At 42.2% G+C, this 72,089-nt stretch overlaps 1 protein-coding gene across 1 annotated transcript; it reads left to right on the plus strand.

The window, feature by feature from the left end:
• Positions 1 to 7,199: 7,199 nt before the first annotated feature.
• PSAT1 (phosphoserine aminotransferase 1) lies at positions 7,200 to 38,347 on the plus strand. Its single transcript, XM_060237487.1, has 9 exons — positions 7,200 to 7,348; positions 11,041 to 11,101; positions 12,608 to 12,677; positions 17,492 to 17,697; positions 19,310 to 19,482; positions 21,134 to 21,303; positions 29,181 to 29,309; positions 36,371 to 36,508; positions 38,092 to 38,347. Exons 1-9 carry the CDS (start codon positions 7,289 to 7,291, stop codon positions 38,195 to 38,197), a joined length of 1,113 nt encoding a protein of 370 aa, XP_060093470.1. The 5' UTR covers positions 7,200 to 7,288; the 3' UTR covers positions 38,198 to 38,347.
• Positions 38,348 to 72,089: the final 33,742 nt, after the last annotated feature.

Genomic DNA, 72,089 nt, shown 5'->3' on the forward strand with positions numbered 1-72,089 from the left:
GATTGGCTGGCATAAATATATTTCCCCAGTGTCAAAAGCTTCACAGGCTGTCAGTTTCTTTCCAAGCACAATTCAAGGGGTTGTCTTTGCTTTGTAAAGCTTAAATGATCTTGCACCAAGGTATCTTAAAGACCACTTTTATATGAAACTGCCCATCACTTAAAACCTGCCTCAAAAGTTTTTTGCCAAATGCCTTCTGCCCTCACCAGTTAAATGGGTAGTGATTAGAAAGAAGACCTTTTTGTGGTAGCACTCCAATTATTAAGCTCCTTTGAAAAACAGTGCTTTATTCTTTTTTAAGCATCATATGAAGTCTGTCCTATTGACCTGTGCTTTTAACGTACAATTAGATTGAAAGTAACTAGTCTTTTGATTTTAGTATATTTATGGCTGGATTTCTTTAATAGTTTAAATTCTGTAAACTGCCTTGAATATTTCTTTAGCAGAAAGTAAAACAGATTCCTAGCAGCAAAAAGCCATAAAGATTCATTGGATCAAAAAATTACATTTTGAGAACCAGGGGGTCAAGGATAACTACTTTCACTAAAATTACAACAGGAAGTTTTTGATGTTACTTTAACGAAGCCTGTAAAGATAATTCACTACTTTGTGCGCCATAATAAAAGTTCTCCTTTGCACTTTAAGACTTGAACTTTTTTTTTTAAGTTTCTGTACTTTGAGAGGACTTTAAGTTGGTATGTAAAGGCATAAAACTGTTCATTATAGTTCCATTGTAGTAAGAAGTACCATGCATGGTGGTTAATGTTTTACTTGTGAGAATGTCATGTTTGCCAGAGCAAAAGCTTTAAATCATTATGCTGACCACCTTCTTTTGCACAATGTCCTGCTGTGGTTGTTATTCTAAAACTTCTGCTGACTTCTGATGCTATTTTGTAATACTTTGGAAGAGTTTCTGCTTAGGTTGGCTGCTTGGGCAGATTCTCAATTGCTTGTAACATTACTGAACCCTATTTGAAGCACAGGTTTCTTCTTCCTCATAAAAGGTCTTTTGCAGTAATTTCAAAAAGTTGTTGCCAGATTGCTGCATGACCGATTAAAGTGTTTGTCCTTCAATACATGACATTGGTTTGTTGGTTTTGTAATCTTTGAAACATCCAGTGATCATTGCAGGTACACATCCATTAAAATTGGTGGGATTTCAATATTACTTTTAGTGGGCAGTAAACTGCAACAATTGTCTGAGTTCCTTATCCCTTTACCTGAACTAATAAGCATTGTTTTTCAATTTCGCGTTATTTCCCTGGGGAGGGGAAAGTATAGCAGTGGGAACAGGTATATAGGTAAAGGAAAAGGGCTGAGATGTCAAAAAGCATCCCAAAGGTGTCCTATCCCAAATGTTGCAAACAGTGGATCTTGGGCATGTAACCCACCTCTCACATTGGTGTTGTGTAATGCCAGGTCCATTCATAATAAAACCTTTGGGTCTTCCTGTTGGAACAGGATATGGACCTGGCTTGAGTGACCAAGACCTGGGTGTGAGAGGGGGAGACAGTGGCTGTCTCCCAGATGGCCCCTCCTTAGTTCTCAGTCCTTCACCGATTGTGGACTAGCGGGTGAGGGGGTGGAATGGTATTTTTCATCTGGGAGGCTTACTCCTTCAGGGCACTTCCACTGCCACAAATCACTGGCATAGAGTGTGGGCCTTGTGCTGGAAGCTGAGGAGACTTTGGTCATCTGGCTGGTGTACTGACCTCCTGACACACCGGCCAGTGTCCTGCTGTCCCTGGTGGAGGCTGCAGCAGGCTGCGTGCTAGAGCACCCTAGACTCAGTCTTGGGCAACTTAAATGTCCATGTCGATGATGCAACTTCCATACAGGCACTAGTGTCATCTATGGTGGCACTAGTGTACAGCTGACCTAGTGTCATCTATGGTGGCACTAGGACTCTCCCAATATGTAATGGCTCCCACTCACAGGGCTGGACACATGCTGGATTTTATCTTTGCAGCTGGAGTTACAGTGGATCGGATTACTGCTAATCAAGTGCTATGGTTGGACCACTTAGTACTGAAGATCTAGATGAATGTCCAACCTCACCCTTTTTTAGATGGCAACATATTTTAGCTCACCCGAGGAGCCAAATGTATCCTATGCAATTCCAAATGGCTCTTTGGGAACCCTTGCCCCCTGGCAATTTATTAGATTAGCGGGGGACTGGCATAGCCGACTCTGCAACCATCAATGAGATCACTCCCAAGCGCCCTCTGTGCTTCTGTTCAAAGTGAGCTCCATGGTATATCTCAGAGCTACGGTTGATGAAACAGAAGCTCAGATGGTTAAAGAGACAGTGGCAGCGAGCTCATGATGAGGTAACAAGAACAGCTTATAGGTCATTTATGTGAACCTATGAGATGGCACTCAAGGCCGCTAAGAAAGTTCATTATACAGCCTTGATCATGTCCACGAACTTGTGCCCACAAACTTGCACCCGGTACAATTATTTAGGACAATTCAATCTTTGACTACTCTGCCATAGGGCAGATCAAACAATAGGGAATTGGATATTGGCTGAAAGGCTTCTGTGAGCTTTTTTGTGGATAAGGTGTCATCTGCCATGACCTCCCCACCACAGTTGAAACAGTAAGTGAGCTCGAGACTCCAAGTATATCTTCTGGGACAATTCTCAGAACATACCCTGGAGTAAGTTGACAGAATTCTTGCCACTGTTCACCCAACCACTTGCAGTTTAGAGCTATGCCTATCCTGGCTAGTTAAAGCTAGCTGGGTGGAGCTATGGGGTGCCTTAAGAGAAACTGTCAACAGGTTCCTATCTGAAGGGACTTCTCTGAGGCCCTTAAGGATGCAGTGGTCTGCCCACTCTTGAAAAAAATCATCTTTAGACCCGGCTGTATTGGCAAACTATCGATCAGTGTCAAACTTGCCCTTTTTGAGCAAGATAACTGAGAGGGCAGTGCCAATCCAGCTGCAGGATTTTCTGGAGGACACTTCCATATTAGATCCATACCAGTCAGGCTTCCACCTGTATCATGGGACAGAGTCAGTACTGGTCACTCTCATGGACGAGGCATCTGAATCAGGGTGGGTTGGCAATGCTGTTGAACTTGTTGGTGGCATTTGACATGGTCACTTATCAGCTACTGATTCATCACCTCACTGACACTGGGATACAAGGGACTGCCTTATAGTGGCTTTCTTCCTTTCTCCAGGGTCGGGGACAAAGGGTGGCAATAAGTGAGCAGTTGTCCCAAGGAAAAAAGGAAAGGTCCCCTGTGCAAGCACCAGTCATTTCTGACTCTGGGGTGACGTTGCTTTCACAACGTTTTCACGGCAGACTTTTTACAGGGTGGTTTGCCATTGCCTTCCCCAGTCATCTACACTTTCCCCCCAGCAAGCTGGGTACTCATTTTACCAACCTCAGAAGGATGGAAGGCTGAGTCAACCTCGAACTGGCTACCTGAAAACCCAGCTTCTGCCGGGGATCGAACTCAGGTCATGAGCAGAGTTTAGGACTGCAGTACTGCAGCTTTAACACTCTGCACCACAGGGCTCTCAGTTGTCCCAAAGGCACCCACTATTATGTGGAGTGCCCAAAGGGGCTGTTCTTTTCCCGATGTTTTTTAACATCTATATGCTCCCCCTTGCCCAGAGGTATGGGCTGGGATGTCACCAATATGTGGATGACACACAGCTCTATCTGTTGTTGGGTAGCTGGTCTGGCTATGACCCGAATAATCTGGACCTGGCACTACAAGTTGTGGCTGGTTGGCTCAGGCTGAGTTGATTGAAACTGAATCCGACCAAGACGAAGGTCCTGTACTTGCGTTGTGGTGGTCTAGGGGTGGAGGTCTCACTCCTGGCCTTCAACAGGGCGCAGTTGGTGCTGGCATCAAGGGTTAAAACTTTAGAAGTGCTCCTGGATCCCTTTTATCAATGGAGGCCCAGCCACTGCTAAGTTGGCCTTCTACCATCTCCAGTTAATTAGGCCATTAACATGTTGGACAAATTGGACTATCTTTAAGAAGCCTGCCTCTAAATCTGAACTATATTTGGAGATTTGAACATGTTGGAAATCATAATGGAAAGATGGATTCACTGCCATTAGGAAAAAAAATATTTAATGCGACTGTATTTGCTGTTTTAAATGTTTTTAAAGTTGTAACTGTACCTAGTTTTAATTGGTTTTATGTATTTAAACTTGCCCGCTGGTCTTGTTTGCTGCCCTGAGCCTGCTTCAGTGGGGAGGGTAGGATATAAATAGAACTAAATAAATTATTACACTAAAATAACATTACTTATTTTCAACTTTCTGATAATCAAATGCTGAATTTTCAGATGACATGAAAAGCTTTAACTTGTTCATACAATATTAAATTAAAATGCTAATCATGTCTACTTGGAAGTAATTCAAATTTTAGCCAATGGTGCTTACTCCCAGGAGACAGTTCTTAAGACTGCAGCCCAACACCATTTGTTTATTCGTACTGAATATTTCTGTTAGCTATTATGAAATGCAGAACATGTGACCAATTAATGAAAAAGGAACATCTATACAGGCCAGCAGAGAAAGGATGATGGAAGAAGCTTGTCTTTAAACTGATCTACTGATTCCAAAATGGTCCTGCTACATTATTTGATTCTCAGGTCTGCTGGTTTTTCCACCTCCTTCTGACAGTTCCAGGAAGGCTGGTTTTTCTACAGATTTCCATTGTGTCAATAGGGGGTTCTAACTATGGTATTCTGAAGGGTAGTTCTGTTGTGAGATGAGGCTGACAAATGGCTACAAAATACATTGAAATAGCTTGTGACCTTGTAGCTTTTGACCTTCCCTTTGGTTTTTGTACATGTTGCTGTATGTATCAAATTAAGGCCATGCAACACCTACCTTTCCAAAAGACCACTACACCGCATTTGAAAGAAAGAATTCAACTGAATTTGCCTACTTTTTAAAGTATCCTGTACATGTGTTACTGAAGAACCATTGAAATGCACTGGGATTTCAGAATGGCTAGTGCTACAACCCTCAGATGGATTAGCTACAAATAATATTTAACTTCTCTACAAAGTTTTTAAAAAACGTTTAAAGCCCTTCATTTTTTAAAATGTAGGAAAATGGTGTAGCAACCCAACCTTTTACAGCAGATTCCTATTGACTTGGAAGAATGATTATAGGTGCTGGGTCATCAGAGTCCTTTGTGTTCTTATGAATAATTGTGCAACTTAGTGGGTTGGATCCCAACTCATCTTACTGTACTGGAACGGCCAAGGTGAACCTACCTAGGCCTGTGGGAAATTGCAACCTTTGTAATGACATTCTGATTACATCCCATCCAGACCATGTGTTAAAGAGTCAATGATGGGCTGTCAGTAGGGCTCTGCATTATCTTCAGTAGTGCCATGCAAGCATGATGGGACTAGGCAGTGGCAACTCACCCATTGTTTCCAGTTTACAAAAGAATATGGTTTCTGTGATTGCAGGGCTTTTCAGTTTAATGGTTCAGATGCTGGTATCTATCTGCAGTTTGATCTATCAAGGAAGCCTGAATGCTATCTTTTTCATTTGGGGTATTTTTTGTATTTATATGTGCATGTGTGTGTGTGTGTGTATGCATGCACCTGGAAGTCATGGTAACCTTTGGTGACTGACCCCTACTGGGGGCCTGGAGAATATTCAGAGAAGTGGCTGAATAAAGCCTGTCCCTGCCTCATGATTCCTGATATTCCAAGGAGGTCTCCCAATCCCATCAAGTGCTTGCCAGAGTTGACCCTGCTTAGCTTCCAAGATCTGATGAGATTGGGCTTGCCTGGGCTATCCAAGTCAGGGCACCTTTTGCTTTCGAAATGTCAGCAAGAAAAAAAAAGCGACATCTGAAGTCAATGCTTTTTAACTAGAGAATTCAAAGCTTTAAAAAACCCCCAAAAGAAATGAAAACACTGAGGTAACTCCAAGAAAACAAAACACAGTCTAGCAGTGTTATGGCAGTGAGGAGGGAACTGAGCAGGACTCCCTTCAGTTTGGTGTAATGCCAAATGTCCAACGTTACTGCCTTCCAGTTGTTATTTGGAAATTCAATGCCTTCTGTGGCTATTCGGAGAAGCCCGATGTCCATTCGTTTGATACCCTCTGGTTTTTTTTAAGTACAAGGTTTAGAAGGTTTAGTCAGAACCCATAGCTGAGTGGGGAGGTGGTGGCAGGCCACTCTTTTTAACCCCCCTTCCCTCTGTAGGATCCCTCCATTGGAGGGCCTCCAATATGTTCTAATTCTTGTGGCCAGCAACAGGACCCGTCCGGAGGAAAAGGGAGGGAGGGAGCACGCGCGAGAGAGTGTGCAAGAAGAGAGCAACAGACAGAGTGAGAGAGTATGAGAGTGAAAGTGAGAAAGCACAAGAGCGAGACAGCGACAGTGATATAGAGACAGCACAAGAGAACCACAGCGTGAGCGTACGAGAGAGCGCGCACGAGAGAACAACAGCGAGAGCATGATAGAGTGACAGCAAGAGAGAGCCCGATCTGCCCTCCCAACTGCGGAACTCCACCCCAACCCCGTCTTGGGCATCTGGCTTCATTGTTCTCTCCCACCCCTGAAATTCTTCTGGTGGTTAGTTCAGCGCAAACATCCACCCTCTGAAAAAAGAAAAGCCCAAGTCCCTTCAGCTTGCTACGGGCCTGGGTTTAGTGCAGTTCTACTGATGTAGTCGTCTGCCTTTGAATGGGCTGCATCAGCAGAATGGCACGCAACCACTCTGGATTTAATCTGCATACCTGCTGTGAAGAAGCCTGGGAAAGATTATTCATTTTCGTCTATTCACTTTACAGCCGTCTACTCCCTTTAAAGGTATCCCCGTGCCTCAAGAAAAATGCTCACTTTAGACATTATACTACTGCGCTATTTCATGAAAGAGCAAATTCCCCAGATCGAAAATTGCTGTCTGCTCATGAAAACAAGAACCAGCCGCTGCTTCCGCGCTTGCTGCTGCCAAAGGGGAGTGGCGGAGGGGTGTGGGCGAGAATGGCGCCGTCTCCCGGCTGCTCCTTCCAGAGCTTGGAATGTTGCGCTCTCCATTCTGCCTTGCACCAAAAAGGATGGGATGATCACGCAGCGTGCTCGTGGCCGCCGGACCAATGATTTACACTAACTGTAAGTCTTGGACCAATCCGAGTCTGGGAATTACCATACCCATGTGCAAGGAACCAGTAGAGAAAGAGGAGAGCTGAGCTTTGTTATGGTTCGGCACGCAGTTGAATGCGGGAATATCGAGGCTGGCTGCGCTGCGCCCAGAACTTTGCTGTCTCTCGGGAGTCGGGACCATGGATGCCCCAAAACACGTGACGAACTTCGGCGCAGGGCCAGCTAAGTTGCCGCGTTCGGTAAGGAAGGGGCAGCGAGAGGCTGAGCGTGGGTCTCTCGAAAAGAGGATGGGCGGGGGGAGCTGCAGTGTGCAGCCCCATCCTATATAAGCTTTTTCAAAAGTAAGTTCCGCTGAATTCGATGGAACGTGCTTTCTAAGTAAGCGCATATAAGGTTGCATCGGCAGGCGGACTGCTTATGAGTGTAGATTTATATGTGAAAGTTTTCGAGATCAGCATTTCGAAAATGAGAGACTGAGGGTGGAGTGGGGTATCTGTGCTCGAAACACTTAGGGAAGGAAGGGCAACCCCGTAGTGCTCTAAGCTAAGAGTCCGTGGCGAGCTTGTTGTTCGTCTTAAATGTAGAAAGGAACGTAAGGTTCCGGTGTTACGGACTGATCACGAAGAAAGGTTAGCAACATTGTGACCAAGGAAGGATTTAGTAGTACCGGTTAAAATGGAACAAAGTCTAGCCAAGAATAGGTGCTTGAAAAGCCACATCATTTGATTATACTTTATAGACAGTCCCTTGGTTACTGAGGAAACGGAATTTGCTAGCATGTTACTACTAGCTTGCCTCTTTTTATCTTGGCTTAAAACATTTTCTGCTTAGAGTATTCTTTTTAGTTGTTGTTTTTTTTTGCTGAAAAATTGCAACTCTAGAGCAGTTCTCGGGAAGAGACGCTTAGTAATGCTGTCCCAAGCAGAATGGTCAGAGGGTGGAAAAGAGAATTTCCTTCAAGGGTATTCCACAACAGCTGGCAAATTCTGTGTTGCATAATGTCCCCGTTCCTTGTCTTTTATCTATTGAATACCTTAAAAATCATATGATCCTTCTCACATTGCTGTCAGTGTATTCAAAATCTGATAAAATCTAATTTAGAACAGCTGTTATCCGTTTTACATGTGTACGGTTTGCTGAAATCTCCCTCTTGGCTTGACTTCACAAACGAAGATTTAAGAAGGGTGCAGTAGTCCACGTCTGCTGCAGGCTCGCTGGTGGCTGGCAAGACCAATGCGGGACAGGCAGATCCAGCCACAGTGGCTGCAGGGAAAAGTCTGATTTGGGGTTGGTGCTGTAGCAGTGCGATTCTTCCTCAATCTCCTTTTGTCCTCAAGACCAGCTATGCGTGCGTTCGCAAAGGAAGAGACAGCCTGGTGGATGGTGTGCCTCCATGCTTTGCGATCTGAGGCTAGGTCAGACCACTGGTGATGGTTGATGCGACAGGTGCCAAGGGATTTCTTCAAGGAGTCCTTGTACCTCTTCTTCGGTGCCCCTCTATTTCGATGGCTGGTGGAAAGTTTGCCATACAGAGCAATCTTGGGAAGGCGGTGGTTTTCCATCCTAGAAATATGCCCTGCCCAGCGCAGCTGCGTCTTCAACAGCAGTGCTTCGATGCTTGTAACCTCCGCCCTCTTGAGGACTTCAGTGTTGGTCACAAAGTCACTCCAGTGGATGTTGAGGATGGTGCGAAGGCAGCGCTGATGAAAGCGCTCAAGGAGTCGCAGGTGATGACGGTATAAAACCCACGATTCGGAGCCGTAGATGAGGGTTGTCATCACAACCGCTTTGTAAACATTGATCTTTGTGCCTTTTTTCAGATGCTTGTTGCTCCACACTCTTTTGTGCAGTCGGCCAAATGCACGGTTTGCCTTTGCCAGCCTGTTGTCAATCTCCTTGTCAATCTTGGCATCTGAGGAGATGATGCACCCCAGGTAGCTGAACTGCTGGACTGTCTTCAGTACTGATTCACCCACAGTGATGCAGGGAGGGTGATAATCTTCCTGGGGTGCAGGCTGGTGGAGAACTTCTGTCTTCTTCAGACTAACTTCTAGGCCGAATAGCTTGGCAGCCTCTGCAAAGCAGGATGTCATATGCTGCAGAGCTGATACCGAGTGGGAGACGAGTGCAGCATCATCAGCAAATAGTAGCTCTCGGATGAATTTTTCCATTGTCTTGGAGTGAGCCTTTAGTCGCCTCAGGTTGAACAGGCTGCCATCAGTGCGATAGCGGATGTAGACACCATCGTCATCATCTAGATCTACTGCGGCATACACCTTTCTAAATACACCTTTCTATTTTCCACATAGTGTTTGGTTTCAAAAGAATCTGCAGCACATTTTGGCATTTGCCATTAAAGGATTCTGCTTCTTCCTTCTGTTTAAAATGCTGCCAAACCTCTTGCCTCAGTTACCAGATCTAAATTCATACCCTTCTGAGACAAACATTTTTTATTATTTTTATTACAAGGAAAGTTCTGGTAAATAGGGGGGGGAAAGGCTCTTAGGTTGAGTTATTCCATGGCTTCCAGAGTTCTCTTTGTATTTGTCAGTACTGCTATGAAGAATCAGAGATTCTCTCTTTCTGTGCGCCTTCAGCAGCTGTGTAAAAGGAACTGATAGTCTAGTTTTTCCAGTTAGGAGTGCATATTGTTTGCATATTTGGAAAACTGTGAATTAAAGAACCTTCTCAAAACTGAAAATGGTATTTTGATGATGCTGTAATAAGCCTTTGTACATATGTCTGTTTAAAAGGCAGCTTAACTGACAGCATAGGTTTAAAATGTATGATAATAATAGAGAAATCTGTTAACATATATTCAGAAAGTTGCATCAGCAGCAGTTTCCATCCAATCATGTTTGGAGAGAGGTGTGGTTCATGCAGAATAAATCTTTGCAGTGTTCCATAAGGATTACATGTCTAAGCACTTTATAAGCATTTCTGTCCAATTGTAGTTTTGTAGTTCTGGGAAACTGATATTGTTTTAATGTGGAAAGTCTACTTGCATTAAAGTGCTGCATCTAACATTTCCCTTCAGAAATTACAAGTTTAGTGACCTTTGCAGAAAAATCAAACTATTTAATGGTTATTCTGACATGGCACAGGATTTTATCAATTGGCAGGATTGCTTATTGGAGCTTAAAAGCAGCTTAAAACCCCATTTGCTTCCTCTCCTCACAACAGGCACCTTGTGAGGTGGGTAGGGCTGAGAGAATTCTGAGAGAACTGTGACTAGCCCAAGATCATTTAACAGGCTTCATGAGGAGGAGTGGGGAATCAAACCCTGTTTTTCAGATTAGAGTCTGCCACTCTTAACCATAACACTGTACTGGTTTATTAAAGAAGGAGCTTCTGTGTACACTAAGGCTTACATACAAATAAATGCACATCTGGGTTTTAAAAATCCCCCATTTGTAAGTTGTTTACTTCATACAGAAACAAAGATGACTGAAGAAGCATTAGATCTGATCTTTGGTGGTGGTGGGGAAATCAACTTCTGTTGGCTGTCTGGAAATAAGGTAGCCTAAATAGTTGTATCCTCTAAAAAATGGGCCAAGATGACATACACAAATATTTTGATTTCTTGCAGATTAATTGCACATCAGCAGAGGAAAAGGAACAGATTTGGATACAAGATGTGGGGGTTTTTTTTGTTAGAACCTTTAACCCAGAGTGGGATGGTGTAAGGAATGTTTGAAACTCTGGGACTGGGTCATAATTGCTAAATATGAGCATAATTCAGAAGTCCTCAGTAGGATAAAAAGTCCCATGTCTTGCCAGTGAGGTTTGAATCTGCATGGCTAAAAGAAGCTATTCAGCAAGTGCATTGGTACAGGGCGAGGTGATCATTTGAGTTTGTGTCTTCATTTACACTGTGTTTGATATGCCACTGACAATTGTACACTTATACTGAATCATTGTCCTATTGCAGGTATTGTTAGAAGCCCAAAAAGAACTGGTGGATTATAAAGGCCTTGGCATAAGTGTTCTTGGTAAGTTCACTTCATTGGTTTTATTACTATTTTTAAAAGTTTTTAAAATCTTTAATTATGTTTTAAATGATTGGCTACATATTAGAATAGCTATATATTCCAATCAAAGCACCATATATTTCCAGTGTTATCTAGAAGGTGCCATTCTGAACACTATCACTGTGAATCACATTTTTATTTCCTTCTTCCAAAGGCAACATACATGGGGTCCTCTCATTTTATTTTTTGAACAGCTGTCAGGTGAATTAAACAAAGATTGTTACTGGTCCAAAGTCATCCTCTCAGTGGGGGGTTTGAATCTGGGTTGTTCTGGTTCAAATGGAAAAATCTAACTCCTATATGGTATTGTTTTTTGCTATTCCCCTTTCACTTCCCTTATAAAACAAATAGTGCATCTAGCTACTTCTGCTGTTTCTGCACCCAAGCTACAAATACTGTAACAGGCCAAAGAAGAAAGTATCACTGATCAAGTCATTTCCTAGTGGGTGCAGGGGCTTCAATGCATGTACAGAACTCCCCTGCCTACAAAGGATGCTCAGGTCATCTAGAGTCAGCAAATCCATGTGCACAGTTTTTGCACTACAGATCTGCTGTTTTCATTTAAATGTGTGAAGCAGCATGCACAGGTTTTATGTAATCATGGGGATGTGGAGCAAGGCTCAAGTATGCAGATCTCCAAGCAAGCCAGGATTGCTTCAGGCATTACTCTGGGCAAAAGAGAATTCTGCTAATGATATCTTCTCTCAGGACCCAAATATCGCAAACCAGAGCAGTGTAGTGGTTAAAATATCAGCCTGGGAAACCCAGGCTTGAATCTTTGCTATCGAAGCACGCTAGGTGACCGTGAGCCAGTTGCTTTCTTTCAGCAGAACCTACCCTGTAGGGTTGTTGTGAGAATGATTTATTTATTTCATTAATTAATTTGATTTTTATCTTGCTCTCCCTGCACAGCAGGCTCAGAGCAGGGTATGACAGCCATAAACATCAACAATTAATTTAACATAAAATATAAAAACACAATACAGTAATTAAAAACTACAGCATCAAATAATTGATTGGAGGAGGCTTGATGTTGTAAGGTGATTTGAGTCCTCCTTGGGAAAAAGCTGCATATAAATAAGTAAATACTGAGGCAGGAGGAGAAGAATGCATTTTACCAGTGCTTGGCAAGCCAATTACCATAGTATGTTCAGCTTATATCCTTTCAAAAATAAAATAGAATTTTGTTCTTTTTTGTCTCATGTAATTGTATGGATGGGATGGGTTGTGTTATAAGTTTCTTCTAGGCCTAGAGGAATGCTGGTTCAGCTATAGTCCTGCTTTCTGCCTCTTCACAGACTGACTTTAACAAATGAATTCATTCTACTTACATTTTTAAAAGTTCATCATAGCAGCTCTAGTAATTCAAAAGGTGTTTGAAGAAAATAATAAAAACTTGAAAAGTTTTATAAAACCAAGCTTAGTTCAGCGGTATGATCTGTGTGTGTCATTATTTCTTCCTTCTAGAAATGAGCCACAGAACTTCTGACTTCGCAAAAATCATCAGAAAAGCAGAAGACCTCTTGCGTGAACTCCTGTGAGTTTTATCATTCTGAGCTGAGTTAACATTCTGAATTTTGGTCTTTTTTAATGTTTTTGGGGAGATAGATCCTGAAACGTAAATTTAAGACAATTCCTGTGGGGGAGCTGTTTTAGTTTGGTGCAACAAAAGTACATAGGGGTTTTGTGGAAGCATGTTTATTTTGTTTTTTTACAAAAAATATATTCTGCCTTTCAGCACTTGCCAAGGCAAGTAGATAAAGACTAGAGACCACTTATTTAGAAGTTTAACAATGGTGTATGCTAATTTGTGGAACAATAAGGTATCTCCTTTATAGATGTGGAAAGGGCTGAATAATTTATTGTTTTGATTTCTGCTGGTCTCTGGGAATCACTAGGATGCTGCTTGGATTGTCCTGCTTGTAACCCCAAAATAACATTTTTTTCCTCTGGTAGCCATATTGAAAGCTCACAATACATAAAGCAGCTTCCTTAAATGGCTCAGGACATCCCAGGAGTGCCTTGTATGCTATTGTTGTGCTCAGTGGAGGGTGAAAGTGCACTGCCTGTTGATTGAGGTGGACACCCAGAGCTCATAAGGTGACCTTTCTAGACCTTATTATGTATGTGGCCAAAATGAATTGCAGAATTCTTCTGACATCGGCAGTTTGGTCTGGAGCTGTGGTGGAAAGGAATTGGCTGCATTTTAGATTCTACCAGAACTTTGTAGAGTATAGCCAAAGTAAAAGACATGCCACACTGGTTATTTTCCCCCATTTATTTTTCAGCTATGACATACAACTTTTCCTTTATGCTTCCTTAAGATGATTTGCTCTTTCATGGATTGCTGCCTTGATGTGGTGAGAGGGCATGTGCGGTTCAGTGAGGCTGTGGGCTATGCCATGCAGGGCCACCCAAAATGGACAGGCCACAGCTGAAATTCCAGACAAAATGCGATCCACTAGAGAAGGAAATGGCAACCCACTCCAGTATCCTTGCCAAGAAAACCCCATGGACAGTAACAAAAGGCTAAAAGATATGGCACTGGAAGATGAGCCCCTCTGGTCGGAAGGTGCCCAATATGCTGCTGGGGAAGAGCAGAGGGCTAGTACGAGTAAACACAGAAAGAATGAATAGGCTGGGCCAATGCCGAAAGAACACTCAGCTGTGGATGTGTCTGATGGTGAAAGAACAGTCTGATGCTGCAAAGAACAATACTGCATTGGAACATGGAATGTAAGATCTATGAATCAAGGTAAGCTGGATGTGGTCAAACAAGAGCTGCCAAGATTGAACATTGACATCTTGGGAATCAGTGGACTAAAATGGATGGGGATGGGTGAATTTAACTCAGAGGATCACTACATCTATTACTGTGGGCAAGAGTCCCATAAAATAAATGGTGCAGGCTTTATAGTTAACAAGAGAGTGAGGAAGGCAGTAATAGGATACAATCTCAAAAATGAAAGAATGATCTTGGTCCGTATCCAAGGCAAACCATTCAGCATCACAGTAATCCAGGTCTATGCCCCAACCACTGATGCAGAAGAGGCTGAAGTGGACCATTTCTATGAAGATCTACAACAGCTTCTAGAATTAACACTAAAAAAAGATGTCCTTCTCATCACAGAAATGCTAAAGTAGGAAGTCAAAAAGTAACCGGAACAACTGACAAGTTTGGCCTTGGAGAAAAAATGAAGCCGGGCAAAGGCTAATAGAGTTTTGTCAAGAGAACAACCTGGTCATAGCGAACACCCTCTTCCAACAACCTAAAAGGGGACTCTACACATGGACATCACTGATGGGCAACACAGAAATCAGATTGATTATATACTCTGCTGTCAAAGATGGAGAAGCTCCTTACAGTCAGCAAAAACAAGATTTGGAGCTGACTGCGGCTCAGATCATGAGCTACTCATTGCAAAATTCAGGCTTAAACTGAAGAAAACTGGGGAAATCATTAGGCCATTCAGGTTTGACCTTGATCACATCCCTTATGAATATACAGTGGAGGTAAAGAATAGGTTTAAGGAACTAAAGTTGATAGACAGAGTGCCTGAAGAACTATAGACAGAGGTTTGTGACATTCTACAGAAGGCAGCAATCAGCACCATCCCAAAGAAAACAAAATGCAAGAAAGCAAAGTGGCTATCTGATGAGGCTTTACAAATAGCTGAGGAAAGAAGGAAAGCGAAAGGCAAAGGTGAAAAGGAAAGGTACGCCCAACTGAATGCAGTTTTTCAGAGAACTGCAAGGAGGTCTTCCTGAAGGACCAATGCAAAGCAATAGAGGAAAATAATAGAATGGGAAGGACAAGAGATCTCTTCAAGAAAATTGGAGAAATCAAGGGAACATTTTATGCAAAGATGGCCATGATAAAGGACAAAAACGGTAGGGACCTAACAGAAGCAGAAGAGATCTAGAAGAGGTGGCAAGAATACACAGAAGAATTATACAAGAAGTATCTTAATGTCCTGGACAACCATGACAGTGAAATCACTGACCTTGAGCCAGACATCTTGGAGTGTGAAGTCAAATGGGCCTTAGAAAGCATTACTAAGAACAAAGCGAGTGGAGATGACGGTAGCCCAGTTGAGCTACTCAAAGTCCTAAAAGATGATGCTGTTAAAGTGATGCACACATTATGTCAACAAATTTGGAAAACGCAACAGTGGCTGCAGGATTGGAAAAGGTCAGTTTATATTCCAATCCCAAAGAAGGGTAATACCAAGGAATGTTCAAACTATTGCACCATTACACTCATTTCACATGCCAGCAAGATCATGTTAATGATCCTACAAGCTAGGCTTCAGCACTATGTAGATTGGGAACTACCAGAAGTTCAAGCTGGAGAGGTAGAGGAACTAGAGATCAAATTGCCAACATTCGCTGGATTATGGAGAAAGCACTGGGGTATCAGAAAAACGTCTATTTCTGCTTCATTGACTATGCTAAAGCCTTTGATTGTGTGGATCACAACAAACTGTGGCAAGTCCCTAAAGAGATGGGAGTACCAGACCACCTCACATGTCTGCTGAGAAACCTATAAGGGTCAAGAAGCAACTGTCAAAACGGGATATGGAGCAACTGATTGGTTTAGAATAGGAAAGGGGATTTGACAAGGATGTATATTGTCACCCTGCTTATTTAATTTATATACAGAGCACATCATGCGGAATGCTGGCCTGGATGAAGCACAAGCCGGAATTAAGATTGTCGGGAAAAACATCAACAACCTCAGATATGCAGATGATACCACTCTAATGGCAGAAAGTGAGGAAGACCTAAAGAACCTCTTGTTGAGGGTGAAAGAGGAGAGCACAAAAGAAGGCTTGAAACTCAACATCAAAAAACCTAAGATCATGGCATCCAGCCCCATCACACCGATGGCAAATAGAAGGGGAAGACACGGAAGTAGTGACAGACTTCACATTTCTGGGATCCAAGATCACTGCAGATGGTGACTGTAGCCATGAAATTAAAAGACGTTTGCTCCTTGGGAGGACAGCTATGGCGAACCTAGGTAGTATAATAAAAAGTAGAGACATCACCCTGCCAACAAAAGTCCGTATAGTCAAAGCGATGGTATTCCCAGTAGTAATGTATGGCTGTGAGAGTTGGACCATAAGAAAGGCCGAGTGCAGAAGAATAGATGCTTTTGAGCTGTGGTACTGAAGAAGAATCTTGAGAGTCCCTTGGACTGCAAGAAGATCAGATCAGTCAGTCCTAAGGGAAATCAACCCTGACTGTTCCCTGGAAGGTCAGATGTTGAAGCTGAAGCTCAAATACTTTGGGCACCAAATGAGAAGGGAACGCTCACTGGAGTAGATCCTGATGCTGGGAAAGACAGAAGGCCAAAGAAGAAGGGGATGGCAAAAGATAAGATGGCTGGACAGCGTTACTGATGTAACGAACACGAATTTGAGCAGACTTCAGAGGATAGTGGAAGACAGGAGGGCTTGGCGTGACTTTGTCTATGGGGTCACAAAGAGTTGGACTCGACTGTGACTGAACAGCAACAACAAGATTTGTCTATTTCTAGCAAACATAGAACTTTTAGAGTATACTATTTAAACGCTTATGTTTTGAGGCATAAATCTGCTACTGTCTGCTGCCTTTGTGGAAGGATAGGGGGTCCTGCTTCACTCTTCTGTTGTAACTCAGGGGACACTCAGTTGTGTTCCTGGGGTTTAGTTGATCCTCAGGAATAACACCACATGGAGTAAAATCGGAACAGAGATTGCTGCTTCCTCTTCTACAAACAGAAATGTCACTTTCTGGGGGAAACTGTGTTGTATGGGACCATCTTCCCCAAAAGTTTAAAGTGTCCCACATAATAATAATGTTTAACATTCAGTATCATTTTTTAAAAAAATTCAGACAGAAATAATAAACTTGCTATAAAATGGAAAGCCATAATTTTGGAAGTTCTTGATCTAGGTGAAGGGAACTGCAACTAGCAGGTAAACTGAATGATTAAAAACAGTTATTGTGCAGACTTAAGTTGACTGGTGGGCTGAAAACATAATGTCAAACTGCTTTCTGTAAATTTACTAATAATATGTAAATATGTGCACTTCAACAAATCTTGTTTATCCACAGAAGAATATTATCCCAAGACATCTTGAATATGTTGAATGACTGTGTATAGGGGTGCAGCGGTGAGCCTAGGGGTAGGAAAATTAAAGGAAAAATAATTTTAACCTTGATTGAGTACAGAGTGTTAGATTTATTTATATTCTACCACTCAGTGTTGGTATTGCTACTTTATTTGAACAAAAATAGCATTAATGATAGAATGCTGCAAACTGTTTGGATAAAATAAAAGGAAACTTTCTTCTCTTTGCACAGAAATATACCTGGCAACTACAAAGTGGTTTTCCTCCAAGGAGGTGGATCTGGACAATTTAGTGGTATCCCACTTAATCTTATTGGATTAAAAGAAGCAAGGATTGCTGATTATGTGGTTACTGGGGGCTGGTCAGCTAAAGCTGCTAAGGAAGCAGAGAAATATGCCAAAGTGAATCTTGCTCATCCTAAACTTTCTAGTTACACAAGTAAGATCACTTCAGATTCTGTATGGGTGAAAAATACATTGTCTTACATGCTAGTATTGTTTATTGTATTTCATTCTTATATCTCATTGTTATATGTAATAAACTGAAAACAATCTATAAGCATGGTAGAAACAACAATAAATCTTGAGCTCATGTACACACATGAACATGAAGCTGTCTTATACAGAATCAGACCATTAAGGTCAGTACTGTATACTCAGACCTAAGGTGGAGGTCTTTCATATAATCTTCTGTCTGGGTGTTTTAACTGGAGATGCCTGGGATAGAATCAGTGATGTTCTGTATGCAAAATAGAGGCTCTTCCACTGAGCTGCAGCCCCTCCCTGATATTCAGGCACAATAAGTAGAAACAGTTTTTCCAGCTTCATATTGCTCTAGTAAATAGCATTTTGCTGTTATAATTTGGGCACTGCAAGATCTGTGATTTGATAAGTAATATATCCGAAGAAGATCTGTCTGTGCATTCTAATAGGAAACCTGTTAAGTCATTTTAACATTTTGGAAGAAATGTGAGGGATTCTCTTGGATTTTTAAAAAGGTGTTTTGAAAAGGATCCAACACGAAATCATGGCATGAAACTAGCTCACTATATTAAGCACTGGATTGTTCAGTGAGTCTCTTGCACTGTGACTCTTGTTAAATAGTCTTCTCTCAAGGCCTAAGCAGATATGCTCTAGAAAGTTTCTTATCTGGTGCGTCCAGCAGTTTAATTTTTTTTTTGAAGAAAATTTTACTTGCCTTTTAACAATAAGGACAAAATAAGTATCATAAAAATGATGGGGAAAAGGGTTATAATCTTGCACTAGGAATATATATTTTTCTTTTTAAATCCACATTAGATTCTCATTTGTACTAAAGCTCTTTCCTTTAGCTGCTAGACTTTGTTCCCTTATCTCTGATTATGAGCTTTAAGAAATTTGACCTTCCCCTCCCCTTTGGGCTTTGCAAAAAAGGGAAGGTTGTTTTCCAGTCAGGTACACGGTGTGTATGCATGTTTGGGAGTTTCCTCCTCTCTTACCTTGAGACTTTTCATACCAGTAAGGTGTGAGAACAAAGAGAAAAGAATGCCTCCCAGCAGCTGGTGCAGAGGCAGAAGGTAGCTCCCCTGCATTAGCTAGCTTGCCAAGTTGCTAGCAGTCCAGGAAGCCAGCAGTCCAGGAAACTACGCCTTTGTCAGAAAGCATGGTATGATGTGGAAAGCAGGATCATCTTGAATTCAGTATTATCCTTCCTTCTTTTACTGTTCTTTATTTTTTTTCGGGTGTTTGTGTGTGTCTAACATTAGAGGTCATCCTCCTTTTGAGATAGCATGACATCTGCCATGGAGCTTGCAAGGTCTTCTTGGTGGCTAGAAGCTTAGTCCACAATTGTTAGCACACATTTTTTTAGTGAATACAATGCTGTCTGTTATCATTGCAAACTTTTCTTCTAGAGCAATGCAAGAACATGAACTTCGTTGGCAAAGCAATGGAAATACATTGAGCTGAGTCATAGTTCAAAGTTCACTGTGTAAAGGAAAGCATATGTTATTACAGTTAAACTGCTGAATTGAGAATTTGCCCTTGTTTCTGTGTCTTTTTACCTGATTCAGAAGTCCCTGACCCAAGCACTTGGAACCTTAACCCAGATGCCTCTTATGTTTATTACTGTGCAAACGAGACTGTTCATGGTGTGGAGTTTGATTTTGTACCTGATGTTGGAAAGGCAGTCCTAGTTTGTGACATGTCATCAAACTTCCTTTCCAGGCCAGTGGATGTTTCCAAGGTAACATTCTTAAAGGACTGATTCTGCAAGGTGTAACTTAACATCTTAGTCCTGGGGTCAAGAAGGGAATTTTTGTGCAGATAGATAGGCCATATCTAGATTGTAAACCTAGGTTATTTTTATATTGCTATAATTTTATGATTTTATGACTTCCATCAAAAACTCTTGGGGACTATGGTTTGGTAAAAATTGTGATAATTTTATGTTAGAAGCCCCTGTTATATTAGTTGAACATATGAAGCTGCCTTATACTAAATAAGGTCCATCAAAGTCAGTATTGTCTACTCAGACTGGCAGCGGCTCTCCAGGGTCTCAAGCTGAGGTTTTTCACACCTTTTTTCCTGGACCCTTTTTTGGAGATGCCAGGGATTGAACCTGGGACCTTCTGCTTACCAAGCAGATGCTCTACCACTGCACCCCCGTCCCTAGCTCTTCTGTTCTGGTCTTTTATTCTGTTCTCCTTTACTTGTGTGTGTGTGTGTGTGTGTGTGTGTATATACACACACACACATATCTAGGACTTTCAGGCAAGGACTTGTCTGAAAAAGAGAATTTGAAAAGCTTTGAAAAATGTTTAGTTGCTTTTTAAGTGAATGGAAATTACTATGGTCTCTTGGTAGGGTTGCCAAGTCCAATTCAAGAAATATCTGGGGACTTTGGGGGTGGAGCCAGGAGACTTTGGGGGTGGAGCCAGGAGACATTGGGGCGGAGCCAGGAACAAGAGTGTGACAAGCATAACTGAACTCCAAGAGAGTTCTGGCCGTCACATTTAAAGGGACAGCACACCTTTTTAAATGTCTTCCTTCCATAGGAAATAATGAAGGATAAGGGCACCTTCTTTTGGGGCTCATAGAATTGGACCCCCTGGTCCAATCGTTTTGAAATTTGGGGGATACTTTGGGGAGAGGCACTAGATACTATATTGAAAATTTGGTGCCTCTACCTCAAAAAACAGCTCCCCCAGAGCCCCCGAAACCTCCAGATCAATTCCCCATTATACCCTATGAGAAGACGTTTCCCTCTCCACCCCCCTCCCCCTCCCCCCGCCCCCCCCCCCCGTTTCTGGGAAATCTGATGCAGGGGACAGAACTCACTCACCTCCGGAGGTGCAAAGGCACATGGTCCTTTGGGGGCGTGGCTGGGCTCCCCTCCCTTCACCGGCCAGCTGACTGGGGGTGGGAAGCAGCCTGAGAAAACGGAAGAGCTCTGGCTGCTGCGATCGGGGCTGGGTGGGAAGGTCTGCCGTTCTCCCCCCTCCCCTCCCCCCGCTTTCCCTTTTATGGCCAGCGGGGGGAGGAGGCTCCAAATCGGTAGTCTCCAGGCCTAGCGGGGGATTTGGGAACCCTATCTCTTGGCTGCTACTGAGAACTATAGGGGACAGAGAACAATTGTTACAGCAGTTCAAGTCTTTTGTGTGGAAATGCCTACATCATCAACACTCTGTTTGGAATATGAATCCTAGCATGGGGATGGATTTGAGCTTTTAAAGTCATTTTCTAATGTATTTGGTTATAAGCCAAATTAATTCCCATTATTCATGGTCTTCTGAATGCTTGCATAGAGAACTACTAATATGTGGAAATTCCAGCTACAGCATGTAAATTACTTGATTTATTTAATATTTATTCTCTCTCTCTCTTTTTAAAAAAAGTTTGGTGTAATTTTTGCTGGTGCCCAGAAGAATATAGGCTCTGCTGGAGTCACGGCAGTTATAGTGCGGGATGACTTACTTGGCTTTGCACTCAAAGAGTGCCCTATAGTGTTAGACTACAAAGTACAGTCAGAAAATGGCTCATTATACAACACTCCTCCATGCTTCAGGTAATTTTTAAAAATATTCTGTCCTGCTAGTTGTTTGAATATTGTTTGTCATGTAAAGCTGCTTCAGAAAATACTCATTCACTTTCTGATAGGTCAGTAGCAAAAAAGGAAGATGCAGTTAATCTTGCTTTGTTGGAAGTATTATAATATGATCTTATAATTTAAATTGCTAGTTGCATGTAGCCAGTACCACAGTGTACTATTGTGCTGATCCAGTTGCATAACCAAATTATTCTGGGTATAGATTAGCATGGTAGATGTATTTAGTGTAGCAGAACTGATTTTCAGCTCCAGTAAATGATTTAGTACTGCTTTCCTGGGCCTGTAGACGGTTTACATTTAGTAACTCATGTGAAAAAAAAAATTCTCTGCCTATGATTTCACAATCCTTTCCTTGATTTAAATGCCTCCCTTCAGTTAAAAGTTTTGTGCTGAATGTGTCCAGATTGCAATTTTGTACTGTGATGATCTTGGAAAACAGCAACAGTGCCTTTTTCCTCCTAATAATTGTCCACCTTGACTCTTCTTGAAAAAGGTAGACTATACATGCTGTGCAATGAATAAATAAAAAATAAGTAATTACCAGTGTAACACTGAGGTTACAAAACAGGAATGCCCATAAAAGTTGTGTTTGCAGACTCAATCCAGATTGCTGGCATTAGTGAAATTTTGCTTTGTTAGGAGGGTCATTAGGTCATGTAAAGTTGAACAAGGATATGCAAGTCTCTGAATTCTTTTTTAAAAAAATCTTTTAATTTTGTCTCCAAGGGCAGTAAGAACCTTCTCAAATCCAGGGCTTCAAATGCATAGTTTAGCATTTACCATCAGTTACATATTTATTTAGAAAATTTTTATGCTGCCTCTCCAGGAACCTGCCTGAGGTGACATACAAAATAATAAAAATAAAACATTAAAAGATACTAATTCAAATACAGCATAAAAACATAGACCACTAACAAAATAATAATTTCCAGACTAAAATAGAATTTGATTTTGTACTGTTTATCAACTGAGATCCCTTTTTGTTGATTATATAGCTTGTATAATAGGCCACCTCTGACAGTGATAGAAGCTGAGAATTTATTTACTAATTAAGACATTTTACATGCTGCCTTTTTCCAGGACTTGAGTAGGCTAACAAGTTGATAGCAGGCACAAATCACAGTAACATCCTACACAGAGACAACAAATCACAAAGAAGTTCTAACAACTACTGTAGAAAACACCCTTCTTACCTAGCACTCCCTCCCCCCAATTTAAACAATGTATTTTTTGTTTAAAATATTTATACTCTAAATTTTCTACTTTTTTTCCAAGGGGATTCCCAAACATCATTATCTCCTCCTCCATTTTATCCATATAATGTGAAAATTGTTAATGATTGATTGGAATAATAGCATCCTTGGATGATTCTGTGGAGACAAAATTCCTTTTATATAGGGAAATCTTGGTAGAGAAGGGATTTCTTAGGAAACGTTATAGCAAATTACCAATTTTTGTCTATTTCAAGCTGCTTGAGTCAAGCAAGTCAGGCAGTATCAAGCCACCCAGAGGTTGTTTCCAGGACTAAGGTTACCAGTTGATGGGTCCTGAAGATCTTCCAGAAGTGCATCTGAACTCCAGACAACAGAAGTGCATCTGAACTCCAGATTTTTTCACAATCCTCGTGAAAAAAATGGCTGTTTTAGATTTTATGGCATTATATTCAAAAGAGGCCTCTGCTCTTCAAAACCTGCCCACCTCTTACTCCACCACATTATATCCAGAAAATTCCCAACCTGGAGCTAGCAACCCTAACCATGTCTGACCCCAATGAGTCCTCCTCTCAAAGGCCAAAATAGGCCTGGAAAAGGCCCTGCCCTGTATTTAGAGAAACCCAGCCTGGAATATTATGATTTCTTAGCAACAGCCACTAAGGGAGTTCGTTGTTTAAAACTACAGATTCACCTTTTATAATTTTTGAGTTTTATGAACCCCTCAATGTATTTTTAAGAAAGATTTTATATTTTTCTGCAAACCTGGGGCCCTGTTGTACCCTGTAGATCCTGGGTAAGTGTTGCACTGATCCTTGTGTGTTCACATGCATGTATTAATACATAAAACGTGTTCTGACAGCTTGGAGAGAGTTTTGCATTTGGAGAGGAATTTGATTAGGAAAATATGTGAATGCTACTTGAGGCAATGAGCACAAAACTCATTAAAATGTACAATAATTGAACTTGATACTGCAAAAAAGGTGAAAACAATTGACCCAACTGAAACCTTCCAAATGCATGCCAGGGTTTTTGTGTATGCGCTGGTGACCTATATTAAACAATATTCTGTTTTAGTTTCTTAATATTAACTTGTAAATCTGGCAGTATGCACTGCTTGTGTCTTGATTTTGAAATTCTGCTAGTGTATTGCAAGAAACTGGCCATGCAGTTTCCCCTTTTTTCACTACTTCTCTCTCTATTGTGTGGCTGGCATTAACTGACTGGAAACCTGAACTGAATGTCCATGAGTTGCCTAGCAAACTACTGAATTAAATTAGTGTAATGCTGCTCATTTTAACCTCTTGCCAAAAGGAACCTTATCTTCCTGGCATTAATCTCCCGGGTGGAGATAAATAGTCCCCCCCCCCGGAGAAATCTCATTTCTTAGCTATGAGGATTTGTCTGATATTTAAATCTCTGACTAAATCTGCTTGAGGGATGGCATAGAAACTTGCTGTGTGGTTTTAAAGTGGGTCACCCCCCCAGTTATTTAGTGGGTATACTTTGGTGGACAGTGAAGTCTTTATTTCAGTTGGATGCAGAATCTGGAGGGTTCTGATTTTGGCATTACTCTAGCCTGCTAGCAGTTGGGGGGAGGGCATAGTTGCAATGGGTCTGCAAAGCAGAGAGAGAAAAGTGTGACTATAGCTAATGAAGAACAATATTTAAGAAACAGTAAAGTAAGGTGCTTATTTCGCAGCAAATGCAACAAGTCATCATGTGCATCAGCAAACTGAAGCCTGTAAATCTATTGTGATACTTCACGGCAAACAGTAACTTATATTGCAGCATTTGTTAATGTCATCCTGTGTCACAAAAGTGGACTGAAACATATTTGTAGTACTGTCTCCTTCCTTAGGTCCCTGTGCACCAATGACTGTTCTCAGGCAGCCATCTGTTGGCTATTCTACTACTTAGAGTGGCTCATCAGGCAATGATCAGAGCCCAGGCCCATTCCATTGTGAATCTGGCTCTGTGGAATGGGCTCCCTGAAGAAGTATTGGCGGGGGGGGGGCTTCCCTCGAGATCATCAGGAGGTGCTGCAAGGCCTGCCTGTTTGCCAGGGCTCTTGAGGGGGTTTGAATAGCAGGTATCGTTTAAGGGGGGCAAATAGATTTGGGCTTTGCTGTTTATTTTAATTGTGTATGTTTATTATTGTAAAGGCATCTTGAACCACGAAAAGGCAGGATAGAAATGTTTTAATAAATAATAAAACATTCAGATCTCTCCTACATTGAGTTATTCACAATTGATATTATAAATTCTTTATGAATAAAATTAAACTCTTAGGCATAGGTTTCATTGATTACTAGGCAGGTGAACTTTTTCTGCGGTGGTTGATGAATGGCTGCCACACCAGAATATACAACATGGGAGGTCCTTGCTGCAAGGAGCTTAAAGTCTAACTTGTGAAACAAAGGAAACAATAAAAGGAAGAGGTGTAAATGGACATAAATGGAAATAATGTGTCCATCCTATCTGCAAGGTTTCAGTAGGAGAGGAGTAAAAAAGGGTACCAAAAGGCTGCACAAAAAATATGCAGTGTAGCTTGTTAAAAACCAGGAAACTTGCTGTGTGTGCTGGGAGAGAGATTGCAAATAAATCTTCAGTTCATCGCAGACTATATATTATTAGTAGTCAATATGCCTGGGATGTGGCCTTAAGCTTGATGATACAGCTCTGAAACGGAGTCTAAACTTTAATCATGTAAAGAGATGAAAAGTAAAATAATGAAAAAAAGAGTTCTTGCAGTTACACTGGAGAGAACTTCTAAATGTAAATGGTTTAAGAAACACTCCCTTGGGAGTGTAATGAAGTAATTGGTGAAAGTTGACCTATTGGAGGGATGGCACTTCAGAAAAACTTGCTGGCAGTGTTTTATGCTAGGTGCCATCTATGGGAACCTTCTGTGTTCTGTCAAGCAGAATTTTGCAGTTAAAATCACAAAAGCAGAAGTGAGCAAAGGATGTTTGTATTTTCATTCAGTAATGAGCATTGAAAATGTTAGTTCATAGCTGGATGAAAGCAACTGGAGTCTGAGTATTTTTTTTAATCCTTGGTTTGAAAGGCAAGATACAAAGGTACTATCTGGTTACTACAAAAAATAAAACAACCCCCCCAATAAAAGTTATGTTTAGGTTGAAATGCATTTATGGTAAAAATATTTATGTTCAGGCAGTCAAAAGACCAGTGTGAGTAATATCCTTACCACATTTCAGTTGCCCTTCAAGGCAGACTTCATTATTTTCACCTGATCTTTTGGAGCTTTTATTTAGAGATGGGCAAGTGTTTCCTGTTCTGTTTTTGTCAGTAGTTAATTTCTCTACTTGTTTTTGTTAGCTGTGTAAATTCTACTGTATTGTATATGCATGTTGTGCTTTTTATGCTCTGTTTATACTCTATAAGAATATGTTACTTAAATGCAAGACCTTTTTTCTGGAAAAAGGGTGCCAGAACTCTCAGGGAAATCATAGAATCATAGAGTGGGAAGGGATCCCCAGGGACATCTAGTCCAATCCCCTCCACAATGCAGAAAATTCACAAATACCTCCCCCCCACACACATACACCCAATGACCCCTGCTCCATATCCAGAAGATGACAAAAAACCTCCAGGATGTCTGGCCTGGAAAAAAATCGCTGCCTGACCCCAAAGTGGCGATCAGCATTTTCCTGGACATGTAAGAAAGGGCCACAAGAACTAAGCACTGATGCAACCCTTCCTGTCCTCCTTTCCATGATCTGCCTAAGTTCACAGGATAGCATTGCTGTCAGATGACATCTAGCTTCTGTTTAAAAACCTCCAAAGAAGGAGAGCCTGCGACCTCCTGAGGAAGCCTATTCCACTGAGGAGCTGCTCTAATTGTCAGGAAATTCTTTCTCATGTTTAGCCAAATTTTTTTTTTATTTAATTGCAACCCATTGTTTCTGGTCCAACCTTCTGAGGCAACAGAAAACAACTTCACATCATTGTCTACATGACTGCCCTTCAAATATTTGAAGGTGGTGATCATATCACCTCTTAGTTGTCTCCTCTCCAGGCTAAACATACCCAGCTTCTTCACCTTCCCTCATTCTACTTGGTCTCCAGACCCCTCACATCTTCATCGCCATCCTCTGGACAAGTTCCAGCTTGTCAGTATCCTTCTTACTCTGTGAAGTCTAACTAGAGCAGAGTAAAATGATACTATCATGTGCTCTGGACACTATACTTCTGTTGATGCAGTCCAAAATCATATTGCCTTTTTAGCTACTGCATCACATTGCTGACTCATAGTGGAGAAACACATGGGTTTCTTTGAAACAATATTATTTTCATGTGTTATGGACTTACCTCTATTTTTTAGACATTTCAGCAGCTTCCTCAATTCGTTTTTGGGTCTTTTGGTACCTAACACTGAATGATGACCTTGAAGCAGCTGTGTTTTCACATACTTTGTTGGATCAAAGACTGTGATGCTCTCCTGGTGCCCCCATGAACTTTTAGACATTTTCTGAGAATTCTGTTTCCATAAAGAGGTTCTGGAACTCCATCCCGTTGTTCCGGAATTGCATTCTGGTGTGTTCCCCTGGAAGAAAAGCCCTGCTTATATGTATATGAAGTATGTTCATTTATTGATACACAATTATGTTTTATGGGAAAATTTGGTGTGAAGAAAGGGAAAAATGGTCCAATCACAAAGAATCACATTAATTTCACATAAGGAAGAAAGTATATTGAAATTATTTTTTGTTGTTGAAACATCAGGAATGAGAAATTTGAAATCACCCCTAATCTCACTAAAGTCTACATCTTAATCTCTGCAAATCTGACAATCAGTATAGATGAAGAAGTGTATTGTGGGAATTCTGCCCTATTTAAATTTGTATCTCTTACGAGGCCTTAATGTTTCCTAGTGTAGCTATGTTGTAACTAGAAATTTTTAAAACTTACACAGAAAGTTATCCTGCATAGTCCTGAGAAAATTCACATCCCGTGAAAGGATGCTTTGCTTTTTAGTATTTTATAAAATACACTTTCATCTGGCCCTTAGTCATAATTCACCCTCCTCTGTTTTATCCTCACAACAATCCTGTGAGGTTGACAGAGAGTGACAGGCCAAAGATCATCAAGGAAACTTCATGGCAGAGTGGGGATTTAAGCCCAGGTCTTCCCACCCCTAGCCTGACACTCTAACCCAGAGGTTTCAAACATGGGGCCTGGGGGCCGGATCAGGCCCCCAGAAGGCTCCTATCAGGCCCACGAGCAAGTCTGCTTCCTTCTCCCTCTCTCTTGTTTCCTTCTGTGTCGCAGATTGCATTGCCAGGCTTGCTCAGTCACACAGGAGCTACAGAGCAAAGTCTCTGTTTTCTCCATTGGATGAGGCTTCTCCTTTGGGGAGGAATGGGGGAGAAGGAGTGCTGGCTTTGCCAGGCTCTCTCAATTGCACAGCAAAGCTACTGAGCCAAGCCCTTCTTCCTTCTATTGGCTGAGGCTCCTCCCTCTCCTGGTCCCCTGGGGAAGAAAGAAAAGAGCCAGAGCTTTTTTTGCCTACTTCCTTTAATCCCATGGGAGAGATACAAAGAAAGCACCTTTTAAAAAAAGAAAGAACATTTGTGTCCTTTTAAAAGTTGTTATCTCCATTTCCTGGCATTACATTTTATGACACACATGGCCCAACCCGACAAGGTCTCATTTATGCCAGATCTGGCCCTCATAACAAATGAGTTTGACACCTCTGCTCTAACCACTCTGTGTTACCCTGCTTTTTGACTCACATGCTTGAATGAACCTTATAGTGTCACATTTCTGTCCTCCATGTCGCACCCTGATCTAGATAGATTGTATGTTTATAAAAAAGATGATGAGAACTTTGCCTTGGAAATGGATGACTCCATCTACTTCCAGTTCAGTGTCAACTGTATGATCTAATGTAAGCTAAACTGCAGCTTCCTATTTTATTGAGATGTGTTCAGAATTAACAGATATGGTTTATGACAAGTATTTTGAGATCTATCAAATTTCATTCAAGGTATAAGCTTTTGTATGCAAGCACATGTCTTTAGATATAGTAAAACAGAATTCCCTCAACCAGTACATATAGGTAGGGGGGATTAGTTGCCAGGAAGGGCTAGAATTTACCCTCAATCCCCTCACTACTTATCTGTAATGGTTGAGGAAATTCTGTTTCACTGTATCTGAAGTATGCATGTACACAACAGTTTATACCTTTAATACAACTTTGTTGGTCTAAAACAGGGGTGACCAAACTTGCTTAATATAAGAGCCATGAAGAATAAACATCAGGCGTTGAAGAGCCACAGTACATGAATGTCAGATGTTTGAGGGTCACAAGATGATGGAGGGAAGGGTGGAAGAGCAACTTAAAATTCATTCCTTAGTGGCTTGGTGAAGTGATTTAAAGAGGAAAAATGTTTTTTCCAAACCAGCTGATGGGGCTGTGGGGGCTTCAAGAGCCACACAGTATGTGTGAAAGAGCCACATATGGCTCCTGAGCCACAGTTGGGCCACCCCTGGTCTAAAAGGTGCCACTGGGCTCAGACTTTGTTCTGCTGCTTCAGACCATCATGGCTACCTACCTGAATCTACAAGTAACATGTGCATCATTTGTTCTGATCCTAGTATCTACATTATGAGTTTGGTCCTGGAGTGGATAAAAAACAATGGAGGAGTTCAGGCTATGGACAAACTTAGCCGAATTAAATCCCAAATGATTTATGACATTATTGACAACTCAAATGGATTCTATGTGTAAGTTGCTTTCCTTTTTTCCCCTTTACATTATTTTGTATCATACTATAAAGTGGCTTACAGTAAGGCATAAATCACTGCCTACATACACATCATTTCACACAGTGATGGGACTAAACCTTATATAATTGCTGCCAAAACTTTTCTAGATGTTAGAACTGTGGGTGGCAGGGAAGAAAGCTAATGATCAGAAGTGCACTCTTAGATGGCCCTTCTGTGACACGTATGCAAGTAAGAACATGACTTTCCAGCTACAATGAGGCAAGTATTGTCAATGATTTGCATGTGCAGACTTGAAATACCCTTGAAAACATGCTTTAAATTTTAGCTGGAGTACATGATAGAAAGAGGTAATGAAGAGTATTGCCTATGGCTAGATTTTTTTTTTAAATCCTTCATGTCGAGTAAATGGGAGATGACATTTAAAAAAAAATGTGCCAGACTTTCATATAATCTGTGAAATGGCCTAGGATTGACCGAGGGAAGTAAAACCAGGGCAAGATGGCAGCTAAGCTGTAGGCAGACTTACAAAAATTCCGAGTGGAGTTAACAAGCTTCCTTAACACACAATTGCCTTTTCCCAATATTACTCAGTATGCGTGTGTGAAATTTAGCCTTTGGGGGATATTGGAAAGGAGTCCACATCCATGAGGTGTTTGTTCCTGTTTTCATCAGAATTCATGTGAAACAATTCTCTCTTGGGAGCAAAATTAGAACAGGGAAAATCATGTTACAACTAGCTTTCCTTTTATTTTTGAGTATATTTTGACAGTGAGATTTTATTGGTTAGATTAACCTGTTACTGAAGAGACATTCCTGCATGTTTGCTATATTTCACGTCCTTTGATGTTTAACCCTCACTAGAGCCCATTTCTGCCATATTTCTGTAGCATAGCCTCCCCACCACCCCAATTCTTGCCTTTACCTCTGCTGGTGATCATTTGCCTTCATTCACTCAGTTTTTACATTCAGAGTAGCATACATTCTTCTCCCACCACCATATTTTCCTCACAACAAATGTGAGGTATCTTAGGCTGAGAGAGAAAAAGTGGGCCACAGGTTCCACTGAATTCTTCTGAGCACTGTTGCCATTTGCCTACCCTCAGGTCAGTCAGATTGGGACTACAATAAACAGGCATCCTTTCATGGTATTTTGTCAGTTCAGAATGAACACAAGAAATTGTTTGTGTGAAGGCAGCATCCACATGTCTGGGTCAATGCTCCCTTTAAGCTGTGGAACCTTGTGAGCAAAAATCCTACTTTGTGAGCATTAAAATTGTGAGCAAGCAATTTGGCTATTGCATAAATTAGTTTGCTCTGGGACCCTCCTTCCTGAGCTAAGACAAAAATGTGTGAGCCAAATGCCAAAGAGCTGTGAGCTAGCTCACACTAACTCAGCTTAGAGGGAACACTGCTCTGGGTCTCCGCGTGACAAAAGCTAACACTTCAGGGAAAAGGCATCTTCCCTGTTGTGTTGCTTTTTGTCCTGCAGTGAGATGGGTGAGAGGTGCTTTCAAAGAAATGTTAACTTCATGTTAATGCCAGTGTAATGTAAACTGGTGAGAGAATTGAACCACACAGTAAAAACCACTTTTTGGGTGCTCTGCATATTGTAGTTTTATATGCACCTTCATCCTATATATTTTATAAGATCTAGCTGTGAGGTGTTTTGGGATTAGATCCTAGTGAAGCTTTTTTTCTTCCAGGTACTGAATTCAGCTTTTGCTTCTAGCAAGTTTAGGGATTCAAAATGAAAGTGGTGGTTGTTACCGCAGTGAATAACTGTACTGCTGAGGTGTGTGTATACCTTATCGGTATGTACTGCTGCAGTTTGCAGCTTAGGTAGCAGTATCTGTGCCATGCTTTTGACTGAAAGCAAACTCTTATCTGTACTAGGGCTGTTTACCAGTGAAATGCCACCTAGGCAAGGAAACATCTCATTGGACAGACCAAAATGTGACTAGCCTTTCAATGCACAGGGAATCATACCTTGTCTTGCAGAATGCTTAAAACTTTGTGCACCCTTTTCTCCACTTCCATTTATAAATTTATATAGAGAGAGGGAGAGGGAGAGAGAAGCCTTGTTTTAGTTTACTGTCCAAAATCCTCAGTTTTTGTGTTTAAGGGAGTCTTTGCTGATACATAGGAAGAATATTCAAACGTGAAACCCCTTTTCATTTAAGATCTGAAGTGGGATAGAAAATTTTATATCATATGATATTTGGAATGTGTACTTTGGCATAGGTATGACCTTATTAGTCATGATATATTGGTTGATATAGCACTATGGGATATATCACATTTTTAGACTCCACTTTGTGTTCCTCCTTGGTTGCTTTGCAATGTAAAGTCATGGTTTCATTTATTATCCAGTATCACACTGCTTGTTTAAATTGATGTTCCTTGAATCCTGAATTCCCTTTTGAATAGCCTTTGTGGCTATAAAGGTAAGTGATAATACATGTGGTCTTATTTGGAAACATAAGTGTTTTCCACACAGGTTGTCAGTACAACACAGCAGCAAACAGGGCTTAAAGGTGGCAAGTTTCCCTGCCCCAGTCTCTCTGCAGAGGTTTCCCCCCTCCCTGTGCCACAAGAACCTTTTCAGCTGTTTTAAACAGCAATTGAATTGCATTATAATGCTATCTGTGTATCAGGTTCATCATCAATCTTCTGTGTAGTCACACATGGGGACTGCACATGAACAGGACTGTCATGGGATAGTTCTTTACAGCCAAAAGCCTCCAGGGGGGCACTACACACCAGAGCCCAAGAAATGTTCCCAGTGTGGGGCAAAGATGACCCAAACTGATGAAAATGACCTTTGTCTGTTCTGTTTGTGCAAGGAGCATAGTATCTCCACATGTAAGGTTTGCCAGTGCTTCACCCCTAAAACTTGTGGAGATAGAGCATCAAAATTTGTTGTAGAAGAAAGCTCTTAAAGCTTTGGAGCCCTCATTCAGGTCTGCCCTGGAGAAGGCTCCCAATTCCATGTCTTTGGATTTGATGCAGTTGGCTCTACCTCCTAGGCCTGTGTTTCAGCAGATTTGATCTTGGTTGTGCTCACCTCTGACTCATTGTGCCTCTTCTGAGCCTCCAGTTAAGCAGGCTAAAGGTAAGACAAAAGAAAAAAAAATGTAAATTGACTTCCCAGCAGAGTGCTCCTGTCTGCACTCCCAAGCCAATGCCAACCTTGCAAGAAAAACCCAGGCCTCCATCCCCAGGTCCAAGATCTCCTCCTGTTTCAATCTCAGATGGTGATGGAGATTCAGGCTTACCACATGACCAGGTTTCGTGTTTGTCCAATCCAGAGCAAATGGTCATGGTGCCATGGTCTCAGCCCCAACCATCTATGAAGTGGTCTTCATGCCACTACATGATGTCTCCAGGATATATGGAGGAATGGGGTGATAGTTTCACAAGCCTTAAGGATACAAGTTTGTATCATTACTCTTGTTAAGTTTTGTTGTACTGTTGCACTTAGGCCACATTCTCCTATTCCTGCAGTGAAGGGAGAAGAGGCAGCTATTGAATCTGATGGATCTGACATAACATCAGATCTGAGCCCAGATGAGAGAGTAGGTGAGCCATCTCCAGCATCTCCCATGTAGGATCTCTGAATATTTGGGGAACAGGTGATTCACATGGCTCAGTCTCTTGAGATAGAAATCATTACCTCAGAGCACAAACCCAAAGATACTAAGTTGCCTTTATTCAGAGTCTCCCAGGATTACTGTTTTCCCAGCTTTAGGAACCTCATGTAGGAACTGTGGCAAAAACCTGAATCTCTCCAGCCTACCTTGAGAAGGGCAGAACACTTATATAAGATAAAAAAGAGCCATTTAACTACCTGATGACTCATCCCCCACCATCCTCCTTGGTGATGGAGGAGATGCAGCTTAAGGTCCACCAGGCCTACTACTCTGCTCCCACAGATAAACACAGGAGAAAACTGGATGTCCTGGGTCAGAAATTATATGAGTCGGCAGCACTAGGATTCAAAATCACTAACTATAAAACCATCATGGCTGGTTATCAGCTGTTCTTATGGGAGAGGATTCTTATATTCCTGGAACTCCTGCCTGAAGATAAGCATTGCCTCACTAAAGTTCTCCATACTGAGGCCATTAGACTGTTGAAGCAGCAGATTAATGCATGACAGCATTTTGCAGATTCGACTGCACAGGCCAATGTGAGCTCCATCATACTCAGACACCATGTGTGATTAAGATCTATGGTCTATGGATACCAGGCTTGAAGTTGAGGACTTACCTTTCAAAGGTTTTACTCTCTTCTCTTCCAAGACAGACAAGATGTTTTTCCTGATAAAGAAAAACAAGCAAACAGCTAAGTGCCTAGGAATCTCACAATCATCCTTGTCCCAATTTAAGCAGAGGTCTTTTGTGAGACAGCTCTGGCACCCGTATCAAAGGGACTACCACTTTACAGGCCTTTGGGATCTCAGTATCCTACCCCTAAGCTATTTACCCCTCCACATGGTTACCATAGGCATAAAAGTTCCAATAGACCTATGCCAAACCAGCAACCACCCTTTTCCAGGGAGGCAACTTCATCCCAGAAGTCATCCTTCTGACTAGGATCATTGTCAACCCTTTTAAGTTTGGGGACAGGTTAGCTCAATTTGCTACAGACTATCACTTCTAACAAGTGGGTTTTGTCCATATTTAGATTTGGTTACAGACTAGAATTTAAGTCTATTGCCCCTTGCTCTTTAAGGGGATCATACCAATCAGTTTTGTGTCTTGCTCAGGCTTTGGCCTCCCTAGATGATAAGGGCACCATCAAGGAGCTTACAGGGTCTCCAGCATCTGAGGGTTTCTTCTCTCATATGTTCCTAGTAGATAAGAAAGATGGGGGAGTTGGACATGTTTTAGAAAATTAAATGTTTTTCATCATGTTTCTAAGCTCTGTATGGTGTTCATTCCTTCAATTTTATAATTATCAAAATTTAATTGTTGGTTCATCATTATTGACTTTGAAAGATGCCTTTCATATTCCAGTCCATCCTCAGCCATAGGTTTTTGCATTTTTCATGTGGGGAATAAGTTTTTAGTATACTGTCCTATACTTTGGTCTAGCCACTGCACCCAGTATTTAGTATTTAGCCTTGGTTATAGCTTACGTTCATATCTCCCAGGGCTGATTCCTTCCCCAACTAAATTATCCAGATTTAATCAGCGTCAATTAGGTGTTTTATCATGATCTGAGTGTGTCAACCTGATGGCTTGGAGGCTTCAGACAGAGACCTAATTTTTTCAAAGGGGGTTAATGGTGTTCTCCTGCAATCACACAAGCCTAACACTAGGAAATCCTATCTGTATAAGTGGAGGCAGTTTTTCTTCTGATGTGGTGAGGGAGACATGTCACTGGGTAGTGCCCCATTGCAGGGCATATTTGATTATGTATTACACCTGAAAACTAAACGTCCAGCTGGCTGCTGTCTCTTGCCATCATAAGGGAATTGAGGGAGGATCAGTTTTCTCCCATCATTTGTCCAAGAGGTTCCTTAAGGGGCTAGGTAATCTTTGCTTGCCCCAGGATCTTTTAGTGCTCCAATAGTCTCTATCTGTTGTGTTAGCACATAAATGCTCAGACCTTTTGAACCACTTGCTATGTATTGTTTGGTAGAACTTTCTATGAAGATGTGTTTCTTAGTGGCTGTTAATTCAGCCAGGAGGTTGTATAAATTAGCAGCTCTTCAGATAGATCCCCCATTTTTTAGGTTCTTTCTTGAAAGGGTAATCCTTCGCCCTAGTCTTAGGTTTCTTCCTAAGGCAGTTTCCAGGTTCTGTTGATACCAAGATACCATTTTGCCTATGTTTCTTAAAAATGTATCAAGCTATGAGAATGAGCACTCGTTGCATTTTTTAGATGCTAAAAATGCAATATTATTTTACCTGAAGAGAACCCCGGAGTTTCACAGGGATAGATCCTTCTTTGTTTTAGGGGCCCTAAGAGAAGTAGGAGAGAGTCATCTCAGACCCTGTCCTGATGACTAGTCAGGGCCATTAGGCAGTGTTATGATCGGGTTGGATTATATTAATGCCCATTGCATTAGGGCAATGGCTTCTTCAGCAGTTTCCTGGATAGAGTACCTTTGATACAGATCTGCTGAGCTGCCACCTGGTTGTTGATCACATTCATCCGCCACTATGCTTTGGATCTGCAGGCAGATGTGATGTTTGAGTGGGCAGGGCAGTTCAAGTGGGTGAGTAGCTTTCTAGAATCCCCATGTGGGACTGCACAGAAGACTGATAATGAAAATAAAGTTGCACTTTGTTCATCAAGCACCTTCTGTGCAGGCACACATACCCACCCTCCAGACCCACTGCATGCTCTGGCTTCAGCAGTGCTAGAGGTTCTCTGGGTGGGTACTGATGCGCAGGACCATGTGGAACAAGCTTCTGGCTCTGGCTTGCAGTGCCCTCTGGAGGCTTTTAGCTGTAAAGCTATCTGATGGCAGGCCTGCTCGTGTGCAGTCCCTATGTGTACCTGCACAGAAGATACTCGATGAACAACAATTACAGGTAAGTGCAATTTTGTTTTCTCTGAAATCCCAGCTTTCATTTTTGAAAAGATAAATCTCTAGCCCCTTCTGTTGTGGAGATGTGCCATTCTTCTTATACCTGTGCAGTGAAAGCAGCTAAAGATTTATTTAAAAAAAAATGAAAGCTGAGATTTCAGAGAATCTGAAAAGCAGATTGTTATAGACTTATAACTATGTATAATGCCGGTTTAAAAAGCCCCTTGATGTTGGGACAGCTGCCATGGGATGGGGCAGGAGAAATCTGAAACTAACTTGCCCACACCCAGGCTTTCCTATCATCCTCCCCAAAACTTTACAGTAAAGCAGATTTGGGAAAGATTAGAGAAAAGTCAAGGAAATTTAGATATATGCTCAAATGTACAATAATGCTATGGGAAGCAAAAAAAAAAAAAATCCTGCTTCCCAGCAGCACTGAATTCAGCCATAATCTACCTTATTTAGAATGTACTGGATTAAGAACTAGTCAATAAATATACTTATGTGAAATTTTCAGATGTCCCGTAGACAGAAACAGCAGAAGCAGAATGAATGTTCCTTTCCGGATTGGCAGTATTAAGGGTGATGAGGCCTTGGAAAAGAAATTCTTTGAAGAAGCTGTAGAAAACAACATGATATCCCTGAAAGGACATAGGTAAGAGAATTGCTGAGGCATGATTACCTTTGTGAGCTGTGACTCATGAAAACTCATAGCCTGCCACAAATGCTGTTATTCTTAAAGGTGTTCCTGGACTCTTGCTCTTTTCTCCTGCTATGGGCAGACTAACACAGCTACTATCTTGAAGAATGTTTGTCAGAGATTACATTGCTCCACAAAAAAGGGCAGTGCTAATGATAACAAAGGAATGATAAAACTATCTTCTTTTTTCATAATGGTGTAAAAGTATACTTATTGATAGTTTGTTCCTATCGGTTTTTGAGGTGGTTGGAATTTGCACATCCTCACAAATTCTTCTATATTCGCGTATTTTGAAGCTTTCTGCTGTCACAGTTTCCCTTTGTTTTGCCTTTGCTTCAATATCATCAGCCTCCAGTTTGGGCTTCTTTCTTTTTCCTAAGACAATTCAAGCTTCTAAGGGGTCATGTAGTAAATGTGGTTATTTCAGTTAAGTCCTGATAAGGCAGAGCTGCAGCTCAGAGGACTTCCTTCGTTGGCCAGGACTGAAAGTTGGGCCACTTTGATCCATTCATGTCAGTGTGTAGCCTAAGGTTGCCAGCTCTGGGTTGGGAAATTCCTAGAGATTTGGGGAAGGAAATTGGAGATGGTGGGGTTTGGGAAGGGAAGGTACCTCAGCAGGGTTATAATGCCATAGAGTCCATTCTTCAAAGCAGCTGTTCTCTCCAGGAGAATTGATTCCTGGCATCTGAAGACCATTTGTAATTCTAGGAGATATTCAGCCCTCACCTGGAAAATGGTAACCCTACTAGCCAGTCAGATTGGGGTTCCTGGTGAAATCAATGAAGGCAAGCAAAACTCCACTGTCTTTGGAAGCAATTGCTGAATGGGTGTAGGCTTCTTCCAGCTCCAAAGGAAAATTTCAGCTGCCCTATTTCTAATGGAGATTCAAGGCAATTTACTCCAAATCAGGTGCTAAAATATTTCCTTCTGTGTAAACTAAAGTCAGTAAATCCAAATGGCTTAAGGAAGGGAAGAAAAGAAGAATTAATTTAAATTAAAGATAGGTAACTTAAGTAAATTAGAGAATTAAAGAGTAAAGTTCCTTATAAATCTAGAGCCAAGGTAACCAAAGCTCAAAGTTCTCAAAAGCTGCCTAAAATAAGACAAAACTTAATTTTCTTCTCTTCAGAGATGTTCTGAAATGTGATTTTGGATTAAACCAATGCTAGCTATGAATTAAAAAAATAATTATAAATATATATATGGAAAATACTGTGAAACAAAGTATATTGAAAGATTTCACCCTCCTCTGTTAACAGAGACAATACAGAATAAAAAAAGGAGCGATCTTTCCTGTGATGCTTGATGAGAAAATGTGGTATAATACTGAGATCTTTTACCATATTGGAACAGTTTACTTTTTGGAGTCTAATGTTTATCCAAAGTGGTGTTCAAATAGTATTGATCCAGCATGGATACTACTTTTGTTTTTGTATGCATGCTGCCTTACACAGTTTGCTTGCGAAACTGAGTAATTCAGTTAATATACTCTTTCTTTTAAACAAGCAAAAATGTAATGGTGTCCATTTCCATTTCAGGTCTGTGGGAGGAATCCGTGCTTCTTTATACAATGCTGTGACTATAGAAGATGTTCAGAAGCTGTCAGTGCACATGAAAAGCTTCATGGAGAGGCATTGGTCATGAACTCAAGACCTGATACTGTGCCACGCCCCTTGGAAATCAAGTGCAAAGAACTGGATAGTGGGAGTAGTATGAAAGGCCAAATAGCAACTAAACCTTTTCTGATAAAATAATAATCCCTGTATGATTAATTCTTGGTCTTAAAATATCAGGCCAGTTATACCAATCCACATCTGTGAGTTCTGGGGATTGGGCCCAATGTCAAGGTGTATTGCTTGTACAACTCTCCATAAGGGACAGGAGATAATCAGTCCATCAAAGAATTGACAATAAATAGTCTTTTAAAATTCTCCATGATCCCTTTACATTAGATTAATACTTTTGTATAGGTAGCTTTGGCAGTAACATTTTTTATGGAATATATTTATATGTATCTACTGGCGGTCATTTGTTAGTCGTCTCAAGCCTTGCCTTTTCAAAGACTTTGCAATGGGCACTGGGTTCTTTTTTTTTAGTAAACTTGATGCTGGCATTATTTTCTATTCCAATTTCTTAAACATACCTCTGACTACACTGAGGTATAATTTTTCTTCCTTGGATATTGTGACGGAACCGGCCCGATTCTGCCTTCAGACCCGGTCCCGTCAACTTCCTATTGAGTCGCCAACTCCTGGAGGGACCTATTTCTCCTCCGGCCACTTGGGCTCGCTGCCACCACCTGCTCAGTCTAGGGGTTCAGATTGAGAGGAACAGGACTCCCAATCTCCCTCTCCAGCTATGAGGCCAGGCCTCAAGGTCCTCTGCCACCCTGTACTTGGGTATCACAGAGACCACAGCACTTCTTCGGGGAACCTCTGGAGGATTGGCACCTTATCCAACTGCATGCCTTCCCCCTTCCCCGGGGCCCCCTTCATAAAGCAGCGTGGTCTAAGCGGTCAGGATCTATGTGGTACAGAGTTTGACTGCCAGCATTCAAAACAGAAAAAATGTTTAATAAGAAGAGAAAGAAAATAAAAAAACAAAAACAGTTACATGTAAAAGTTTAGCACAGCACCTGAACAGCAACAAGAAGGACAAATAAAGGTGGATTTAAACGCATCCTCTCATCCCTGGTGTAAACTCGCCCTACCTTGTGAATGACTGCCTTGGGGCCACCCCCACAGGCAGGAGCCCAGACTAGCAACCTCTCTCCTTCAGCGTCAGCTGAAAAAACTGGCCTTTTCCCGCCTAACTCAAATAAATAAAACGAACTTCCTGCCCCTCTAGGAGGCTTTCCCCCTAGAGGCGCTGGTTTAACTCTGGAAGGGAGGAGGGGATGAAGGGAGGCTAGGCCAAAGCCTGCTTTCGGAGTTTAATGTTCCCTTCCAACGAAGGACCAACATTAACTAAGATGGCGTTCCTCCACAGATATTAATGCTTTATGATCTACAAAAAAATCTACCTAGCATTCTTCTATTCTGCATCACAGAAACCAAAATTGCCTTCCTATTCAATGAGCACTTTGTTCTCCCTTCCTTTGAAGTTGACTTCATTCACATTAATGTTTACAAGGCTGTCTGGCTCAGCTCAGCTTCCTGGTACAGACTTATTTGGTCAGGGCCACAGCATCCATTTTGTGCTTCTCAGTAGATGTTTTTCAGCAAAATAGGGCCCTGCATGTTTTTCATGCAGAATACATTTTTAAGGATGTAGTTTGCCTTCATGCACCTCCATGTAGGAAAACTATCCTGAATGAAGTCATAGGCAGACACCAAACCTTCCATTCACCACATGTATGATCCTTCTTCTCTTCTTTAACATAAGAACATAAGAGAAGCCATGTTGGATCAGGCCAATGGCCCATCCAGTCGAACACTCTGTGTCACACAGTGGCCAAAAAAATTATATATATACACACACACATTGTGGCTAATAGCCACTGATGGACCTCTGCTTCATATTTTTATCTAACACCCTCTTGAAGCTGGTTATGCTTGTAGCTGCCACCACCTCCTGTGGCAGTGAATTCCACATGTTAATCACCCTTTGGGTGAAAAAGTACTTCCTTTTATCCGTTTTAACCCGACTTCTCAGCAATTTCATCGAATGCCCACGAGTTCTTGTATTGTGAGAAAGGGAGAAAAGCACTTATTTCTCTACTTTCTCCATCCCATGCATAATCTTGTAAACCTCTATCATGTCACCCCGCAGTCGACGTTTCTCCAAGCTAAAGAGCCACAAGTGTTTCAACCTTTCTTCATAGGGAAAGTGTTCCAACCCTTTAATCATTCTAGTTGTCCTTTTCTGGACTTTTTCCAATGCTATAATATCCTTTTTGAGGTGTGGTGACCAGAATTGTACATAGTATTCCAAATGAGACTGCACCATCGATTTATACAGGGGCATTATGATACTGGCTGATTTGTTTTCATTTCCCTTCCTAATAATTCCCAGCATGGCGTTGGCCTTTTTTATTGCAATCACACACTGTCTTGACATTTTTAGTGAGTTATCTACCACGACCCCAAGATCTCTCTCTTGGTCAGTCTCTGCCAGTTCATACCCCATCAACTTGTATTTGTAGCTGGGATTTTTGGCCCCAATGTGCAAAGCAAAGTTTATTAAAAACAATCATAAGACCAGCATACAAAATAATATAAGATGATACAGTATAAGAACATGGCAATAGACAGTTACAGCCATAATTCCTAAAATTCCGGACCGAACTAATCCTTCACTAATAACTCAACTTACAGTATGATCTGGCTGGTTTCCTGCTTCTAATATATTTGAAGAAATTTTTATTGTTGGTCTTTATGTTTTTTGCAATATGCTCCTCATAGTCCCTTTTTGCCTGTCTGATCACAGTTTTACGTTTGATTTGCCACAGCCTGTGTTCCCTTTTATTAATCTCACTTGGACTAGCTTTCCACTGCTTAAAGGAGTCCTTCTTACCTTTTACAGCTTCCATTACTTTGTTTGTTAACCATGCAGGCCTTTTCTTATACCTGTTTGTGCTTTTTCTAACTTGTGGTATATATTTTGTCTGAGCTTCTAGGACTGTAGTTTTAAATATACTCCAAGCTTCCCCAAGGGTTTTGACTGTATTTTCCTTTCAGTTTCCTTTTCACATGCCTCCTCATCTCAGAAAATTTACCCCTTCTAAAGTTAAACGTGGTTGTGCTGGTCTTTTGGGGCAACTCTCTATTTATACAAATGGTGAAATCAATAACGTTATGGTCACTGCTCCCAAGTGGTGCGATCACTTTTACATCTCCCACCAAGTCTTGGGCATTACTTAGGACCAAATCTAGGACCGCCCCACTCCTGGTAGGTTCTGTGACCATCTGCTCCGTAGCACAGTCATTGAGAGCATCTAGAAATTCAATCTCTTTCTCTCGACCTGAACACATATTGACCCAATCTCTTTCTCTCGACCTGAACACATATTGAACACACATTCTTTGTGCCTGATTCCATGCTTATCTTGTCTAGTATAAATTCCACATCTCCTTCCTTGGAGGTTTTTAAACAGAGGAAAGATAGCCATCTGATAGCAATGCAATTTTATTAATTAGGAAGATCATGAGAAGGATTTCAGGAAGGGTGTGTGTGGAGGAGGTATTTGTGAAGTTCCTGTATTGTGCAGGCAGGGGATTGGACTAGATGACCCTGGAGGTCCCTTCCAACTTTTATGATTCTCTGTGCCCAAAATATTTTTAAAATGTATCCAGAATGATTGTTTTCTTAGAGCTTTTAACCATTAAATCCAAAGCATTTTTTGAACACAAATAACATATTACTGGAAAAGTGATAATTAGGGTGTCCTGTGTCAGTTCCTTTCTCCTTAAAGTTTAAAATTGGGAACACAATATAAGTAACATAGCACCAGTGTGGTATAGTGGTCAAGGTGTTGGGCAAGGATCAGGTAAGTCAAGGTTCAAGCCCTTACCCTGTCATAAAGCTCGCTGTAATTCCCCCTCTTTCTCCCTCCCCCCCTCCAGCCTAAACTACATCACAGGGTTGTCCTGAGGATAAAACAGGAGGGAGAATGATGTTCACCATACAGAGCTCTTTGGAGGAAGGGCAGGATAAAAATGTGCTAAATAAATAATGTACTATATTTGCTTATATAATATTTACAATTAATATTTTATTCCTAGTGTAATTCCTGAATATGTTCATTCTTCTGTGCAAAAGTTATGTTTCCTTTCTCCTTAGTTTAAAATGAGACACCAATTTCACACTAGACCTTTAATCCTGGTTTAGCCCTGTCCCCAAACTGACATAAGAACATAAGAGAAGCCATGTTGGATCAGGCCAACGGCGCATCCAGTCCAACACTCTGTGTCACACAGTGGCAAAAATTTTTATATATACACACACACTGTGGCTAATAGCCACATTCTATACATAATCTATACATAATCATTCTATACATAATCATAGAATCAGATAAACCAACTCTATGATTCTGTGATTTTAGTGATTTTAGTGTAGAATGCCAGGATTAAAGGTCTAGTGTGAAATTGGTCACAGTGTTTTACTTTCTCTGTGGATTATACCAGGGTGTGAAAAAAATAGCATGAAGATCTGATTTCCTTTACGACACTTGCCTTCTGGAAACTCAGATATGATCGGAAGTTATAATGTTTCATGTGGCACTTGAAAGCAATCCTACTTTTTCAAGTTTAAAACTTTCCAAAACTCGTTTTCTGTTGATTCTTACTGTCTTCCCTTAACAGTTGCCTTGGAAAGTCATGTATTTGCATAAAAGTTGGCCATCTCTTTCAATTTTTATATTATCTTTCAAACTCCAAGTGTTTTTGTTTTCTAGACAGCTGAAGGTAGGAATGCCAGGCAGTAGCCTGGAAACCTCATGAGGATTTGGCGGCAGGGACAGGCGTGCTGGTTTTTGACATAACTTCTGGCAAAAAGTGGAAGTGATGTCATGATTGGGGGGTGCTAGGATTAGCCAAAATTCCATGGTTAATTCTAACAGCAAATTCTAGAGTACTAGAATTGACATGACTTCTGGTTTTTGCTTGAAATGATGTTGCGTGCTAGCACCACACTGGTGTATCTGCCCTGTTTCCCCCAATTTGCCTTTCCCCAGCAGTCATTAATGTGAAAGGCAACAGGGATTGCCACAATCGCTTGCCATTGCTGGTGACTTGTATGTCAAGATAGAGAACTCACAGATATGAATAGGCAAAAAAAATATAGAACACTCTGTGAGGGTTTTTACTGAAGCATATAATACCAAAACAATTTTTACTAAACAATATTCAATAGTATTCCAAAAATTCTTTTTTACAAAAAATTGTACAATGTTCTCTTTTTGTTTGCAGAGCTACACAGAGTCCAAAAAATTCCTAAATAAATATGACTTGTTTCCCAAAGCGGTGTGGCTGCAAATGGACTGCACTTCTGTCCTCTTTTGAGTTTCCTTCTTCAGGCAGCTCACCAAAAGGGTAAATTATTTCAATTGGCTGTGCTCTTGTCTCCAATGGATCTGGCTCAATGCTCCTATTAGCCCTAGGCTTCTCTTGAGAGGGTGTAGGGCTAATAAGAGCATTGAGCCAGATCCATTGGAGACAAGAGCGCAGCCAGTTGAAATAATTTACCTTTTTGGTGAGCTGCCTGAAGAAGGAAACTCCGAAAAGAGGACAGAAGTGCAGTCCATTTGCAGCCACGCCGCTTTGGGAAACAGTCATGTTTATTTTGGAATTTCTTGGACTTTGTGTAGCTCTGCAAACAAAGAGAGAACATGGTACAATTTTTTGTAAAAAAGAATTTTTGGAAAACTATTGAATATTGTTTAGTAAAAATTGTTTTGGTATTATATGCTTTAGTAAAAACCCTCACAGAGTGTTCTATATTTTTTCGCCTATTGCTGGTGACTTGGCATCACTAGTTTGAGGATTTAATTTGTTATCAACCACAGTCTTTAGCTGTGACCCAGAAGTCTTTTCTAAATACTGATGACCAAATTATCTGGTCTACTATCCACATCTAAGAATGTTTGATAATTACACACTAATCCCATAGGGCCCAATCAAGAGATTCTTGTGTAGAGGAGTGAGATGAATTGCTTCATGCAATCCCCTCCCCTTTCTGTCCATTCTGAAAATATGGTCAGTGCTTTCATCATGACCAATCATCTTCAGGAAATTAAAATGCAATGGAAATGATTAGACACAATCCTTTCTTTTCAAACACTGATTACAAACCTGGTGGTAGGTGGGGTATAAGTGCTCTGTTAGTGCTACAGGATTTCCAGTGCAGCACTTTTTACCACAGAGTGAACTTGAACCAAAAAGCAGTCTGCACAAAGATCAACCATACAGGCTTCTTAATCTACCCACCAGATAGCTGAACAGAAACAGGCTAGGTTTGATCTTGCAGGGCTGCTGGGGAGGTGGGTGCAGGCAACATTCTGGGTAGTGTTAGAATTGGATCTCAAAAGGAGATTGAGGAAGAATCGCACTGCTACAGCACCAACCCTAAATCAGACTTTTCCCTGCAGCCACTGTGGCCGGACCTGCCTGTCCCGCATTGGTCTCGTCAGCCACCAGCGAGCCTGCAGCAGACGTGGACTATTGCACCCTTCTTAAATCTTCGTTCGCGAAGCCAAGCCAAGAGAGAGAGAATTGGATCTGGAATGTATGTGTAAAGAATGGGTTTTGAGGGTTATGGTGACCCCTTGACAGGCCTGTGACTCTACTGTGTACAAAACCATGCTTCCCTCAATAGAATTTGATACACAAATGGGCATTAGCTCCCAATAAAGTATTATCATAAACTGTTACGCCTTTCTTGTTTTTTTTTCTGATGTGAAAGGGAAACAGCAAAACAAACAGTATTCCCACAATGTGTGCTTGACAGTAGGTTTGATTGCAACAGTGCGTTAAATGGCATAAGGTTGAATTCTGTGGTGTGATGAAATTGAAGATATGATGTAATAATGTAACCATGCTCATGTCTGCAGAATTATGTGGCTCTGTTCTGCACAAATAAGGATTGTATCAGTTTATCTGAAAGTATTATCTTACCTTTTGGCATAAAGTTATATGAAATAAAAGTGTGTTTTGAATTTAAAATGAAGCTGTGGAGAAAGGCATAATGCCCTGGATCCTTGAACAAGCAGAAGGCTCATCAAAATTAAATTAAATCTATTAGGTGACTGAAGATAGCAAGTGAATCAAGTTTTTTATTTTACTTCTCCAAATTGGAGAAATGTTAGTAGAAGTAACCAGGAAGAACCATTAAAGGTGATAGGATATTTTGATAGATTAGTTTCTGTCAAATTAAGGTGAAAATATTATTGGGTTTGGCATTATATCAGCATATGATTAATGTTTGCTATATTATACTCTTGGAATGGAAAATAAAATGTGGGAGAACCTCTTCACATATGATAAGAATGTGTGTTATTAAAAATGATGTGTTACTTGGTTTTATGTGAAATCAATCACTTTAATTGGAAAGAAGTATCCTTTATTTCTGTTGGTAATTGGGCTCTTGATAATTTTACATCAGGATCCATGACAGTTTGTGATAAATTGGCTCTTTTTAAGCTAAAAGAAGCTCAGGAGTTATAATTACTCATGGATTATTCCTAGATGGTTAGAAGAGCTTGATCAAAGAGATGGAAGGTGATACAGAGAAACTGTTGGTACATGGAGATTTATTGTATAAACAGCTGTATAAGTGTATATTTGTGGCACAAATGAAAGCGTATGTAATATCTTGAATCCCAGAAAAATTGGATCATCCAGAAGCTCAGTATTGAATATTTTAGTAAATGAATTGATGTGCATAGCATTTAAGTGGGGAGGTGGGAATTACATGTCCAAACTGGCCATTGACACAATTTTAGAGGAAAATTTAGCTGTTTAAAATAGCTACAAGGGTTCAGTCCTGATTTTTCAGCCATTTTGGTGTTTGAAAAGGTGTGGGGGAGGACAAGATCACCTGGTGCTGCCACAACATGGTCCAATCAATTTTTAAACAGCTAAATTTCCCTCCAAGATGTTGCTGCTGGTTGGGCCTGTGAGAACCATCATGTGTGATTTCGCGCTCTCTTTAATCTTCAAGGGCAAAATCAGGTTTGATTTCATCTAAAACTCTTTCTGTGGCAGTCCATGATATCTAAAATTGTCCTCCAACACCAATAAATCAGTTTTCCTCCTGCTATAAGCTACCCCTGTCTTTACTTTTTTCTCAAAGATAAAATTTCATTGACCATGACCCATTTGTAATCAGTGACAAATAATATTATAAATATGTATATTTAAGAAATATGGCTAGATTTCAGCAGAGGCAAAGCATAGCTATTACATATCTGGCTGCCCAATAAAGTACAATCCTGGAGTCATCTAGTTCAGTTTTGTCAACACCAAGAAGACCAGCTCTCCAGGGCCTCAGATGATGCCATGATCCTAGGCCTAGTGAGGCCTACAGGCTCCAGAGAATCCTGTGTAGGAGTGGCTAGTGGACCTACATCTCCCAGGATCCCTTCAGTCCCTCTGGTTGTGTGAAAGCAGTTTTGGAGGGAAAAGTGGCCTAGAGGAAGTTGGGACCTGGGAAGTCAGGGTAAAAGGCCAAGCCACAGACAAAGGGCCTGTTCAGACGCACAGTTTAATCAGTTGTCGCTGGTCTTACCGGATTAAAAGTGGCTGATCAGACAGCAACATCTACCTCCTGGTAGTCAATCGTCGCCCCCCTCCAGTCCTCCAAACCAGATTATTTTGTTACCTGCTCCTTTGTGGTGTTTTTTGAGTTGTCCAGTTTCACCTCATAGTTTTCTCCAAATGGATAGTTCTGCTGCGATATTAACCAACTTCTGGATGTCTGAAGGCTGTCCCAGAGCAAAAGGAGTCTCGGATATCCGGTTTACAGTCGCCATTCCTTTTTTACTACGTAGCTATATGTGTATAATTGCATAACCACATAATTTATTTGCATATGCGCATAATGTGCTCATGTGCATAATGTGTGCATGCGCATTATGCTCTTATGCGCCTAATGGTGGAGGAAACAAAAAAGAACTGCATGGTGCCGTCGTGTGGACGGCATAAGATGGTTTCACCGTGGAATGATTCGAATTGCAGTATGGCAGTCTGATCAATAATATCCAGAACAAAGATATTTGGAACAACCGGGTCAGTTTAACAAGGTCTCAACACACTGTGTGAACAGGGCCAGGGTGTGTTCTCTCTGGAGTGACTGCAGACAGAGAGAGGTGGTTCTCCCTGGGAATGCTGAACTGAAAGCAGGTTGCAGCAGGAGAAATCCCTCACCAAAGGGGGTGGTTAGTCTTTGGCATTAGAAGAAGGAAATGTTTAGGTCAGGAGTGTTGAACTTATTTGTTAGGAGGACCAGATCTGACACAAATGGGACTGTGAATCCAGGCCATGTCATAAAATGTAACATGAGGTAGTGGAGATATAAACTTACAAAGAACACAAACAGATGTTATTTTTAACTTAAAATACAAACATGCTTAAAACACTTGCAATGTTTTGTTGAAAGGGGGGGGATTTGGCAATGCAAATTTTAAATTTTAAAATAAAACTTCAAGAAAAGCACAAAGATCACAGCAGAAACTGAGCCTGGAAAAACAATGGCATTGCAAGCTTCTCCCTGCTTCCCTGGGGTCTACTCAGATTGACAGTGGCTTTCCAGTGTAATATCCCCCTTTGGGTGGAGGTTCCCAAGTTAACTCACTAGGCACCAGTTCCCAAGTCCACTGAGCAAAGACAAGCTGGTTTGAAGCATCAACCCTTTATTTACAAGGATACTCCAGGAAACATGAGCTTCACTAGGTGTATAGGAACACTGAAACCGCACAGATAAAGTTTAAAGGAAAATGTGGAATGGATTTTCTAGATCTTTAGGCCCTATCTATCTGGGCACAGAGACCTTAATGAAAAATCCACTCCGCATTTTCTTTGCAGCTTTGTTTCCTCCTGCAGCCAGGCAGGGCAGAAAGAGCAGGGAACTTTGGCAGCCTGGGAGCTTCAAAGGGGGAGGACAGGAGGGGGAGGGGGAGAAAATAGCGCAGCAAACCTCATTAAAGCCCTGGGTGGGACAGTTTTGGCTAGACATTTGATGCCTCTGGTTTAGGTAGTTACATCAGGGCTGTTTATTTCTTTGTACCAACCTTTACTGTTTCATTATTTACTGTTGCACTAAGAAGTTTTACAACCCACTTGTTTTTGAGCACTTATAATAAACCTAATGTTAAACTGCCTGGGTCCTGACATCTCTTTGGTCACTATTAAAAGGTACTTGCTAATAAGGAAGATAATAGGGGTTGGATGGGTGCTCTGGGCCCTCCCATACGGATGCTTACCAGAGTAGTGGCAGCCAGTTGAAGGCCTTTCCTGGTCCCCTGCTGTGTGACAGATGGTCTTTCCCAACTTCTGCCACTAGAGATCCTTTTAACTGGATATGTCAAAGGCTGGATATATCAAAGCTTTGGACCTTCTGCATGCAAAGCAATTGCTTTTGTTCCTGAGCCACAACCTCTCCTCCATTTGTGTCTTTGTTAGACAAATCAGATTCCCTTTGTTTCTTCAGTGGCTTCTATTACATTCCCTGCATAAAAGAACCAGTTGTGGCTCAAATAATGTTGCATTTTGTTTATTAATGAATATATTTGACTCTGCATACTTCTGCTGATAGTTCTTGCGTCAATAATCATTTTTGGAGCTTTCCCCTTGCCGAAAACATTACTTGGCCTTCTGTCCTAGGTATAAGCAGGAAGTTGAAAGATGACAACTGCCTAGGCATGCTGACAACTTCACAGCGAATGTGTGCAAGGTGCACATATATTTTTTTAAAACCATAGTATTCAGTATGTGAGTTTAGGCCTCATATTGATTTATTGGCCTTATTATTGACCACCTAATTTGAACATCAAGTTAGGTAGCTTTGCTGCTACATAGTAGCTCTGTTAAATTCATGGTTTCTTTGTCTTGTAGCCACTTTCATCCATGTTGAGCTCCCTCCATTCTACAAACTCTACCCTCCCCAGGTTTCCCCTAAAATTTACAGGAATTCCCCAAGCTTGGCTTGGCAGCCGTAGGCCCACAAATCCATGTAACATCACAATGACTTCCTTTCCTATGTTTAGACCAGGGTAGGCAATTGTGAGGGACTGTCAGGGTCAGTTTGGGGGAAGTGACCACTGAATTTTTCTGTCACCTTCACCCAGTACCTCAGGCACACAAAATCCTGTCAGAAAATACTAAGCGCTGGACATTTTTAAATTCAAAACCACAAAGTATATTTATTGATTTACAAAAGGCAAGGGAGGGAATGAAATAATAGTTATTGATTATTATAAACGAATCAGTTTGCAGGCAGGAGTTCAGCTAAACAAACAATCTCTAATCACCAAAGATGTTGGCAGGCTGAAGTATTATAAAAAGATCAACTGACAGAAGATATACATCAAAAAGCAGCCAGCACTTGGGTGAGGTTGATGTCAAGAACGAACACACAAACACGCACACATATACGCACACAAAATTGATATGAATTCATGTATTTATAGGGAAAACATTGTCTGAAGCACTATGATAGGTTCTTCTTAAACAATAACTTTGATTTGTTTAGTGGAATTGTCCGGAAGACGGACAACACGAAATGGATCTCCTGGAGGGAGATCAGAAAATCACAAAAAGCTTGATGACTTTTCCAGGACTGATAATTTCAATTGATGACCCTCAAAAGTACAAGATGGGGAAAATATTTCTAGGTGTTATGGATATGCTAACCAAGATAAATGTGGCAAAGGGGAAGAAGGTTTGGGGATGAAAGAGGTTAATGTAAAGCAGAGCTATTTTTTCCCATTACATTTGGGATAGGAGAGGGATGTTTGGGAAAATTCTTTCCCAAGCTGATTTCTTGTCTGGCATTTAGGGTTACCTTTAGGCCAAGCAGTCTTGTACGATTTTTTTTTATTTTAAAAAATGAATTTATATCCTGCCCTCTCTGCCAAAGCAGGCTCAGGGTGGCCACAGGCCAGTTGGCAATATAAAAAACATCAATAATAAAACAAAACCATATAATAACATAATATGATATTTGGAGTGATTATTTTATGATGGGTTTATGGACTTGCTCTGGATGCCAGCCACCCATCTGCAGGGATGGTCTTGATTGGTAACACTGGGAGGTGATGACAGGCATAAACCACACCTGTTGCCTTCTACACAGTTGGCCTCACCAGTGGTGCCTGCCCTGTTTACTTAGGTGGAGATCTGGTCCTGGGTGCAAAGTAAAATGGTCTAATATGCAGCTGTCAGCATACATGCTGGGGGTTGCCTGCCCCTGTTTTATGCCCACAGACCCTGGAGATTAAAGGAATGCAATGAAACCACTTCCTGCATGAAGTGGTAACTCTGTAGGAAAGAACAGACCCATGACAGGAGGGACCAAAGATCCCTAGTGCTCAAAACCCAATAAAAGTTGCAACTGCACTGATTTTGTTTACTTAAGAGATCTTAATGCTTTTTTTTATTTTAAAAAATCGAGAAAGAGGTTACCATTTGGAAAGCCAACCATTCAGTTTCTTCATGTGACAAGATATGGTTTTGTTCCACTTGCCATTGTGGAGGGTTAATTAATGTTAACATTTACCAACTTGTTATGTTTTACTGTACACTCCTTGTCAGAACTCTTCTAGATCTGGTCAAAATCCAGCCTCTTGGTCACAGCAGCAAGGTGGAAAGTTATCATAAATGGAGCAGAGAAATCTATGAAAACAGCATGCCTGCAGAGCGTATCATCAAATGCAAGCACATTACAAAAAAAAAAAGGAAAAAAACTTTTCTGGCTTTCGCTGAACTTTCTGAAAGCAGTAGCCTCTTGAAAAGTGTGATGGGCCTAATTAGCTACTCTTCTATCAACTAACCTGGTATCAATAACCTGAACTTTGGCCAAACATGCTGGTACATCCATAGACCTCTGTGACTGACTGCACTTTTTAAAAGCTTGGAAGTACTGTACAAACAGCTGAAGGACTGTGAAGGGTTAATTTTTCACAGAAGCAGCTTTGAGTGACAGGCTGCTCCAACAGATCTGATTGGTTAGTATCAGGTAAGCAGAGAAAGACTTGAGAACTGCATGCAGAGAACAGAGTTGGCCAGATTTCTGACTTGACTGAATTGAGTACTGACAGTTTCAGAATTCAACCTTAGCTAGTTTAACACAGACAGGAGAACTGGGGGAAGTAGACAAAAACTCCCATTTGGGGCAAGGGAAGGGGACAGATCTTCAAGAGAGAAAAGGAGATTCCCTACCCAGTCAAACAGGGAGTTAGAAATCCCTGGTTAGAAACTCCCTTTAGAGACCTTGTCAGATAAAAATTCAAGTTGAGTACTGGTGTTTCAAGAGAAGGGGTTTGGGTACCGGGAAGAGTGTACTAGCCTTCTGGAAACCAAAAGAGTCAGAATATTCAAAGAAAGTGTGCTGGAACAAACACTGGAACAAAAGCCTCTCAACATAAAGATTTAAGTAATTGTGAATAGCTTAATAAACTCTCTTCAATCTGAAGCATAAGAAATAAAGTTTGTGCATGTACTGATTTTACCTCAGAGTTATCTATACTGAGCTACTCCAGAAATTTCAGTCTCTGATTTCACCTGACCCTCTATGTTAACTAAAACATTTAGACCGTTTTTGCACACAGCTTACCACGCGATCACGTTCCTGTTCTCTCCGTAGCGTCTGTCGGATATCCCATTATCTGCACCGGAGTTACAGGAAGTGCTGCAGCTTTTGCGTAGAAAACGTAATCTCATCACTAGACCTATCTCATGTCATATTTTATTGTTCAAAACATGAGACTAAACAAAATAGGTTTTTGTGTATGATTTTATCTCACCTTCTTGGAAGGTCGGCCCAAGAGAAGTTAGTATTCCTATTGTCAGATAGAGATAAATATAGTAGTTTCCAAGTGGCAAGATTTGTGGCTGCCATTATAGATTAAAAAATGAGTAATGATATATATATATATATTAATTACTCTCCTTTTTACCACTGTGGGTTGTTTCCTCAGGATGTCATTGGATAAATTTTATTGCTAATTCACCCTAAATTTTATCATTATTCATATAATTTTGTTGTTGTTTTGAATGTTTTATTAAGTTTTTTTCTATTGAGTCTGGTTGTTGATTGCTATGGCATTTTGTTGCTAATGCAATAAAGATTAGAACATAAGAACATAAGAGAAACCATGTTGGATCAGGCCAATGGCCTATCCAGTCCAACACTCTGTGTCACACAATGGCCAATATACACACACACACAGACATTGTGGCTAATAACAACTGATAGACCTCTGCTTCATATTTTTATCTAACCCCCTCTTGAAGCTGGCTATGTTTGTAGCCGCCATCACCTCCTGTGGCAGTGAATTCCACATGTTAATCACCCTTTGGGTGAAGTACTTCCTTCAATCCATTTTAACCTGATTGCTCAGCAATCTCATTGAAATGCCCACTAATTCTTGTATTATGAGAAAGGGAGAAAAGTACTTCTTTCTCTACTTTCTCCATCCCATACATAATCTTGTAAATCTCTATCATGTCACCCCGCAGTCGATGTGTCTCCAAGCTAAAGAGCCCCAAGCATTTTAACCTTTCGTCATAGGGAAAGTGTTCCAACCCTTTAATCATTCTAGTTGCCCTTTTCTGGACTTTTCCCAATGCTATAATATCCTTTTTGAGGTGCTGTGACCAGAATTGTACACAGTATTTCAAATGAGACCGCACCATCGATTTATACAGGGGCATTATGATACTGGCTGATTTGTTTTCAATTCCCTTCCTAATAATTCCCAGCATGGCATTGGCCTTTTTTATTTAATCGCACACTGTCTTGACATTTTCAGTGAGTTATCTACCACGACCCCAAGATCTCTCTCTTGGTCAGTCTCTGCCAGTTCCCATCAACTTGTATCTGTAGCTGGGATTCTTGGTCCTAATGTGCATTACTTTGCACTTGGCCACATTGAACCGCATCTGCCACGTTGACACCCACTCACCCAGCCTCAACAGATCCCTTTGGAGTGCCTCACAATCCTCTCTGGTTCTCACCACCCTGAACAATTTAGTATCATCTGCAAACTTGGCCACTTCACTGCTTACTCCCAACTCCAAATTATTTATGAACAAGTTAAAGAGCATGGGACTCAGTACTGAGCTCTGCGGCACCCCACTGCTTACCGTCCTCCACTGATTGATTGATTGTGAAATAATCAGTTCAATCACTAGGTGGCAGTATCACTTTTACTGCATTACAGACTGAGTTGCTCTCTCAATCTTTTTTTTTTCACTTCCTAATGGTTGCTGTCTTAAGTGGTGTTCTTTTTGACAGCTGGTAATGGCAACAGATTCCCTGTACTACAACTGTGTGTAGTCACCAAGCAATTCCTTTGCATCTTACAGGGCAGATCATAGTGAACTGAAAACTGACATCTTTATCTGTGCATTCTAGAATTTTGTTCCCTAAAAAGTCCATCTAGACATTACAAAGTCCATGTGTTGATTGGGAACAATAATAGGACTTTGTCTCACATGTGTCTTCCCAATGGATACTGGCTTTTTTTCTATATACGACCACACCACACAGGGAGAAGTAGCTATAGCCTCCCCTCCCTGTTGTTTTTATGTCCTCAAGCTGCACCATGGAATTATTATTGGCTGGCTCTGTTGTGAAACTTATGTGTAGCCACTGTATCATAAATGGAACTATATTAACAGAAACTGTGTTCATAGGAGGAAGGGTTCTAGGGAAACAGAGCTCCCCCATTCTGGGCCTATGCCTTGCAGTTCAGTAAAGCTTTTCAGCACAACTGTTTGTTGATGCCCTCTCATTATCTTAAAAACAACATAATAATGAACTTTTTACAACAGAGCCACTTCTTCCTGTGTGCAATGGTCACCCCAAAAAAGGGATATTGTGTGTATCTTGAAGGCACAAAACTCCGATCTTACATGTAAAACAAGTCTTAGAAAGCAGCTGGGAACATATTCCCAGCCAACTTGCTAGCTCATAACTGTTTGTAGCGTCTTACCTCTGCAGTAGCAGGAAAGCTGGGATGGAGATTGGGGGTATTTGAGAACTATCTCATTCTGAGAATTACAAAAAAATCAGAACTTGCCTTGGGATAGCCTGAGCACTATTTTCTGGTATTAATGTTATTGGTTTAGCAGAACTTAGCTGGAGTGACCTGATCCCGTTTCCAAGGGAAATTACAAGGGGCTTGCCCATAGCCAGCAATGCTGAAAGGTATATTAAACCTAGCATTCAGAAAGCAATATTCCATTCTCAGACAATTAAGAACCTTGCAACTAATTCTGAGCGTTTGAAGAGGGTCTGGTGATCCTATGTTTCCATTCCACATGGAAAAGTACCTTTGAAACAGAGGCCACTTTTGAAACCCTTTGATAACATGACATCAAGCATCTGTATCCAGGCCACACAAGACTTTGGCCAGCCTAAAATAGCTTCCGGGATTCTTGCTTAGGGCTGCAGCAACATAGGCTTAATACCGCCGAACCCTCCATCTCCAAAATCCTTTCATTATCCTATCCTGCAGCAAAAAGGTGACAAATTCATTAGAATAATGGTAATAATATTTTTAAAATGTTATGGTATAGCTAGTTACAAAAAAAAAATAAATCTTGGTGCTACTCCCTCTCCAAGCCTTTGAAATTAAGTTCAGCATATCTTGGTGTTATAAAAGTGCAGCATGTTTTTACAAAGCTGTTGAGAAATAGCAGAAATAATAGCACTCAAAGTGATTAGTTAACATTTTGTCAGAAGTTAAGCATGTTCCCAAGGGGACAGGGAAATTTCTGTCATTCATTACAGAAAAGTGGGTAACTATGCAGTTGGCTGTCTGAGTTAAATGGAAGGTTTACTGACATCTGTCTTGGTATGCTTCTTGTACTTTGCAGTACTGTATCAGGCTTGGGATGTGTATCTCTTGGTGGAGATGACAAATGTGACCATTGCTTGAAATGCTAGCTTTGAGGCCTACATTGAGGAATCTCTTGCTGCTTGGTGTCTCTTAATTTGCTATCACTGCTGTTTTCAGGGTTAAGCTCAATAGGGGGAGATCTTTAACAGCTGATCAGATTCTCAGATTCAGAATGAGGTTGTGCAGGGAGACAAATGGGATTCTAGCCCCTTATGTCTTCACTATTTTGCTAGTCTTTTAAAGGGAAGAGGCAACCTTAAAAGCTAAATTAGGGCTGTACTTCAGCTTGTAAAGATGGGTGCATATGTGTGATCTCTACATAGGAACAAATCTGTCTTCAGTGAATCATGATTTCAAGAGCCAGTTTAGCTTTCTGAATGAAAATTCTGTACTAGAACTGGTACAGAACATGCCTACAGCTGGTACAGAACATGCCTACCAAGTGGAACTTGCTGGGAGAATCTATTGCATCAGCTACATTGGCTCCTAGTAGGGTTGCCAAGTCCAACTCAACAAATATCGGGGGACTTTGGGGGTGGAGCCAGGAGACTTTGGGGTGGAGCCAGGAGACTTCTGTGATGTCATTTTCTGTGATGTCACTTCCAGGTCAAAGATCAAGTGATGTTACTTCCACTCATTCGATGATGTCACTTCCAGCACACTCCACTAAAGCCCCACTTCTTCCGTTGACATCACTTTCTGGGCACTCTCCCAAACCTGCCTTTTCCTCTGCAGAAACTTCTTTCCACCCCCAAACTTCAAACATACTGTCGTATATAACTTCCCACCCCCACCTTTTCCCCATTTTACATCACCTCTAGGCCAGGGGTGGTCAAAATTGCTTAATGCTAAGAATCACATAGAATAAACATCAGATGTTTGAGAGCCACAAGACATAAACATCAGCTGTTTGAAACAGGCACGTAGGCAAATAGATGGGGGCAGGGCTTGAATTTGGTAGGAGCTCACAGAAGCACAGCACCTGAACCTCCAGCCAGGGTCTGTATGCAGTGGGCAGTTCTCTCCCCACTGCACACAGATTCCAGAGCACACACAAATGAGATATGCTACTGAGCTTCCACACCGTTTTCCCCTACAAAATAACCCCTGGATGGGGGAGGAGGGAGAGGTGGAAAGAAAGCAACTTTAACTTTAAATGCATTCTCCAAGCTGCCAGCTGGCTTGGAAAAATGATTTAGAGAGAGAAATGCCTTCTCCAAGGTGGCCAATGGGGCAGCAATGGGGGCTTCGGGAGCCACACAGTATGTGTGAAAGAGCTACATGTGGCTCCTGAGCCTCAGTTTGGCCACCCTTGCTCTAGACTTTTAGGCCTCCTGCCTGTGCAAAAATAACAAAAAAATTGCATAAAGCATCAAGGATGCTGTAGAACCTTACTGATGGGGAGAGTTATAAACGAAATAGCAAAACATATATTTACTTGTACCAAAATAAATAACCTGACCAAAGCACTCTGGATTGGTTTGTTTTTAAACAAGGTCAAATTTCAGCAGAAAACAAAGCAGGCCAAAAGAAGAGAGTTTGACTTAAGCAGCAATAGGGAACTCCAGCAGATACATTTCACTCAGCACACATACCAAGCATAATTCATAGCTTCAAAACAGACCAAAAAAACCCTCACTACCACAAAAATGCAGTGTTAATTTGAAAATTATACTGCCATCAGATTGTGCTTTAACAATAAGAAATAATACCAACAGAATACTTTCTGCATAAACTCCACAACTAACTTAAGAAGATATATACAACACACAGGTAGAGGCTATCCAACATATAACATTAGTATTGTTATCAGCTTCATTTATAGCCCACCTTCCTCACTGAAACTCAGGACAGAATACAAAAAATGAAAAGCAATTCAATCAGACAGCAAGAGCCTTAAATAAACAATGTATTAGGACTACAATGACTGAAGTGGAGAACAATGCAAATGAATTACTTGGTAAAATATTAAAAAACAGTATAGTGCAGGGGTGGCTAAACTGTGGCTCAGGAGCCACATGTAGCTCTTTCACACATATTGTAAGAACATAAGAACATAAGAGAAGCCATGTTAGATCAGGCCAATGGCCCATCCAGTCCAACATTCTGTGTCACACAGCGGCCAAATATATATATATATATATATATATATATATATATATATATATATATATATATATATATATATATATATACACAAACACACACACACACTGTGGCTAATAGCCACTGATGGACCTCTGCTCCATATTTTTATCTAACCCCTTCTTGAAGGTGGCTATGCTTGTGGACGCCACCACCTCCTGTGGCAGTGAATTCCACATGTTAATCACCCTTTGGGTGAAGAAGTACTTCCTTTTATCCGTTTTAACCTGTCTGCTCAGCAATTTCATCGAATGCCCACGAGTTCTTGTATTGTGAGAAAGGGAGAAAAGTACTTCTTTCTCTACTTTCTCCATCCCATGCATTATCTTGTAAACTTCTATCATGTCACCCCTCAGTCGACGTTTCTCCAAGCTAAAGAGCCCTAAGCGTTTCAACCTTTCTTCATAGGGAAGGTGTTCCAGCCCTTTAATCATTTTAGTTGCCCTTTTCTGAACTTTCTCCAATGCTATAATATCCTTTTTGAGGTGCGGCGACCAGAACTGCACACAGTACTCCAAATGAGACCGCACCATTGATTTATACAGAGGCATTATGATACTGGCTGATTTGTTTTCAATTCCCTTCCTAATAATTCCCAGCATGGCGTTGGCCTTTTTTATTGCAAACGCACACTGTCTTGACATTTTCAGTGAATTATCTACCATGACCCCAAGATCTCTCTCTTGGTCTGTCTCTGCCAGTTCACACCCCATCAACTTGTATTTGTAGCTGGGATTCTTGGCCCCAATGTGCATTACTTTGCACTTGGCCACATTGAACCGCATCTGCCACGTTGACGCCCACTCACCCAGCCTCAACAGATCCCTTTGGAGTTCCTCACAATCCTCTCTGGTTCTCACCACCCTGAACAATTTAGTGTCATCTGCAAATTTGGCCACTTCACTGCTCACTCCCAACTCTAAATCATTTATGAACAAGTTAAAGAGGATGGGACCCAGTACCGAGCCCTGCGGCACCCCACTGCTTACCGTCCTCCACTGCGAAGATTGCCCATTTATACTCACTCTCTGCTTCCTATTACTCAGCCAGTTTTTGATCCACAAGAGGACCTGTCCTTTTACTCCATGACTCTCAAGCTTTCTAAGGAGCCTTTGATGAGGAACTTTATCAAAAGCTTTCTGGAAGTCAAGGTAAACAACATCTATCGGGTCTCCTTTGTCCACATGTTTGTTCACCCCCTCAAAGAAATGTAACAGGTTAGTGAGGCAAGATCTTCCCTTGCAGAACCCATGCTGAGTCTTCCTCAATAACCCGTGTTCATCAATGTGCCTACTCATTCTGTCCTTGATAATGGTTTCTACCAACTTTCCCGGTATTGAAGTCAGACTGACTGGCCTGTAATTTCCCGGATCTCCTCTGGAACCCTTTTTAAAGATGGGGGTGACATTTGCTACCTTCCAGTCCTCAGGAACGGAGGCAGATTTCAATGAAAGATTACAGATTTTTGTTAGAAGATCCACAAGTTCAACTTTGAGTTCTTTCAGAACTCTTGGATGTATGCCATCCGGACCCGGTGACTTATTAGTTTTTAATTTGTCTATTAGTTGTAGGACCTCCTATTTTGTCACCTCAATCTGACTCAGGTCTTTCAACACCCCTTCCAATATTAGTGGTTCTGGGGCGGGCAAACACTTCTCATCTTCCACGGTGAAGACGGAGGCAAAAAATGCGTTCAGCTTCTCAGCCATTTCCCCATCCTCCTTCAGTAATCCTTTTACCCCATGGTCATCCAAGGGCCCCACTGCTTCCCTGGCTGGTTTCCTACTTCTAATATATTTGAAGAAATTTTTATTGTTGGTCTTTATGTTTTTTGCAATATGCTCCTCATAGTCCCTTTTTGCCTGCCTGATCACAGTCTTGCATTTGATTTGCCACTGCCTGTGTTCCCTTTTATTAATCTCACTTGGACTGGTTTTCCACCGCTTAAAGGAGTCCTTCTTACCTTTTACAGCTTCCATTACTTTGTTTGTTAGCCATGCTGGCCTCTTCTTATACCTGTTTGTGCCTTTCCTAACTTGTGGTATGTATTTTATCTGAGCTTCTAGGATTATAGTTTTAAATAGTCTCCAAGCTTCCCCAAGGGTTTTGACCGTATTTACCTTTCCTTTCAGTTTCCTCCTCACATGCCTCCTCATCTCAGAGAATTTACCCCTTTTAAAGTTAAATGTGGTTGTGGCGGTCTTTTGGGGCAACTCCCTATTTATACAAATGGTGAAATCAATAACATTATGGTCACTGTTCCCAAGCGGCGCAATCACTTTTACGTCTCTCACCAAGTCTTGGGCATTACTTAGGACCAGATCCAGGATCGCCCCACCCCTGGTAGGTTCTGAGACCATCTGCTCCATAGCACAGTCATTGAGAGCATCAAGAAACTCAATCTCTTTCTCTCGACCAGAACACATATTGACCCAATCAATCTGCGGGTAGTTAAAATCACCTATTACGACACAGTTTTTACGTTTAGCCGCTATCTTTAATCCCTCCATCATATTATAATCGTCCTCTCTCTTTTGATTTGGTGGGCGATAACAAACTCCCATAGTTAAATTTCCTTTTGGGCCCTCTATTTCAACCCAAAGCATTTCTAAAAGGGAATCTAATTCTCTGACCTCAGTCTTACTGGACCGTATATCCTCTCTGACATACAGAGCCACCCCACCTCCAACCCTTCCCTCCCTATCCTTCCGATATAACTTATATCCAGGAATCACCGTGTCCCACTGATTCTCCTCATTCCAACAAGTTTCTGAAATTCCCACAATGTCTATGTTTTCTCCCAACACTAAACATTCCAATTCACCAATTTTACTTCGGACACTTCTAGCATTTCCATACAAACATTTATAATTTCCCAAGCAAGCTAGGCCCGCCACCTCTCTCCTGCCGCCTCGAGACTCTAGCAGACAGTCCATACTGTTTGTCACCATCACAGTGGACAACTCTGATCCGTTACTCGGTAGAAAAATAGAAGCCAACCCTTCATCTCTTTGAGACGAGTCCTCCCGAACCAGAGACATTCCATCTCCTGTCGGCTTTCCCCCAAGATTTAGTTTAAAAACTGCTCTGCCACCTTTTTGATTTTAAGCGCCAGCAGCCTGGTTCCATCCGGAGACAAGTGGAGACCGTCTCTTTTGTACAGCTCTGGCTTGTTCCAGAAAGCATCCCAGTGCCTAACAAACTTAAACCCTTCCTCCTTACACCATCGTCTCATCCACACATTGAGACTTCTAATTTGCGCCTGTCTCTCCTGCCCTGCACGTGGAACAGGTAGCACTTCCGAGAAGGCCACCTTGGAGGTCCTGGCCTTAAGTCTCCCACCTAGCAGCCTAAATTTCTCCTCCAGGACCTCACGACTGCATTTCCCCACATCGTTGGTGCCAACATGCACCATGACCACAGGCTCCTCCCCAGCACTGTCTATCAGCCTATCTACTACACGCGTAATGTCCGCCACCTTCGCACCAGGCAGGCAAGTCACCATACGGTCAATACGCGGTTTCGCCACCCAGCTGTCTACTTGCCTAAGGATCGAATCACCAACTACCAAGACCCCCCCTCTCCCCCTGCCCAGGGATGGTTCCTTGGCGCGAAAGGATACCCGCTCACCAACCGAAGAAGAGGTCCCTTCTGAGGGCGCATTCCCCTTATCCTCAGCAAGGTGCCCTGTTCCCTCTAGACCCTCACGCTCTCTGGCAGCAACGGGGCTGCCACATTCAGAGTGGGGCTCATCTAATACGCCCCTAAGAGTCTTCCCCAATTGCCTAACTGACCGTCTCTGCTTCTCCAGGGCAGTCACCTCGGCCTCAAGGGTACGAACTCGTTCCCTGAGGACCAGGAGCTCCTTGCATCGAGCACACACCCAAGACTTCTGTCCTGTGGGCAGATAGTCATACATGTGACACTCAGTGCAAAACACTGGAAAGCCCCCACCCCCCTGCTGGCATTCTACCTTCATGATATATATATTAAATATACAGTCCTCTTTAAATGCTGTTGTTTACGTGGCTCCCCTTCTGGAAGGTCAACTTACCTTATTGGGAGAACAAGGAAATCAGGGATCTGGGTTCCTGGTCCTTAGGAAGCCCCCAGGCAAAGAGCCACAGGCCAAGAGCCCTTTAGCCCTTCGGCTCGCGCCAAAGGCTCGCGCCTTTGGCAAGGCGCAGCTTAAAATGCAAAGAGGGTGGAGCAGACCACTCCTAAGCAATCATCAACAATTACTCTCAATCAATCAATCAATCACTTTCACCTTTAGCCCACTCACCCAAACGTACAGCAGTTCCCCAGCTATCACAACTCAGCCTTTTCAGCAGTCACCCAAGCCTCAGAATGAAGTCTTTGAATTGTGTGGCTGTCAAAGCCCACACCACCCTGTCAGCTGACTTGGAGAAGGCATTTCTCTCTTTAAATCAAGCCTAGTCAACCAGTGGCTTGAAGAATGCATTTAAAGTTGCTTTCTTTCCACCTCTCCCTCCCCTCAGCTATTTGCCTGCCTGCCTTCCTGCTCTCAAACATCTGAAATTCATGTCTTGTGGCTCTCAAACATCTGACATCTATTCTATGTGGCTCTTACATTACACAAGTTTGGCCACCCCTTGTCTAGAGCATGGCATAAAAGTTCTGCCAAAAATGAAGCCCTTTACACTGACTTTAGTAGGAAAGAGACGCATGCAATGTTGATTCTGTTAACTTCTTCGTGAAGTTCCTGCATTGTGCAGGGGGTTGGACTAGGTGACCCTTCCAGCTCTAAGGTTCAATGATTCTATGCACTGAACTGCACACTTCACACTATGCAAAATGCAGAACAGAAACTGTATGAACCTAGGGATGCCAGCCTCCAGGTGGGACCTGGGGAATCCCCTGGAATCACAGCTCATTTTCAGACTACACACTGGAGAAAACTGCTGCTTCAGAGGGAGAACCGTATGACATTATACCCTGCTGAGGTGCCTTTCCTCTCCAGGTTATGTCCCCAAATCTACACAAGTTTCTCATCTGGATATGGCAACCCAACTCCCCCATTCCCTGCCAGTGGCCAGGAGTTCCTATATTTCTTTTCTGTGGAAGGTAGCCTTTTGATACTTTTATTCTCCTAGCAGAAACTGCCTGCATCTTAACTATGATATATAACTAAAAGTACTACTGAATTTGTTTACTTTGCAAATTAAGTCTGTCAACTGAAAACTTAAGGATATAACTGTGTTTCACACATCTCCTTCCCTGAGTCATAGGCAGGAGTGGCCAACTGTAGCTCTCCAGGTGTTTTTGCCTACAACTCCCATCAGCCCCAGTCATTGGCCTTGCTGGCTGGGGCTGATGGGAGTTGTAGGCAAAAAAAACATCTGGAGAGCTACCGTTCACCACTCCTGTCATAGGGCGTTCCAGCCCCTCTTCTTTACAGTGCCAGCTGCTGGTTTGAACAACTAGCATCCACTGGATGTTATTTTGCTTTGTAATCAGTTCACAAATGTCTAGGAATCAGGCCTTGAATTCAGCAGGAGCTCACAGGAGCACAGCTCCTGAACCTTTCTGAGGGTTCCCCTTCCTCCTCCCCACCTACATTCCTTGTCCATTTAATAGTAGGTGCGGCTACATAACAATCCCTGGATGAGCTCCATCACCTATTTTTCTACAAAATGACCCCTGCTAGGAATTATTACAGGCTGCCAAAGAAGGAAGGCACAACTAGATTCACAGCAACAACAGTCCCAAAGCAATTCCATAACTGGCATAAAGCATCTCTGTCAGTCAAATAACTCTTAGCATCTCTGTCAGTCAAATCCAAGATGAAAAACTATTTCTTTGCATATTTCTCATGTCCACCTTTTAAACAGGCTTGTGGGCCATCAAGGACCAAACCCTGACATATTTGCATAGCTGGAAAATATTCTTCACAACAGGCTGTTTTTAAACATTTGTAACTATGCATGGCTCTGATATGTTGCATGACTGTACATAGCAAACTGGTTCTAAAACAGAGAAATACCTTATCCTTTCAGTTCCCCTGGAGATTAGCACAGAATAGCTCTTGTCCACTTCTGATCTTTGTAGGTTGGAGATGACCTGTAATTTTAGGGGAACCCCAGCTCCCACCTGGAGGCTGGCATCTTTCCAGGATATGCTGCAGAAAGGCTTCTGTTCTTGGTTTTTTAGCTCCTTGCTTTTCTGCTTTTTTCTATTCGCCACCCCCTCCACTGTGCAAGTCTTTCCCCCTGGAAAATCCTCTTCTGTGCCCTTTATTTTATTTTTAAATTCAAAACTGGCCCTGAAATCCTGTTGCTGGAGCCCTGTTTTGTCCAGGTCCAAACCTCTCCCCCACGCCCACCTTTACACTCAGAAAAAAAATTACAACTTACAGTGCAGTTGGGAGAGAAGAAGAAAAATTTGTTTGGGAGACCACGTGGAAGGAAGCCGAGGAAGGAGGAGGAAACGCTGAGTCTGGGAGGAGCAAGTGCCGAAGTGAAACTGAGTTGGGAAGGGAGGAGCCGAGGTGGTGGGTGGGGGGGGGGAGGAAGCTAGGGAACCTGTTTAAAGGAGCAGGGGAAATTTATTGCTCCAAATGCCGCACTAGGCAGGCAAGTCCCAACTCTTCCCGATTGTACTTAGCCACCCACGAGTGAGCACATAGCTCAAAATAAAAGCTCCCAAGCCTTCCAGCCTCAGTGAAGCAACGAGCCTGATAGTATCCTCCACCCCAAGCTCCGACAGCAAAGTGAAGCCTACCTGGAGAGCCTGCATTCTCCTCCCTCCCACCCCCCCCCGTTTCCAGATTTTTTGAGAGTGGGGGATGAGGCTGCTAATCAGGGGATCACCCACCAGGGCGGGAGGGTTGGGAAGCCTAGCTCCTAGTTTGTGTCTAGGCCTAGTTCCCAGCACTAATGTTGACACTGAAAACCTTTAATGGCCTTGTACAGGGTATCCTAGGGACTGCCTTCACTTGTGTGAACCTGCCTATGGTATAATTACAGAGGATAGCTGTGTTGGTCTATACAGAACTGTTAGATTTGAGTAGTAGCACCTTTGAGACCAACAGGATTTTCATGATATAAGCTTTCAAGACTCTCTGAAAATCTTGTTGATTTCCGCTACTGAACTTGAGTCTTACTGCCTATAGCTTAAAATCTTATGGGGACTGGCCTTATCCTTTATCCATGTGCTAACTCTGTAGAGGGTGAGACTGATAGGAGTGTGGGACCAGGGCTGGCCCTGCCACTAGGCAAACTAGGCAATTGTCTAGGGTGCTAGTCTTCTGGGGTCACCAATTTGTGTGCTCCCATGTGACTAATGATGCTAGTGCGGGGGGGGGGGAGCACTAGCCTTGCCTAGGGTGTCAGATAGTCTAGGGCCAGCCCTGTATGGGACAGGGCATTCTCTGTGATGTTTCCCCTCTCTGGCATACTTTTCTTCAGTTACCTGGATGGCCTCCTCATTGGTGATGCTCCAGAGATCAGCTCACACAATTCTCTTCCTGAGGGGCTATGAGGCTAAGAACATAAGAGAAGCCATATTGGATCAGGCCAACGGCCCATCCAGTCCAACACTCTGTGTCACACAGTGGCAAAAATTTTTATATATACACTCACACTGTGGCTAATAGCCACTAATGGACCTGTGTTCCATATTTTTATCTAAACCCCTCTTGAAGGTGGCTATATTGTGGCCGCCACCACCTCCTGTGGCAGTGAATTCCACATGTTAATCACCCTTTGGGTGAAGAAGTACTTCCTTTTATCCGTTTTAACCTGTCTGCTCAGCAATTTCATCGAATGCCCACGAGTTCTTGTATTGTGAGAAAGGGAGAAAAGTACTTCTTTCTCTACTTTCTCCATCCCATGCATTATCTTGTAAACCTCTATCATGTCACCCCGCAGTCGACGTTTCTCCAAGCTAAAGAGTCCCAAGCGTTTCAACCTTTCTTCATAGGGAAAGTGCTCCAGCCCTTTAATCATTCTAGTTGCCCTTTTCTGAACTTTCTCCAATGCTATAATATCCTTTTTGAGGTGCGGCGACCAGAACTGCACACAGTACTCCAAATGAGACCGCACCATCGATTTATACAGGGGCATTATGATACTGGCTGATTTGTTTTCAATTCCCTTCCTAATAATTCCCAGCATGGCGTTGGCCTTTTTAAATTGCAAACGCACACTGTCTTGACATTTTCAGTGAGTTATCTACCACGACCCCAAGATCTCTCTCTTGGTCAGTCTCTGCCAGTTCACACCCCATCAACTTGTATTTGTAGCTGGGATTCTTGGCCCCAATGTGCATTACTTTGCACTTGGCCACATTGAACCGCATCTGCCACGTTGACGCCCACTCACCCAGCCTCAACAGATCCCTTTGGAGTTCCTCACAATCCTCTCTGGTTCTCACCACCCTGAACAATTTAGTGTCATCCACAAACTTGGCCACTTCACTGCTCATTCCCAACTCTAAATCATTTATGAACAAGTTAAAGAGCATGGGACCCAGTACCGAGCCCTGCGGCACCCCACTGCTTACCGTCCTCCACTGCGAAGACTGCCCATTTATACTCACTCTCTGCTCCCTATAACTCAGACAGTTTTTGATCCACAAGAGGACCTGTCCTTTTACTCCATGACTCTCAAGCTTTCTAAGGCGCCTTTGATGAGGAACTTTATCAAAAGCTTTTTGGAAGTCAAGGTAAACAATATCTATCGGGTCTCCTTTGTCCACATGTTTGTTCACCCCCTCAAAGAAATGTAACAGGTTAGTGAGGCAAGATCTTCCCTTGCAGAACCTATGCTGAGTCTTCCTCAATTGACCGTGTTCATCAATGTGCCTACTCATTCTGTCCTTAAATTAGCTAAATTAGCTCAAAAACTAACTTATTTAGTTGTATTAATGTAGTGTGGGGGCAGGGGTGGGCTCCCTCTTGGGTATCCTGCCCCCCCCCCCCAGGGAAAGTGTATGCGCAATACATAGCCTCTCTTTCCTGGTGTAGTGAACGCCGCGTGGTCACTGTCCGGCTATGCCTGGCAGATGGTCACTGCAATGGCCTCTCCTGCATTACTGCATTCATGGCAACACCTTCCCGCTGGTCCCCCCCCCCCTGTTTCTCACAGAGTTTGCCAGGGCCTTGGTGCGACCGAATGTCCGGTGGTATAACCGGATGGGCAGGCTGGGCTCACCAACCTCGCCAGCCAAGAGAAGGAAAACTCTAACATCAAACCTGGGCAGATAGAGCTCGTTAATGTAACACCTACCACTTGGAGGACTCGCTGCCGGCGTCCCGGCTTACTGGGCCATGGCAGATGACCCCAAGGTGAAAGGGTGGAGCCAGTACCGCGCACACTGTGCTTCACCTAAAAATTCCTCTGCACAGGCCTGAAGGGCATATCCACATCCACAACCCACAAAACACCAAGTCCTGCAGCGATGGGCAAGGGGCGAAACGGCAGGTGGAAGATGCCACTGGAAGCCGCAGTCCCGATCCTGCATGTAGGCGGTTCAGGGTATTGGTCGCCTGATGCTGACCCGGAGACGAAAGCATCTTTCAGCAGCACCCTGAACGACCAAGCAGCCTTATCTAGGGACAGCACTGCTTGCTCCACACGGAGAGGGGCCTAGAAAAGGTGGCCTAAACAAAGCTCGTCTCCCCCACCCCAGTTGGCTAGCCGCGGTCAACAGGCATCCTTACTTGCGGTCAAAAAATAACAACAAAGAAAAGGCATGCACCTGCCTCACAAAGTGTGCAAAGACTTAAGCTTGCGTGTTGGAACATCAGAACCATGCTTGACACAGTAGACAGTGGTCGCCCTGAACGACGCTCTGCTCTAGTTGCCCACGAACTTCTCAGGTTGAATATTGACATAGCAGCTCTCAGTGAGGTCCGTTTCCCTGAGGAAGGTAGTCTTCAAGAACATGGTGCTGGCTATACCCTCTACTGATCGGTTAAGTCAAAAGCTGAGAGCCGCCTTTCTGGCGTTGGCTTCATGGTCAGGAATTCCATTGCCTGCCTCCAAACTCGAAAACCTGCCAACAGGTCACTCAGATCGCATCATGTCCATGCTCCTCCCACTTCAAAACAAGCAGCATGCAACACTCTTCAGTGTGTATGCCCCAACCCTTCAAGCAGATCCTGCAGAAAAGAACAAGTTCTATGCTGATCTACGCAACCTCATTCGGAAGACCCCTACAGAGGACAAGGTGATCATCCTTGGCGACTTCAATGCCAGAGTAGATAAAGACTCGGAAGCCTGGAAAGGAGTACTTGGCAAACACGGCATTGGCAACTGCAATGATAACGGGCGCCTCCTGCTAGAATTCTGCACGGAGCACCAGCTCACCATCACCAATACTATCTTTCAGCAGAAGAATAGCCTGAAGACAACCTGGATGCACCCACGGTCCAAGCACTGGCACCTTATCGACTACATTCTGGTGCGCCAGAGTGACCTTCGAGATGTCTTACACACCCGAGTAATGCCCAGTGCGGAATGTCATACGGATCATCGTCTTGTACGCTGCAATCTCCATCTTCACTTTAAACCCACACCCAGGAGAGGAGGTATTCCTTGGAGGAAGCTTCAGGTTGGCAGCCTTCAGTCAGCCGAAGTTAAAGCTGCCTTCCAGGCAAAACTCCAGTCAAGAATTAAGAACCCCAGTTGCCCCACAGACCCTTCTCCAGAAGCACTCTGGGAACACCTAAAAACCACCATCCTGTTGATCTCTGAAGAAGTCCTCGGGTTCTCCACAAGGAAAAACAAGGACTGGTTTGACGAGAACAATCAAGAGATCCAAGAATTACTAGCGAAAAAGAGATCTGCCTACCAAGCACATCTTGCTCAGCCCTCCTGTCCCAGGAAAAAAGCAATCTTTCGGCCGCATGTAGCAACCTCCAGCGCAAGCTTCGAGACATTCAGAACGAGTGGTGGACCAAGCTTGCAGAGAGAACCCAGCTGTGTGCAGACACTGGTGATTTAAGAGGGTTCTACAAAGCCCTGAAGGCAGTATATTGGCCATCATATCAGGCTCAGAGTCCCTTGCATAGTGCAGATGGCCAAGTGCTCCTTACAGACAAGGCATCCATACTGAACCGGTGGTCGGAGTATTTTCAGGCTCTCTTCAGTGCCATCCGCGTAGTTCAAGATTCAGCAATCCACCTCACCCCACTTCAACCAGTGAAAACAGAGTTGGATGAGATCCCCACCCTAGAAGAGACTGTGAAAGCCATCAAGCAACTGAAAAGTGGCAAGGCAGAGGGAGTTGATGGAATCCCACCAGAGATCTGGAAGCATGGGGGCACAGTACTACATAGCACACTTCACAAAGTACTTGTCACCTGCTGGGAACAAGGCAAACTACCACAGGACTTTCGCGATGCAATCATCATAACTCTACACAAGAACAACGGAGAAAAGTCAGACTGCTCCAACTACCGGGGTATAACCCTGCTTTCCATTGCAGGCAGAATCCTTGCTAGAATACTCCTGAACAGACTGGTGCCCACCATTGCAGAAGAACTCCTCCCAGAGAGCCAGTGTGGCTTCAGAGCTAAAAGGAGCACCATCAACATGGTATTTGTTCTCAGGCAGCTCCAAGAGAAATGCAGGAAACAGAACAAGCGTCTATATGTGACTTTTGTCGAACTTACCAAAGCTTTCGATACCGTTAGCAGGAAAGGCCTATGGCAAATCTTGGAACGTTTAGGATGTCCCCCAAGGTTCCTCAGCATGATCATCCAGCTACATGAAGACCAGCGAGGCCAAGTCAAACACTGCACCGACCTCTCGGAGCCCTTCCCAAAAGGCACAGGTGTAAAGCAAGGCTGCGTTCGCGCGCCAACTCTCTTTACGATCTTCTTTAGCATGATGCTTCAAAGAGCCGCAGTAGATCTAGATGATGACGATGGTGTCTACATCCGCTATCGCACTGATGGCAGCCTGTTCAACCTGAGGTGACTAAAGGCTCACTCCAAGACAATGGAAAAACTCATCCGAGAGCTACTGTTTGCTGATGACGCTGCAGTCGTCTCCCACTCGGTATCAGCTCTGCAGCATATGACGTCCTGCTTTGCAGAGGCTGCCAAGCTATTCGGCCTAGAAGTTAGTCTGAAGAAGACAGAGGTTCTCCACCAGCCTGCATCCCAGGAAGATTATCACCCTCCCTTCATCACTGTGGGTGAATCAGTTCTGAAGACAGTCCAGCAGTTCAGCTACCTGGGGTGCATCATCTCCTCAGATGCCAAGATCGACAAGGAGATTGACAACAGGCTGGCAAAGGCAAACCGTGCATTTGGCCGACTGCACAAAAGAGTGTGGAGCAACAAGCATCTGAAAAAAGGCACAAAGATCAATGTTTACAAAGCGGTTGTGATGACAACCCTCATCTACGGCTCCAAATCGTGGGTTTTATACCGTCATCACCTGCGACTCCTTGAGTGCTTTCATCAGCGCTGCCTTCGCACCATCCTCAACATCCACTGGAGTGACTTTGTGACCAACACTGAAGTCCTCAAGAGGGCGGAGGTTACAAGCATCGAAGCACTGCTGTTGAAGACGCAGCTGCGCTGGGCAGGGCATATTTCTAGGATGGAAAACCACCGCCTTCCCAAGATTGCCCTCTATGGCAAACTTTCCACCGGCCATCGAAATAGAGGGGCACCGAAGAAGAGGTACAAGGACTCCTTGAAGAAATCCCTTGGCACCTGTCGCATCAACCATCACCAGTGGTCTGACCTAGCCTCAGATCGCAAAGCATGGAGGCACACCATCCACCAGGCTGTCTCTTCCTTTGAGAATGCACGCATAGCTGGTCTTGAGGACAAAAGGAGATTGAGGAAGAATCGCACTGCTACAGCACCAACCCCAAATCAGACTTTTCCCTGCAGCCACTGTGGCCGGCTCTGCCTGTCCCGCATTGGTCTTGTCAGCCACCAGCGAGCCTGCAGCAGACGTGGACTACTGAACCCTTCTTAAATCTTCGTTCGCGAAGTCAAGCCGAGAGAGAGAGAGAATGTAGTGTAAATGTTTCTGTTGTGTACTGCCTCTATAGGAGGCTATCCTACTAGGTGTCAAAGTAATCAGAAGAATAGGACTCAATGCTTCTCTTCTCAATCTCTATACTCTAGCAGTATCCAGGAGTGCAGGGCCTGCTAAGAATCTGCAGAACCAGGCTAGGATAACACTGGCCTGAACTCCAGAAGCAGTTTAGTAAAGTATTGTTATTCCTTATTCCAACAGTCAAGTTACCTGCCCTACAGTTACTGTTAATAAAGAAGCCTTTAGCCAAATGGAATTGAATGTTTGTTGTTTGCTCCACTACACAAAAGTTTATTTGTATGCATTTGTGTTTCTGCTGTTGCTAAAGTTGCCAGGTCCTACCTATCACCCAGTGGGAGGATCATGCATCTTCTCCAGAAGTTCCTGCATGGTTCATGATGATGTAATCCAGAAATAACGTTACATCACAGATGTCCAGGGAGGTGACTGTCTAGTTTTTGGGCAAAACACCTTGGTTTGTCGTCAATTTTACCATAGAGTTTTTAAAAAACCTAGAGCATCACCATGTGATGCCTGCAATGTGATGTCACTTCTGGGTGACATCATCAAGTTGCTTTGGGGACAGTTGAGGGCAGGATTTTCCCCTGCCAGCCTGCTGGCCAGTGGCAGGGAAGTGCTCCCTTCAAAAGCTGCCCCCCCCACTCCCAGCGGAAGTCTGGCTACCCTAGCTATTGTTGATATTTAAGGTTTTTCAAACTAGTTGAGCCCTACTGCGTTATTTTAATTTATGTTTGTTTTATTATTTTGCTTTTAATTTTCTGGTTTAATTTGTTTAGCTGCCTTGAATGGTTTTTTTTTTCATTTGAAGGTCAAAGTATAAATCTAAAACATACATTTTGAAATAACCCATAAAATTATCTTTGAGTTTCAAATTTGTTAAGACAGATTTGCCTTTAATAGATCAAATAATGAATGCTATCCTGTATTTTATTGTATGATTTTACTTTAGGGCAGAATCTGTTTAATTATGAACATTTATCTACCTTCAGTAGTTTTGTAGGTACTGTACAGAATACAGAATTGATACTAGTCCAGTTAGTTAATAATTTAAGTAAAATGTGGAGGACAAAGATGAACACAGGAATATGGGAGGCAGAGTGACAATGGTGGTTCATGTGACTAGAGAATCCAAGATGTTGCAATATTCTGGGTTCTTAATGTGAGATTTAATCAATGTAAAGGAGATTAATTTAAATCCAGTATGAATTATTCACATTTTTGTAATTTTAAATTGGTACCCCTGCATTTTTAAAGTCTGTTTTTGTACTTGATTGTTTTAATTTTCTACCATTTGTCTTGGTTAACTAATGACTTAAGTAAAAATGACTGGTGAATAAGTCACAGAATAGTAAAGAACTGAAAAATACAGACTCAAAATACAGAAATACCAATTTGCCGAAGCATCAGGTTTGCACACATGGAAAATAATCCATTCTTTTACAAGAGAATCTGTTTCAAGAGGGACTGGTTCAGCAACAGTCAAATAGCAGATACTTTGTTACAGTGGTCCATGATAACTAGTGACTTAATGTAGTCCAATAAACTTCTGTAGATTCAGTAAAATCTATGAACAATTAACCAAGCATTTTAGTATCACTGATATCTGTGAGGCAGGAGGTAAGACACTGTGCTATCCAATGTAGTAAATACCTTAATATTAAAAGTGAAATGTTAAATTATTTGGGCTAATTTAAGTAGACAGACAAGAAATACCCACCACCTCTGATTCACAGGACTCTGCATTGAGAAATATGACTAGAAATGGAATTGTAATAAATAA

The sequence above is a fragment of the Heteronotia binoei genome, chromosome 4, assembly GCF_032191835.1.
Source record: "Heteronotia binoei isolate CCM8104 ecotype False Entrance Well chromosome 4, APGP_CSIRO_Hbin_v1, whole genome shotgun sequence".
NCBI lineage: Eukaryota > Metazoa > Chordata > Lepidosauria > Squamata > Gekkonidae > Heteronotia > Heteronotia binoei.

Excerpts from the sequence above, each read along its gene's own strand:
- PSAT1 (XM_060237487.1), top strand. The coding sequence starts at position 7,289 with ATGGATGCCCCAAAACACGTGACGAACTTCGGCGCAGGGCCAGCTAAG. Across the intron at positions 17,698-19,309 it reads TAAACTTTCTAGTTACACAA|AAGTCCCTGACCCAAGCACT; the intron begins GTAAGATCACTT and ends TACCTGATTCAG. Across the intron at positions 21,304-29,180 it reads AACACTCCTCCATGCTTCAG|TATCTACATTATGAGTTTGG; the intron begins GTAATTTTTAAA and ends TTCTGATCCTAG.